The sequence below is a fragment of the Styela clava genome, chromosome 1 (genome assembly GCF_964204865.1).
Source record: "Styela clava chromosome 1, kaStyClav1.hap1.2, whole genome shotgun sequence".
NCBI lineage: Eukaryota > Metazoa > Chordata > Ascidiacea > Stolidobranchia > Styelidae > Styela > Styela clava.
In genome coordinates, this window is record NC_135250.1 from 15,157,821 (window position 1) to 15,218,768 (window position 60,948).

The 60,948-nt window shown below is 34.8% G+C and overlaps 5 protein-coding genes across 6 annotated transcripts; 2 read left to right on the forward strand and 3 right to left on the reverse strand.

The window, feature by feature from the left end:
- Positions 1-2,009: 2,009 nt before the first annotated feature.
- On the forward strand, positions 2,010-14,903 carry LOC120343519 (protein Wnt-10b-like). The gene is made up of 7 exons (XM_039412722.2): positions 2,010-2,253; positions 7,479-7,662; positions 9,523-9,637; positions 9,878-10,029; positions 10,518-10,703; positions 10,958-11,115; positions 11,932-14,903. Exons 1-7 carry the CDS (start codon positions 2,093-2,095, stop codon positions 12,293-12,295), a joined length of 1,320 nt encoding a protein of 439 aa, XP_039268656.2. The 5' UTR covers positions 2,010-2,092; the 3' UTR covers positions 12,296-14,903.
- Positions 14,758-28,481, reverse strand: LOC120343527 (ras-related C3 botulinum toxin substrate 1-like). 2 transcript variants are annotated; one of them, XM_078110498.1, is made up of 5 exons: positions 28,471-28,481; positions 18,420-18,499; positions 17,766-17,956; positions 16,279-16,494; positions 14,758-15,753 (listed from the first exon to the last, which is right to left on the reverse strand). In XM_078110498.1, exons 2-5 carry the CDS (start codon positions 18,423-18,425, stop codon positions 15,585-15,587), a joined length of 582 nt encoding a protein of 193 aa, XP_077966624.1. In that variant the 5' UTR covers positions 18,426-18,499; positions 28,471-28,481; the 3' UTR covers positions 14,758-15,584. The 2 variants fall into 2 exon arrangements, with proteins under 2 accessions (XP_077966624.1, XP_039268665.1); XM_039412731.2 differs by lacking the exon at positions 28,471-28,481 and adding an exon at positions 20,346-20,422 and having other exon boundaries at positions 18,420-18,498.
- LOC120344678 (kinesin-like protein KIF9) lies at positions 25,665-40,214 on the forward strand. The gene is made up of 21 exons (XM_039413978.2): positions 25,665-25,890; positions 26,385-26,495; positions 27,329-27,490; positions 27,659-27,779; positions 28,192-28,272; positions 30,795-30,916; positions 31,279-31,371; positions 31,705-31,842; positions 32,344-32,418; positions 32,741-32,863; positions 33,413-33,502; positions 33,973-34,158; positions 34,646-34,854; positions 35,266-35,424; positions 35,756-35,867; positions 36,845-36,941; positions 37,609-37,699; positions 37,890-37,978; positions 38,578-38,720; positions 39,058-39,147; positions 39,641-40,214. Exons 1-21 carry the CDS (start codon positions 25,798-25,800, stop codon positions 39,767-39,769), a joined length of 2,514 nt encoding a protein of 837 aa, XP_039269912.2. The 5' UTR covers positions 25,665-25,797; the 3' UTR covers positions 39,770-40,214.
- Positions 40,215-43,701: 3,487 nt separating this feature from the next.
- LOC120347263 (ciliary microtubule inner protein 2B-like) lies at positions 43,702-49,231 on the reverse strand. The gene is made up of 6 exons (XM_039417174.2): positions 48,945-49,231; positions 47,695-47,921; positions 47,260-47,435; positions 46,043-46,172; positions 45,574-45,795; positions 43,702-44,230 (listed from the first exon to the last, which is right to left on the reverse strand). Exons 1-6 carry the CDS (start codon positions 48,992-48,994, stop codon positions 44,127-44,129), a joined length of 909 nt encoding a protein of 302 aa, XP_039273108.1. The 5' UTR covers positions 48,995-49,231; the 3' UTR covers positions 43,702-44,126.
- Positions 49,232-51,428: 2,197 nt separating this feature from the next.
- LOC120340623 (paired amphipathic helix protein Sin3a-like) lies at positions 51,429-60,699 on the reverse strand. Its single transcript, XM_078110502.1, has 8 exons — positions 59,677-60,699; positions 55,046-59,619; positions 54,725-54,916; positions 53,588-53,743; positions 53,150-53,290; positions 52,665-52,834; positions 52,175-52,339; positions 51,429-51,923 (listed from the first exon to the last, which is right to left on the reverse strand). The coding sequence occupies exons 2-8, from the start codon at positions 58,163-58,165 to the stop codon at positions 51,698-51,700; spliced, it is 4,170 nt and encodes a 1,389-aa protein (XP_077966628.1). The 5' UTR covers positions 58,166-59,619; positions 59,677-60,699; the 3' UTR covers positions 51,429-51,697.
- Between the last annotated feature and the right edge of the window lie 249 nt (positions 60,700-60,948).

Consider the following 60,948-nt stretch of genomic DNA (forward strand, 5'->3'; position numbering starts at 1 on the left):
CGAATAGTATAAACCATTTGCAAATACTGCTATATGCGAATAATATAACCAAAATTATTAATAGTGTCGTCGTTATGGAAGATTTGTCAAGTTAGAAGACTTATATGTGAATATTCATACACCATGTCACAACTTGGCTGCGCGACATAATATTTGTAGCGTTTCATAATAAACCCCGCATTTAAATATATGACAATAATGTAATGGTTACAGCTGCAAGTTTTATATAATGTGGAACAGGCTTGAAGTCGTTGACGCTTTAGCTAGTATAAAATGAATTGAATGTAAATCAAAGAAAAACAGAATTCAAATGACAAAAATACTGTAGTGTAGAGCATGTCGGGATTTTTGACGTTCAAGGTTCGTATTTTATAAGTCACGAGTCTGTGCATTGTGAAGTCGCGTAAAATTGGTCAAATATTAGACTGGGCAAAAAGAGGTGGAAATTATATTAATTACAATCGCAACCATATTGAGCATGGGATGTTCTGGGGATGGATGTCCTATGTATTGATCTGGCAGTGACATGGTCGTGCTATGTTGGTGATGTTGTTCAATTCAGGATGCGAACGACTATGTCCTGGGTATTATAATCGCATCTATATCCTCTAACGAAAAAGTTTACAAAAAATGATGGCGTATAATAATATTAACATGCAGTACAAAGTTATAGAAAACAACATGTTACTCAGGCACTTCTCTATATCCTATGGTATATTATTCTAATTATGATTTGTTAATGTTAAAACTCAAAATGACCTCCGTCTTAAAGTTTCAAATTACATCTTCTAATTTAGAGAATGATTGAAAGTTACATTCTTACAGAGTTCATCACCTTCATCAAAGCAGTAAAAGTTTTGTTTAGAATTATTGGTAGAGTTTTGTATGTTTATTTAAGGTATTAAGTATAATCTGTGGATTATAGTTTATCCCTTGTTAGGATAAGTTGTTCAGTTAGAAATTTGTCATCGTGAATGTTTCTCTCCAAATATGAAGTAGAGGTAATCGCGCTTGATGGCATATGTATTATCTTCACCCCGTAACCGTATGGCAATGTGTGGATTTTTGAAAGAATACGTGGGCTAAATTGTGTGGACTTTTCGTCCCTCAGAAACACTTCCGTAATTTGTCTAAAGTACTGCACTTCTTATGGTTCAATTAAGACGTATCGATGTATTATATGCTTTTTCGACACCCTCCATGCAATTCCATCACACTTATTACACCATACCAGTATACTGTTGGTTTTTGAAAGCCCTAGGTGCGGACAAATATCGTTTATAATACATACGAGAAAATATTTTAACTTACTTTCTCATATCTTTGAGTGGTTTACCACATAGCCTAACAATTTTATATTAATTTTGTGGTGTTCGGAGACAATGCATCTTCACGAGTTTATTTAGGAAGTATTTTATCTAGATATAATGTAGAGCGCAAGACCTCGACCATTTCAACAATATATATTAGATTATTGTTTCGACAGACAGTATAGATTTTAATATTTCCAGGATAGCAAGGGAAAATAAGTGAGAGACTACGATGAAATCGTCGGCGTTCTATCGGCGAACGAATGTGTCCTGATCAACGCGGTCGAACTATTTGATCGTGGACTTAAATGTTCACAACCTTAAATATTCTTTTAACGACTGTGATCTTGATAAAAATAAATGCCTACGATAAAACCGTTTCATTGTCAAAACGAAGAAAGGAATTGTTATCACTAATTTGTAAAGCAGCTACTGGGCTGACATATGGATCGCGGTTTTTAATGTATAAGATAGCTACACAAGATGTTTACCGCCAATCAAGACTAGAAAAAATAGCTCCACAGCTACTGTTGGTAGACAAGGGGTCACTCCGCCGTTGGTACTATTCAGCTAATGCCGAGATGTTTGTCTATCCGATAGGAATGAATTATGTTTATCTGCGAAAAAATTGTACCAGTAAAACATGGCATGGAGCAACTTGAGTATTCATGTAATTAATACATGGTTTACATTTTTAGAATATTCATGCAGGCCATACATTTAAAAAGATTGCCGCATGTAGAAGAATTTTCGTTGCATCTTCCTAATATGAATTTAAATTTATGATTGGAATACGGTTGGGATTAGCGGATTTGAAAAAAAGCATTCTTCAAAACATTTTGGAATATTTCGAGGATTTGAAACATTTTCTGGCAAACTTTATCATGACGGATGGTTTGAAGTGGCGCACATCATGGATTTACGTCATATTCTATTTGATCAGGTGCGTAGTGAATTTTACTGAACACTTGTGGTAGACTTTGATCATGTATGCGGATGGACACAATTTAAAAAAACATAATATATTATGTTAAGCTACAACTAGTTAATTACGATGAAGATGTTGTCCTGTATAATATGACACGTGTAAAGATATCCAAATAATTTAGTTAAAGCAAAACTCGGAATTAAATATATTTGAATTGAATGTCGATGAATTTAGATAATTAATTTAACACGTGGATTACGCCTGATGGCCTTAAATTTTTGACCTGATATAAAAATTAACCACCAAATAGAAGAAATATTGTACCATATCCTTTATATATATTTTCACGTTTTGATGTTTGTTCGATTTAAAAAATTTTAAAGGGTGGATGAAAAAACAATGTCTAACATGTGTTTTAAATGTAAAATTGTTCAAACCAGTATTTGGTCATAGCACGAGTCTTGATTAAGACTGATGATGGCAAATAATCCCAAAACATAATGGATATAGCGTGCCGTCATTTGCAGGATTAAAATTGAAAACAAACATCAATCAAATGCACTAAGGTTGCGGAAAGTGTGAGGTAAAGCGAGTAATCATTCTGGCTGTTATAAGTAATATTATTACCTAATTTGGCTGCTGCTCTAGACTGGTTCCAGTGCTCCTTTATCGTGTTGATCAACGTATTTTCTTTTGTTCAACTCAGCAGTACATTTCTAACACTTTTTTTATACAGTCGCAGAGTAGAGTATTGTTCACCATCTCACCTATATATGCACGTGGCGCAACGCCACATAGTGTCGTAGTACGTGCCTTAAAAGTCACAACAAAATGTCAAATATTAGTGATAGAATTGGTAAGATAATTATAAAAAAATGATAAATAAGGCATAAAACCGATTTAAATCACGAAAACAAGATAATGCTATTAAGAAATATGAACCCAAAAACTTATATCACAAACGATAACGGGAGAAAAACTGTTCAGTTTTTGGGCGAATCATACGATAATAGTTGTTAAATGGATTTATCCCTGAAGAAAAAAATTTGGTGTTGGTATTTGGTTTGTTATATTACAGTCAGGGGGAGAACCCAAGAAAACCAAGCGCTGTGTTCGTATATATCTATTTTCTATTGAATGAAACAAAAATATGACAAAGATAAAATATTAAGAAACGTTCATTTTAAATTATCAAATGAATAAGGAAATAACAATTCATATCATATTTATCAAATATCGACAATGGATGAAAATATACACAATTACATGCAAACTGTTTAGTCGGAATGTTTGGAATGATCCATATCAAAATAAGAGCTGTGGTGACCTATGAACACGTTTTGAAATCATTTTTATCAACTTTTATTTAAATTGTCAATAAGAAACGCAATTAAAACATGTGCACTGTTTTTTTTTATATTTCAGTCATGGAAATTGTATGATGTCATATAACGCTGTGTATCAGCAATAATAATAAAGTCAGTCGACCTATTCTAGTCGTAACAAATACTGTATATCTATACTGGGATTCCTACATCATTATTTTATAACAAATACCAGGTGTTTCAAATAGCATGAAGAAATTGCACGTTTCAAGTAAGATAATGTATACGGTATAAACAGAGTTCAATTTGTAACGTTTTTTAAATCTTCTGATGTTGAACGCTCGCCGTCTAGCAGCAATACCACCAAGATTGCATGGATTTGCTAGGTAACTTCGTTTGGCGAAAAACGATGTCAAACAAGATAAATTGGTCTTTCGAAATGTAATCAATGAACTTATGTCATAAATATAGTCTTTAAACTTTGCGTGGGTACATTTTAAATATTTTATGGTCAAATGAAATGTAGCAATTTTAATGGAAACTCCAATTAAGAAGAACTCGAAACTCCAGTTGTCCGATATGAACTTTATTTATTCTCGAATTGCGGAAGGATTTTTTCCTAAAATGTATTCTAGTCAATTCAAAAAATGACAAATGAATCTCAACTTGTTTTTATGCGCGTGAGCGATCATAAAATTTTACATTTTATACACACACACTTTCAAGTAATGATCACGAAGAAACACCTGGAAAATCTACTATTAGTGATTATTTATAATTTATTTTTCTAAAGAAATAAATATTTTAAAAGAATGGAAGAACATGACTACGACTCACCAAATAATTTTGATTGATTTAAAATATAATAAAATGTAACGTAACGCGGGAAAAGGATTTACTGACCGGAAATATTTATGGCGCTTTTATGGTAATTCAATATTTAGACGTAATAGCTGATTACGAACCACAAATAAATCTTTCTTTCAATTGGTAGACATCACAGCATCTTGCTGTATTTTAGCACGCATATTTTGTAAGGCAGTGGTTAAGTAAAACGAACCGTAAATTAATCCGTAAGTATTCGAAACATCCATCTATTCTATAATTCCTACTCAATGTAGAAACCATCATATATACAAGCTTCCAGTGATTGTCTGTTTATACGACGAGTTTGTTTGATGACTTTTCAAAAACAAATATATTCCAATGTCAAACTATGACCAGCGTTCAATTTTGTTATAGTGCGGTTGGTAAAGATGGCGTCGTTTTTTTTAACGTTGGGTTGAGTAGCCATGGACGTAATGTTCAAATACAAACCTGCCATACGCGAAACTATAGTTTGACATAATTACCTTCTAGGTATTTAATTTTCATGTGATATGAGCTTAATTATACATAACTGAATCTAGACATCGTGTGATATTACACAGGATACTTTGAATGATTCCTTTTTGAATTTCTACCTGCAATACCATTATTATTTCTCGCCTCGAATGCTAAACATTTATACTATAAATGGTGATATTGACGTTTTTAAAGGCATGTTTGTACGCACAACAGAAGAAACGAATATCAAGTTAAATATCAAATGATCTACGGATTTCAATAGTTCAAGGAATATTATCATTTACACAATAATGCTTACAAAGCTAAGAAGAAAGACATCCCACCAACAGTGTTCGCGGTACACTAGAGAGTACCCGTGTGTATATTCACATTGAATTTATTAACCGAACTCCGAGTTATTGTACACACAATTCCAACCTGTTAGCCTGATGTGCCGGTAGCGTAGTCTTTCATGTGCGCGAATTGATACTTGCTTAGTACGCATGCATGACGTTTCTCACATATGCAAACGACCCGGAGGCCCCTACTTTTTCATGTATAGCCACTTAATATGATCAAATTATGTTGACCGAAAACAAAAGGTTAGCTTATAGTGACATGGTTCTATTGAATTTATGAAATCGCTTAAACGTAATATAAAGAAGTTAAGTCTCCTCAGTAGTCACGCATGAGCATACAATACAAAACATTACTAATGTGTGCCAACCCATCAAAAATGTTACCGCAATGCGTTTATAACCAACTGTGTACTGATGCCACATTCTGAAAGGTTTATGGTGTCATTAATAACATTTCGACTGTACCACAAATTACGGGACTCGGTAATTATTTATGAGACAAAAAGGGATAGAAAGAGACATCGAGGCAAGAAAGGTAAATTGAACTAAAAAACCGTGTCCCTTGATATTTGTGTCGAAAGAGGCTTTATTTAGTCTAAGCTAACTGTAACAAAGACTATCCGCATAACGATTTCTTTTTATCGCCCAACTATGGTTAACTCAATAAGATAGGTTCGGTTTAGAAAAATTCAAGATCAAATTTTTAAATTACTCCATTGATCAAAGCTCGCGATTATTGAACTTCATTTGCCCCTTCAAGTGGACCGAACATATGCGATTTTAATCAATGCGCTCTTCCGTCAGTAACCATGATTCGAAATCTTGCAAAGAAGTTGAAACTTTTTTTCAGCTCAAGCATTTTGGTATTCAAATCAAAACACGAATATTACGGTAATTGCGACAAATATTCTTTTCTTATCATTGTTGTGAATTGCTTCTGGGGCACGAAATGGCTTCATGGATCGTTTTGCTAAATTCTAGTTGTTGATCCTGCATTTGGAAAAATTGCCTTTTTCCGCAATTAGTAGACCGATTGATTTAAAATTTCAATACTCAAAGATAAACGAAGTCGCTAAAAGGTTATTACTTTTATTTCTCTTTCAAATTTCCGGTACCGGTTTGCGTCTAACTGAGCTATCGATACTACAGTTAGTCGTTGGACCTTCTTTTTCATATATTTGAGAATCGCCCCCTTGTTTGAGAAGGTCATACTAATGGTTACAGATGAAACTTTGTAGAAGTGTAGTGGCAAAACTTTCGAATACTCAATATAGACAATACTTATACTATATCCTCGCAGTCATTTAATACAATCCACTGACACAAAAGCAGAGAGGAAAGGCAGATACTACTCTACTATATACTCAACCATATAAACATATTTGATAATAAAATTATTTATTGTAATACAAATAACATATTATATATAGTAATAATTGCATTGCTAATCAACATCCCACAACTTCCAGTCGGAGGGTTCCGCAATCTTCCATTCAAATCCGAGATGCTTTTGTTTGCATACTGTTTGAATATAATCATATACCCGGGTTGCACCTAAAAATAAACTTGCTACACTTTGAAGATTCAGCCATTATTAAATTTGGTTTTATGTTTATTGTTTATACCATTCAGACAAAAGAGGACTTATTACAATTTATTCACAGGGGTTCCATGAGCCTATCGATTGTTTCATTGCAATTACGCGATAACTGTATGGTTGTAACGGTTGAAAACCACTAATATAGGCATTGAAGCTTATTGCCAACGTTGTGTTATGTGCTGTAATAGCATTAAATTGAGCCAATTTTTATGAATTGGGCTGCAATTTCTGCGTTTCATACGTTAGAATCGTACAGTATTTTCCAGAATGACCTCCTCTGTTTTAGAAGTTGTTAGTCCAGTATGATATATATTTCGCTATAATGACTCAAATGTGTATGTTCTGACTTGCTCACTTTCTGAACTTACGTCAAACTTACGTTTATTTTTAATTCATATGTCATCATCTTTCTAGAGTTATTTTAAACGAGGTAGGACAACAATAGTGATAAACCTAAAACGTTTTATAGATCAATGTTTTTGCGAGGGCACAAGCAACACACAAATATATATAAAATGAATACTCGAGATAGAATAGAACACAATGCGGATTTATGAAAGTTTCACCCTGTTAAACAACGCAGAAATTTGAGTATATTGAAACAGGCAATACCTTTTCATTATTTTTCAGCCTCCGCCGATTTGGATTGCCAGCGTACAACAGAGATCGAACGAATGAAATAATGCGATTAAATATTCCTAAAACTCAGTTTCGTATCAACACTAATACTATATGTGGCAACACCGAAGGATTAACAAGGAGCCAATATCAATTATGCAGAAAAGATCCAAATGCGATTGCATCGGCTATCCAGGTAATATATATACAAAGCAGAATCGGACCTCGAAATTATCTCGGGTTTTAGGGAACTTGTACTCTGAGACTTCCAAGAATATAGAGATTGTTCGAAACTCATCAAATTAATGCGATTGTTAATATAATATTCCGTATTGTTCACTATTTCTACGAGTTGACTAAGTCGATCGCTTTACAATTTCTACTAGATATAAGCGGTTGATTTACTGTGGCAAAGGAACACATTGTTATTTTTATAGTTTCCTGTCTCAAAGATTTGATAGGCACATAAACATTCTATCTTAATTACCCGTTTTTTATTTTTCATAAGTCATGACCTTGAAAATGATGTATTAAATAGGACTCAAACTTCCAGAATTTACTGATCCCAAAGCATATTCCAGGCTACCAGAATCTGCCTGATATTTGGGTACAGAAAAGTGTCCTTTTCTCAATTATTCTAAAATAGGTTAAAGTTTTTTGTACACAAACACCTATACTTACTCATTATCGCTTTATGCGTAAATTATAAATGGTATTGGTTCCGTATCTGGAAACATTGGTGTAATAAAATTACAATTTTATTTTGTCATAATTTGAGGGGTTATATGAGATCATGTATGGTCGATCATAAATTGAAGGTACGACCAATCTCCTTGATCAACAAAAAATAAGGCTAACCATCTGTTTTAGCCGCATTGTTTGTTTCAAGTCCCCGGGCATTGAAGAATCCGCACAAAGTAGTCAAATTTCACGAATTATCATATTGTCAAGCTTAATTTGAGAATAACAAGATTTCAAAAAACAGTGGCTCATATTTTTGTCGCAACACGGTCCACCTGTCAAAGAAATTTATTCACATGATTTATTGTTCTATAAATCATTTCGTATTTGCTTTAAAAATTCCAACTTTTCACTTCAAAGTGGCTCATCACATAGGAAATTAATTATCACCTTATATGAAAATGGCGTTTGTATTTTATTCTTGAGTATACGGTACTCCCAAAATCTTAAATAATAGATTTAGTTTTTACCAAGTGCTGACTATACATTTTATTCACGGTTAGTTCTAGGATTAAAGTTAGTTCCGCCATTCAGAATGTAAAAGCGAAACTTGTCTAGACCAAGACCAAGGATGCGGAAGAAAATACTTTCCTTAATAAATTTTACTTTAGTGAATCTGTACATAATCATTTTGAAAGCAAGAAATACATCGCCTTATAAACAAATCCCACCCTTCAGGTTGATTGTGGTTTGACCAAAATAGTTTTATTTAGTGTGTTAGCATAAATATATTGGACACATCACTGTAAATTGTAAATTATAAGTATGTATGACACGTTGTATGATAAAGTAAAACATAATTTACGTGTTTCAAATAAATCCACAAGGAAGTCTTCGGAATATTATAGTTTTTCCCAAAGTTGGCACGTAGTCAAATATACACCGCAAAGCGTATATAGTATATTTCATTGTTTACATATTTTCTGTAACCCAGATCGGGAATAGGTTTAATTACTAATAAGGATTATGCTTCATAATTCTGAATACGTTAGCAGTATTTACGCTAAGTTTATGTTTCGAAATATACCAGTAACTTCAACGACTAATTAACGAATACTATTCTAATTTTGAAAACTTGAACGAAATCGAAAGAAAGGTCATCTCATTTGGTGAATTATGCTTACATTCACGGTTGCAAATTTACAATTTGATCCGTGATTTAATGAGTGTTCATTTTAATCCACTTCATTCATATTGTAATATATAAGAAACGCTTTCTGCAATGCTTATATTAGATCAAATCATAACGTTTCTCATTTTTGAATAGGGAACTCGGTGTACGATTATTTACGATTAAATTTTCAATTCATTCCAGGGGATGCAGATTGCAATTCACGAATGTAAGCGCCAATTTAAAAATGAAAGATGGAATTGTACAGCTCTAGAAACAAAAAACAAAATCCCGCACACCAGTGCATTTTTTAAAACAGGTATGCTTCATTCGTCTATACTGATTTAAAAAAAAATTATTCACTGGTAAACGCATATTACAACGATAATGAACGATAATGAAAATAAAATTTAAAATAATTATTTCTTGGTCTGAATTAATTTAATATTCCACTTAAATCGGGATTCGATTATTGTCGCTTGTTCTTAAATTATCCGAGTAAATTTGAAAATACAACAGAGATTACTAACATAAAAAAAACTATATTGTTTTTCTGCAGGATTTCGAGAAGCAGCATTTTCCCATGCAATTTCGTCAGCAGGTATAACATATGCTGTGGCTCATGCCTGTAGCCTCGGAAAGATAGAGGCGTGTGAGTGTGATTTAAGTCCAAATATGTATAGTAAAGGACTTTCAGCAAGCTTTCATAAGGTACAAAAATTTCTAATCATTTATTATTTTTTGGTATATATATGTTTGTATTTTCATTATATATATCTATTTTAACCTAATGACATTTATGAATATCATGAGTCTACATTCTATGTGTTCTAATTGATCTTCTATCCGACAATTATCAGGAGGAACAGCAACTTGCTTTCATTTCCATCTGATGCGTAGTTCATTCTCGTTATTCGCACTACTGCTGTGATTAAACTCATAAAATGAGCTTTGTCAAATATTGCTTTGTGTAGTGTCAGGCTATTTAACCAAAAAGAAATGTGAAATACATTGGGCATATTTAATGTTCTACGATTAAAGTTCAAAGCAAGAAATGTACAATTTTCACAACTATCGTTTCTGCATCTCAGTCGTCATTTATGAAATACTTTTTGCTTGGGGTTTTGGGCTTGATACTCTGGGTTACTGTCACTCTCACAGACTATCACCTGCATTTGATTTATTATTATTGTTATCAGAACGTGTTAAAAAACGGTGGAAATATTTCGGGAATTGATCCCCGCATGAAAAAATACATATGGGGTGGATGTGATCATAATATCAACTTCGGAATCATGTTTTCAAGAAAGTTTTTGGACGAAGGAGAAGTGGCAAACGATTTTCACACAAAACTAATGCTTCATAACAACAGAGTCGGAAGATTGGTAAGTGGCGTTCAGACATGAAAATTATTGTCCAATGCCTAACTTTGAAGTCATTCACTTTGACCAAAATGCGGCCAATTTTCATAATATTCCTAAATATTACATTTTATTTAAAATACTTAAAATACCATCTTCAGTTGAAAGTTAAAATTCGTCAGTGTGGTGCATGGGCAGCATATTGAATCTGGCTTCGATTCTGACTGATCAATTCTCATTACCATCTTATAAATATATTGACGTCACATATTTTATAGGTAGTCGCCAACAATATGAAAAATCGATGTAAATGTCATGGAACATCAGGAACTTGCAGCCTTCAAACGTGTTGGAAGCAGACGCCAAACATAGAATTTATTGGGAATGCATTGAAAGAACTTTATTTTAAAGCATCCAGAATTGAGTTTAGCAATAAGTAAGTCAATGAATATCTATTACTTATATATTCTTTTATTCATAGTGTATTGAATTCCTGTGTCGTACCATCGAAAATGGATTTGAACGACGCGGTTAATTAATGATAGTAACAAAGAGACAAAAATATTTATCACAAGTTAAGGGTCGGGAACCTTTTTGGTCAAGAGAGCCATAAAAAGTACATATTTTCAATTGCATTTCCGTGCGAGCCATATATCATTTCTTCACTTAATCAGGCCTAAAATTTTTACTCAAAAGTCAACACAAATATGATGTCAATATACATTTAATGTGAATTCTGATGCTGCATGTTGTCGCTGCGGGCGTTGAACGGCTGCTCACATGCAGCACAAGTTGAAATCTACGATACTCATCCCCCTTCTGTTGTTTAGGCATCTTCGTAGTATTTTCAAGGCTAGCTTTGCTAGTCCGATCTAAATATGACAAATAATGTCCCCAGTTTGTACAAACGGACGAAGAGCTTTTCTCTATTGCTCCGTGACTCTATCGCTTTGTGATGTCACAAAATATGTTCCAGAATCCCCCTAGTTTTGTCACAATACCTATCTGGTAATCTCTAACATAACATAGACATGCGCTGGGCGCGTCTTCACAAACGTATTGGCAAATTTAGTATTGGCAAATTTTCTGCCAGATTTGGCTATAAAAGAGTTTGCATTTGTTTATACCCATTTACTACCCCTACCCCTTGGACAGAGTAAAATTATTTTTCTTTTCATGATCCTTTACCTGATTTTATTGGCCATGCTCGAACTTTAAACTGAAAATAACTTTAAAAATGTCAATATTTCAGGGCAGACAGCAGCTATTTCGATTTCGAAATAAGAAACCAATTTCAACACATGGATAACAACATACATTACCATGATCCGGATCATAACTTCGGGGTCGGAATAGACAATCTAATATATTTTAAGGACTCGCCTGACTATTGCGAAGACGATAAAAATATAGGTTATCGAGGTACGAGAGGAAGGTACTGTAACAGAACGGCGGGTCCGGATTCTCCCAGTTCTTGCTCAAATTTATGCTGCAACCGAGGTCATCGGACATATAAACATACACGAGTCGAGCGTTGTTCTTGTCGTTTTCACTGGTGTTGTTATGTAAATTGCGAAAATTGCACAATTACCGAGAGAGTGTCCGTTTGCAGATGAACTTGAAGGAGTGCACCGAAAGTTGCGTAGATTTTCAAAATAGCCGAGGTTAATGATAACTAAGTGTTGCCGGCATAATATATGCAAATGGAGGAAGGAGCAAATAGGAGAACGAAGAAAATAAGGGGAAAACAAGAAAATTGGGAAACTGCTCTCGCTTGATGTCATAATACCATGAAAACAAAAACTGTTAATAATAGTGCAATTTTGTTTTCACATTTAATTATATAGATTTCATGTTTTGGAGAATAACCAGGGTCAGCAGGTGAATAGGACTTTGAAAAGCAATCAAATAAACCGACTTACGGAAGACAAAAAATATATATATGTTCAGCTTATAACAAAACTAATAGCCCACAGTTAAATAAAATTATAGGACACACTCCCATCAGGTTTCACATGGATATATAGAAAGTTCTGTCTTGATTCAAAAAATAAAAATGTGTTTTTGTACAAAGCTCATGAAGAGATTATGATGAGTGATGCGACCAGAGCATCCAAATAAGTAACAGCATTTTTTTTTATTCCGGGACATCAATTTATCCGAAAGTATTTTATTCCATATTCCAACTTAAACAGTTATTTGTCGTGCACGGGTCCTTGAATGCCTAATAATTGATATACAACGTAAATATGGAGATAGTATTTCATCGACACTTCAAGATTGTAATTTGTGGTCTAACCCAATGATAAATCATATTTTTTACGTGATAATATCAGTAATTATTAGTAAAATCACACAGTCTCTTCACTGCGTTTCTTTGTTAAAGATCAATGTATAACATAATATGATATATAAGATTCTCACTTAAAGAAAAGGTATTCAATTAAAAAAATACAAAAAAAAAAAAATTTTGGGTTGAATTACTGATAAAAACTTTATTTTAAATATAAATTTTGCTTCAGTGCTTGATCGACTTAAAATGTCTAAAACTAAAAGTCAGCTTACTCAAAACTTGCAATGGAGGCAGAGTCGACACCTGAATTAATTTTATGTGATCGAAAGTAAAGTATTATGTTCTATCGTCCATTTATATTTTGATGTTTTTACTTTATTTTGCTTTCATATTCTATTAAATTTCGATTCATGCTTCGAGTAAGTTCACAGATACGTAAAATTTTTTAACGTTTTTTTTTAAAAATACATAATTTTTATACAGATCTATGAAACAGCAAAGAGAGATTTGTAATATTTGCGTTAATGTAAGACGGTTCCGAATGCCCTGAACTATATATTTAACAATGATCCAATATAACTTTATGTTCTACAACAGTTACATGGGACGGCAAGATTTTACATCTTCGGCAATGCTCGCAGAACTTCGAGCACCGTGTGTGCTGAAAAGATCTAGGATAATGCGTAACGAAGTTTGTCGAGCGTAATAAAATAAAAAAGTGTTAGTTTTTAATATGATAAAACAGCTAAAGTTTGGGTAAAATATCGAGTCCCATACGACTATAGGAAAATAAAAGTAAGCCTTCTTGCGCCCTCTATCATCTTCACGAAATCGATTGATGCACCAGTTAGAAAAAAGATTGTTTTCCAAGTGCAAAAATAATCGCTTCGATAGCAACAACAATATCAAACAACATTTTAGCAAAACAATTAATAGGTCCAATAACTTGGATAATTGCAGTCTCTTATAGGCTAGATTGTAATATCTTTCTCAATCGTGTTCTTTGCTATGTAAATTCAAAATTGCCGTAAATGAATGGTTTAAAAGATTCTAAAAACACCTTTGGGATAATTCTTAAAATTTGACATTTGAGATATATTATTGGAGCTTCCGCATAGGTGAACAATGATAAAAAATCCGTTGTGAAGACGCTATGACTACCAATTTTAGCACAGAAGATAATATGCATATATACCAAATCTATGCTGTCACAAGCGCTGTATAATTTGGATGTGTCAGGCGGATCTGCGAAAGTATGGTTATAAAATACTTTACTACTCCAATGGATGTGTCGTGCAATATACTTGCAATATATAAATTAAACGCAGGTGTTTCATCACACAATATCTCCTAATTTTCAACTTTTGCCAACATAAACGATATGATTTAGAAACATGTGGTTCAGTTTCTTCTAACATATCTTGGAAAAGTTAATCGTTCTCTCTGTTCGTTTGGTTATAGGTTCTCATATGAGAAAGCCACTTTTACGTAACCATCATATCAGGTAAACACGAAACTGTTGCGTTATAGTTAGGATTAACACAACTGCACAATTGTATATTAAGATTTGCAACTTCCCTGAATGAAAGATTTTCATCTCTGCGCAGCTATGTGTTTGGATACGTTATTGCTAATGTGTTATCGATTTGAAAGTGAAAAATTGTGTATCTATAAACAATCCCCATAATGCAAAATTTTGAACCTTCATCCATGAAATATATATATATGTCATAATGTACTATCTTACAATTTTCAATTTTCTTTATAGTTGAAAGATAATCAATATATGTTCTATAAGTAGTTTTATTTCCGTATAGTAGAGTAATATGAAACGCAACTAACGCAAAAAAAAAAAGATTTAATGTTATTTTAATTAGATATTTAAATTCGGAAAATCAAATCAAAATGTGACATCGGCGGTTTGCAAATAACATTTACATTTTGTCGCGGATGTTCAGTTATGCCGATCGGGATAAGAAAAATGGTCGACAAAGAAAAACGTTTCAACTAAGAAAAATATAAATTAAAAATAAATGCCAGTACATTTTGGAATATGTCGTTTACAGTGTTATAAAATATCTGGGGAACATCAATTTTTTTTGCAATGAATTTCCGAAAACAGCAATAGCTGATTGGTTATGAGTAAAATACCTTTCTGTTATAGATTTATGTCATAAACAGCACGTTGGCCATCGTTTTTGCATTCTCATTGCTGCCGTAAGTATATAAAATAAGTGACATAGAATTCCAATTAAATAACAATTTTAAATTCAAAATGTAAATAAATATATAATTTTAGAGTAAATAAATGCAAACATTCTACTAAACAAGTATTCAATTCTCGTAGCTTTGTACCCACAATAGGACATTTTTTAGTTTTCTGATAATGTTATAGAATATAGATAATTAGAATTTTGATATCGAAATCGAAATAAGGTTTTACGAAACTTTTCGAATTCCGTATCAAAACTAATGTGCAATAATGTTTATTCTCGCGAGCATTTCAAACAAAAAATGCGGAGAAAAAAAAGAGTCAAAATAGTCAAGAGTCAAAATGAATCGAACTTAACAGGCAATCGCGTGAAATACGAATAAATCAGGTTCACAAATAATTATAAAACATGACAATTTTTCTTCCCCTTTTTACTTGACGTCGCAGGACACAAAACGGCTCTGATAGCTTCGTCAAAAACTGCTTTCAGGCCTTTTTGCGTAAGAGCAGAACACTCTAAATATTTTACTGCACGAATTTCCTTCGCCATAGTAAGAGCTTGTTGATATCTGTAAATTCAAAAATACATTCAAATTACACCGGTAATACTTTAAGATATTATTAACATCATAAGGATGTTGTTATTGTAAACATTCATCCAATCATACTAAAAAAGATAGGAGAATGTCAAAGGATTGATTTCAAATATCAATTAATTTGAAGCGTTTATACATATTAATACGTGCAGACCTACTCAATTTAAACTGCTTTCATACTTTTAACATATATGCTAAATATTTACAATAAAGAAAACTGATCCCACTGATACTCAAACCTCGAATCATTTAAAATCCGCAATAATCAACTGTAAACTTACTCAATAGCAATTTGAATTCTAAACGTAAAAATTAGAGCTGTAATGAAAAAACTGCTCACATCTGAATGACTGAATCAGTTTTCAATTGAGATAAACTCTCATTGTTGCCACTACAAAAATGATGCAGTGCCATCAAGCACGTTTGTGTGACTTAAGAATAACTATAAATACTTTTACGTATATGACTCTGCATTATGCATTAGAATGACAAGCTTACGTAATCGGAGCTGTTCGTTTCTCTTTAAGTTTGAGTATCGTTTCCTCATCATCTCTGAGATCAAGTTTTGTTCCTACTAGTATGAGAGGAGTATTTGGACAGTGGTGAGACACTTCTGGATACCATTTGGCACGAATATTCTCAAATGATGACGGCGACACGAGAGAGAAACATAAAACAAAAACATCAGTTTGGGGATAGGACAGTGGTCGAAGTCTGAGAAAATATCAATGAAGATGTTAATCATTAAAAACTGTACTCCGAAGAGACAAAGGAATATATATATATAACCTAATTGAAAAAATATTTTTCTGATCCAAACAGGTCGTACGTATACAAATTTTATATGAGACTTATATATATACCTTATATATATGTGAGCCAGTGTGCCTCGGGCAGATATGGATATTATACGAATTCAAAAAAAAATTGTTAAATAAAATTTAACCAAAATTAACACTTGGATTAGGGATACTAATCAATGAAGCTTGACTTTTTGCAGTTTATTAAAAAATATGATAGTAAGGTATTTTTATATTATGTCAAATTTATATGTAGAGCTAGGGAGCGCTGGACAAAGCGTCGCTACGCATGTTTTTATCCGTTATGGCAAAAATAGTAGGCTACCATTAAGATCCAATCTAGACCATTTTTGTTTATCTAAAAGGCTACTCAACTATATTTTTAATACATAGTTTCCTTATCTACGCCTGTAGTCATACAAAAATACACTGACGACAACTTACTTTTAAACTAGACCAAAACAATTTGAAGCTGTTTATTAAATAAATGTTGTCATTAAAATGGCATGCTGCTATTTTACACAGAATTATTTTATACTCGTTCTGGCAGTAGGCAAATTATTCAATAACAATTTTGAGCTTCTGGCATAGATGAGGCGAATTAATAGTACATTTGGTTTATTATTTTAAAGAATTTAAAGAACTTGATTGAATAGAATATTCCTGAATAAATTAACCAATGCATCAAAGTGCCATGGTGTGAGATCAAAAATCAGAGACCTTGGATAATGGTATATATATCTAATGTTAGTTTGTTAATAGATCTCCGAGTAACGCGATTATCTACATTAGCCAGTGGCTTTGAACAGTTGAAAAATGTCATGATCCGATAAAAACATGAGAAAGCAGGTTCATCAGAATGACGCGACGCTATCAGCCTATAACCATGCCGATTTCAGACTGCGTAGTATAATCTTTCACATATTCCTTTATATACCGTCCTAATTTGACACAAATTGAGTCAGTGACGACGCTACAGAAAAGGAAGCTATTCGTCACGGTTTCGTGACGCCACATCGATTTGCCGGTGCTGTTGCGCTTACAGATATGCAATACAAAAAACACATAGCTATCCCCATATAATCATATATTAATATTTTGTTGCAAATGAATGCATAGGTGACAGTCGTCCTTATGAGGAGGCTTATAGTACGGCCATAGTGTATAGTACTATATATCACTTACCTGTCATAATCTTCTTGGCCTGCTGTATCCCACAATCCTAGATTTACTGGCCGCCCATCCACCATAACATTTGCTGAGTAATTGTCAAATACGGTTGGAATATATTCACCCGGGAAAGCATTTGTAGTATAACTGATAAGTAGACAGGTCTTTCCGACTGCTCCGTCGCCAACAACGACACATTTAATCGCCTGTATGCGGACAAGTTATAGCAAATTAATGTACTTAATTAATTTATTTATTATATAATTTATTATTATTTATTCCGATAATAAGAAATGACAGGGATGTAAAATTTTGGCAATAAATTAATAATAATATGAAGTTTTAGTAGAAACAAAGACTGAAACGGCTTGGACGTCTAGAATGCTATAATTGAACCTGCAATCTTATAAAATGTGAATAAAAAAGAAAGTGATGACGACACTACTAAATATTTAAATATAATACATTTTGCATACAAACCAAAGTGAAATAAATAGTAGAATATTCGACATTATATCGGTACATTTCGCATTAACTCTACAACACTTTGTTTTGTCCACCGTTGTTTCAAATTCATTACTATGCGTAATAACTAATACGTAATGTGGGTAAAACTTGCTTGGTGAAATTATTTCTGCTGTTTATGCAGTAAAATAATGTATTACTCACCTGCATTTCGTAATTATTTTTTTATTGTCCTATAAATTCTTTGGGATACTTTCAATTTCATATGATTTGCATAATATACCTAAAAATATAACAAAAGATTCGAATTTAAACAGAAGAATATTAAAAATCCGACAACGTTCCTGGATTATCATGGGGACATCTGGAATCCATGTAATCAAATTTCTATAAGACGTACATTGACTTTATCTAGTTTTGGTGGAAGTGTAGTGTTAAGATATATATCTAAATGAACCTTTTTGGTTCTTCAACTTTTTTAAAACAAAATCTGAAAGGGGAAATCAAATAGTGGACTATTCAAGACTACTTTCGTGATTTATGAATCTTTACAAACATTGAGATCTTCTAACTGTATTTGATTTTGGAAGTAACGAGAAAAAACCTTTTTTGTTCATATTTAGATCGGATTCACATTTCACTCTACCTTTAAAATAAGAAAAACAAACAGAATCGTGTCTTTAAAGTACTTGCATTTTACCCATACAAGATATTCGATATAATTGTACACCATAACATATTCTCGCCATTTATTTTTACTCGTCTATCGTAACAAATCTTTGTACGAATTCATAAATGACGCTATTTCAGACCAGCAAAACTATGAACTACCCAGTCTATTACATATTACTGATAGATGGCAGCAAATAAATTACTGTGTGCTTTATTTCAAACCAGCTATTACCAAAACATATAGCTTGACTCAGTGTTACATAAGCTTAGCCTATTCAGTTAATTGCGCACGACCACGTATGACTCAGATTGCGTTTCAATAGATATATTCGACTCTACAGTAAAGAAATCTTCTTTTAGGTTGTTCAAAATTATCACCACACCCTGCATACTTACAGTCAACGATTAGAAATCTAACAACACGAGTGCAAATACTTAAATTTATATACTCAAATATAAAATATTCCATAATATCAACAAAACGACGTAATATATCCTGTAGCATTAATATAACATGTGTCAAATCAACTGGTCAAGATTAATAAATATACAGTATAATTACTTGCGCCATACCTACATTTACAATGACAGTGAGTCGGATTAGGTACAATTTTAATCACAATCTGCTTGTAATGAATAATTCAACGCAAGAAGCAATTTGATTTCCCCGGTGACAACAGTCATACAACAAGGGAGCTTACACTTCATTGATTTCCAATCGTCACTATACTTCTTAGTACTTCAAAACAGTGATTCAAATATTATAGTTTCCTTCTCAGAAACCGATATTTCGTAATATTAGGTTCATTCCCATTTTTATTACAGCATGCTTCCATTGGAATCAAAACGACAAATGTATTGTTTTCATAAATATGTATTTGCAGAAGAAAGTCTAACTTATATGGTAACGGAATAGATCGTATCCCCACCGATGCAATAGCGTTGACTTCGAGTCAATTAAAAATCTGTTTTAACATAGACAGTTGATGGACATTGTTCATTTTTGTTGTACATTCATTGTAAATACTATTTCACTTTGCTTCAGTGTACTCTTTCACCAATCTGTGCCACTCAATTTAAATGAAGTCACGTGAAAAAAGTATGGTGATATATATTATATTTTAGAATCTCAAATTAGAATAACAGTGAAAAAGTCCACTTGATTGGATAAAAACTAAAGTAAAGTTACTAAATCGCTACGTTAAACTTGTCTACACCCCAGTTTTAGTGCCTGTAAAATTCCCATGGGGACCAACGAGAGCCCTCGTCTGGTCGCTTTCACTGTATCAAAATATCTGAAATGGAATTATGTCTACTGCCAAACGCTACAGACGTTCTTGTACAAACGGCTACAAAAATACAAAATGTTGTCTGCACGTGATCTATCGATTGTAACACATTCCTCAAGCACCTTAAAAGCATCTATCCAGGGCGCATAAATACCATAAAATTGTGTACCTCTTTTATGTCAACATAAAATAAATTTTCAAAGTCCATCTGTGAGTAGGCAAGCTAGTCTGCGGTTCATCTTAGCAGGGCGTTGATACGCTATGACGCATTAGCTTTCGTTGCATGAATGTTCCATGTTACGTCCGGTTTGCGTAATACGTCATATTTTCTCTTCCTGCTTTTGCCATACAGCAGCCGGCTTCAATTGAGATCACAATTCTCAATTTTCCGCAAAATTTTACAAAATCTGGTCCGTTCCTCTCGTCTATGTAGTATTATCAAATCATAGGGTGTAACTATAATTATTATCATCAATGCCTATATTTGAGGCAAGTGCCATAAAAGAGGCGAGAGGTAACTGGGAGGTACGCAAACTAAAATAAAACTTGAATGCGGCATTATACTTTTCACGACACTTGAGTGCATCGGATCACGTGCGTATCCCTGTTATCTATTTGTCCACCAATAAATTCCGAACTTTTTACGCAACAATATATTTTATGACCAGCTTATTGGACACGCAGTCGACCTATGGATCGTTTTCATATTTTTGGTAATCTTGTTGGACACGTAGTGGACATAACGATCGTTTCGTTGTTCTGTTGTTCTTGTTCATTGACACGTTTTGAAAAAAATCGCTTTTCTCTTTGATTACTGGACCAATTGATTTGAAATTTTCAGTGGTTAAAGATGGAATTTTTCTCCAGAAGGCTACTACGTTTATTTATTTCTATATTTCGTATGAAATCCGATATTTCCTCCAAAATTTCTCTGTATTATTTTATCCATGAGAACACTGGCTGTCCGTTTTGATTCTGTAAATTGCTTCTACGCGAAACTCGGGAATTTTTGTGGGTACCGGTAGAGTCAAAGGTAAGTACTGCTTCGCTCTGGTTAACGTGTCCATACATTTGAGCATAGCTCTCTTGTTCTTGTTCTTGTTGGTTTTTTTCTTCTTCGTATCGTTTTGAAAAAATTGCTTTTCTCCTTGGTCACTAGACCAATTGCTTTGAAACTTTAGTGGTTAAATAATAAATTTTTCTTTGAGAAGCTATTACTTTTATTTATTTCTAAATTTCGTACGAATTTTATGCAATCCGATATTGCATCAAAAATTTTGCGGTATTATTTTTATTCATGGAGACACAGATTTTAGTCCGCGTGGTGACTGGTTGTGCGTTTTGATTCTGCAAATTCTTGCTACGCGAAATTTGGAGTAAATTACCGCACCGCAGTATAAGTTTATTGGACACGTTTAGTGGCCATAACGATCGTTTCAAAATTTTGTTGTTATTGGACACGTAGTGGACATAACGATCGTTTCAATATTATGTTGTTGTTGTTGTTCTTTGACACGTTTTTGAAAAGTCGCTTTTCTCTTCGAATACTGGACCAATTGCTTTGAAATTTTCAGTGGTTAAAGATAAAATTTCTCTCCAGAAGGCTATTACTTTTTTTTTCGCTATGACGTCATCAAAATTATGTGACTCTACGTGTCCATATATTTGAGCATAGCTCTCTTGTTGTTATTGTTATTTGTCTCCGTCTCCATTTTTAAAAAATCGCTTTTCTCTTCGAATACTGGACCAATTGCTTTGATATTTTCAGTGGTTAAAGATAAAATTTTTCTCCAGAAGGTTATTACTTTTTTTTCGCTATGACATCATCAAAATTATTGCCACTGGGTGGCGCTACGTGTCCATATATTTGAGCATATCTCTATTGTTAATAATATTATTACCAGCTTATTCGTTGATATTATGCACAGTCATAGTCAATTTTATTTTTTCCACCAGCAAAAAAATAACATACAAAATCAAAAAATAAACAAAATTTAACACACATTTTTACTGGGGAAGGGAAGACGCGGGGAACCAAATTTGGCTATCGAGACACGACACGCTAAGCTAGAATCCGAGATGCAAAAACTCGAAAATACTTCGACAAGGTTATTTTGCCTTTGTGACGTCACAATAGCCTGGCCTATTATTCTCGGATAAACTACTCTACAAAAAGAAATCAAATTAAAATATATTCGAATTGCGTAAGTCATTTTTAGCAGTTTTGACAAAAACGTAAAAAACTTCCTAATGATATTGTTATGCCATTGAGAGTCAAGAATTTGCCATGGTTCAATTTTTTGATCGTAGCCGGATTTAAGTTAATTTGTATGACGCAGTTAGGTGACGTCATAATGGCGCACTGTGACTTATGCAGAATTGTGTCTATGACTTGGGGACATACGCAATTTTGCAACTTTACTATATGTACCAGTCCTGAAAACTAAACATTCCAAAAACGAATGTAATTCTCTGTATCTACAATGTCTAATCCCCAAAATGGCTAATACGTTTCAATTACATTATTTTTTTATGTTTAAAAATATATATTTAATCAATATAACACGTTCTGCACACCCACCAAATAAGACTAAGATTAAATATAAAGAATAAAACAGCAATGCACTCAATATAAAAGCCAACCAAGGTAAATTGGACTCGGACAGTGAATATCACAAATGCACGTCTTCCTATACTGCAGTATAGATTCAAATAAATACGCGCTAAGCTAGAATCCGAGATGCAAAAACTCGAAAATACTTCGACGAGGTTATTTTGCCTTTGTGACGTCACAATAGTCCGGCGGTACCAATGATAATTCATTATGACGAAACAATTGCACAAATGTGCATATCATGCTAAATCTCCATTTTTATAGGTTTCGGAATTCTTAAATCTGAGTTAACAATCAGGTGCGCAGCATTACATAAATACCTATTTTATAAAAAACTCAAATATATATGTGTCTAAATTTGCCTCTCACAAAGGCAACATCAAGGAAGTGTGGAAGACAATTAGTGAACTAATTGGTAAATAAAATCAATCGACTACATCATTAAGAAAATATATCATGCGCAAATAAATTTGAAGAACACTTTTCCCAAGTGGCACAAAGCTTACTTAACAATTTGTCACAACCAGCTAGCTGTGACAAAAATCTCCCTTCATATCTTGGAAAGCAAGAATTTTCATCCATGTTTTAAGACCAACTACATCAGTGGTGTGCAACCTTTTTCCAGGGGCGGGCTAGATATCGATAACTGGGTAAATGCGGCCCGCACTTTCATTTAACATAGGCTCTCTATTATGGTTCGTCACTGCTGTCACATGGCCAACACTTGAAAATAGAGGAGTGTTTTGACTAAAATAAAGGCACAAAACGTCATTTCAAATGAGGAGTTACTTGACGCGAGCTCATCTCATCGGCTAGGTCCTGCCTGCATGCACAAGACAATTCATTCTCTTTTTACCGATCACAGGACGTCATTCCCATATACATGTAGACACAAACGTCAGTCCTGACATAGGGATTAGAAAACGGACTATTCCCAGTTGGAATAGTTTGAAAATAAATCAAAATTGTTCCGCTAATAAATATAAATATCTGCCAATGGTTTGATAGTGTATGCTAAAATTGTTCTGTGGGCCGCACGGAATGTGTCAGCGGGCCGCAGTTTGGACCACCCTGGGCCGTAAAAAATAAATTGGACTCGAATATAAGCTTTGCCACGCAAAGGGAACCAGATTGAAATAAATTAAAAACTCATTTCGCTAGCTGGACACCATTCAAAATTGGCACTTTTCCGCGGGCCGCACCATTTTCCCTTGCGGGCCGCATTTGGCCCGCGGGCCGCACTTTGCACACCCCTGCACTACATCTTTAAAAATAAAAAAAATATCATACGCCAAATGAATTCCAGGTCAAGTTTTGGAATCGATAGTATTCCATTTGAAATATGTTATAACAAATCATTGATATCTTGACATTTATATTCAACCTCACTATTTCGTGCACCGGTTCTCAAACAGTGGGCCATGGCTCACTGCTAGGCCGCAGAAACATTTTCAGGTGGACCACAATCCTATTGAAAATTGCAAGAGTTATCGATAAATTTACTTTCATTTGTGTCACTATAATTAAATTTTGATTGCAATAAATGATGCTTCTGTTGTTTGCTACTGAGTGGTAATTTATATTATCATTAAAGTGAAATTGTTTATATTGCGGGAAGAATATTTTTTTTTCTTGTAGTTTTACCCTATCATGGAAAAGTTAATGGACCACGGAATTTCTGTGCAACAAAAATGCCCACGACAGAAAAAAGGTTGAAAACCACTGATCTAGTGGAATATTCATAAAAAGTTTCAAGACAGCCAAAATTTTTCCCCTTTTTAAAAAGAGTGACGTTTCAGATCCTGGCAACTTTTTCATTCGTTTTCAGAAATTCTTGAAAAAATAATGCATAGCAGAATGTCAAATTATTCCGAAAGCCATAGTATATTCTACTCGCATCAGTTCGGTTTCCACAAGCAACACTCCAATGCTATGGCTGCTAATGACTTGTACATAAACCAACCAAGGCGTTTGAAGGAAAGCAACATGCTATTGTTATATTTCTTGATATTTTAAAAGCTGACACCAATGATCATTCTATCCTTTTAAATAAGCTTCATTATGGAATTAGAGGGGTTCGTTTCAATTGGATAAGGAGCTACCTGCAAATTCTACAAGTAAGCTTTGCCCGTGAATTTTACTTTCTCGTGTTTATGTACATGTCGTTTATTAATTTTCAGTATAATTGCTGTGATGTGTTTTCCACTTGTGTCAGTGTGGGTAAATGGGCACAAACGCTTGCAGCGTTCGCTATAAACCTTTCTCGAGGTTTTGCCCATTTTCCCGATCTTTCCGTCGCCCTTGAATGTGTTTTTATTTTGTGTTCTGTGTTGTCAAGTTGTAGACAAAAGATCAAAATAAAATTGTATTGCTGTATTGTAAGAAAGAAAATAAGTTGTGCAATGTGACAATTCATTCTCTACCAATATTTGTGTCACGAGGCAAGTAGTTTCTTAAGGATCTTTACCAGGGCCTATTATTCTTTCTAGTCTACCTAAACGACATGATTACGTATCTGGACTCTTTTGAGTCAACCATGTTTGCTGATGCCACTGATTTGATTTTGTTTGGGAAAAACTTGGAACAACAAATGACAGTTGCAAACCGAGAATTGCTCAACATTCATAGCTGGATGTTGGTTAATAAATTATCTCTTGATGTCAACAAAACTACATTCCGTACTATTCCATCCAAGCAAACATATAAATGTGAGTTGCTCCCCGGCAATAAATATTTCTAAACGAATAAATCCTATCCAAGTATAGAGGGTCAACATTCTCTTATCATTCTCTGTGATCCAAGCACATGTAGTGTTTATGTTCACCTTGGTCCGAAAACCTAGCGGATCAATGACCCTCTTCGACCCGGCATAGCAACACATAGCAACGTGTGCGGCTTTGGTTTGGCTCTACTACTTGCTGCGCTTCTGTACTGTAGGAGTGCTCATTATTGTCGTAAAACTACAAGCTTTTTGGTATGATTTGAATACATTTAACTGAACAATAACATGTCCAAAAATAATCGAGTTAGAATTTTCGTAAGAACCAGACCAACTCCCAATTTTGCTCATGGAATGATTGATTTTCTTCAAGATGGAAAGGTTTGTGGAATTACAGAATTATAATAATATCAAATGCTTATTCGAAGTTTTGTAAAACGATGTATCTCATCTCCTTTCATGTTTCGTCAGGCAGGCAGACCAGCAGATTACATGCATCTTCTACTCACTGATAAACAGCATTTAAAAACGAAAATGCCATTATTTTCAAACTCTGAACGAATAAACGTATGTTATGCAGCTTTGCAATGTTATGCACTAAATCCTTTTTCAGATAATTAACAATTTCATTGTTATTGTGGAAGTTATTTTATGCAGCTTATTGCGGTTCAAGTGTGGAGAAAAATTCTAAAATTTATCACAAATGATAAAACAAAAAATTCTCCTCTTAGATCATGTGGATCATGACTGAATTCAATCTGAATTAAAATTATTACTGAAATTTTGGTCACTTTAGAGGGCTGTTATATTTTTATGCAAGAATTTAGTATATGCGTTTTGCTCCAATTGACTAATATTTATTTGTTTTTATTTAGACCATCAAGGTTCACACACAGAGAGATGAAAAAGAAAAAATTGTGGATAATCAGTTGTTAGATTGGTCATTTAAAGTTGATGGAATTTTACACAATGCCAACCAAGATCAGGTATTTCTATTAATCTCCATGATTATAGCATTATAATACCCTGTACTGTATAATACTGTATACTGTTTCCCATCAAATTGTTTAAAATTTCACGGACGCTAATAAATAATGAAAGAACAATGTTTCCATCTCTCCTGCGCTGTTTCGCGCTCTTTCCCTCTCTTCTGCGCTGTTTGGCGCTCTTCGCACTCTATTCAGTAAGTAGTAAAACCTTTTATCTCTAATAATTATTTTTCTGAGAAAACATTATACAGCTTTTTTTCATGTCATGCACTTGCCATCTGCGTCTTCATATTGATAATAGCTCTTATCAGTAATTTGGTAATCGGTCTAAAATTCTTAGATAAATTTTTATCTGGCTGAACTCCTTTTTATGTAAGGCCACAGACAAAAAGTCAATGATATTCAAGGAGCTCCTAAGGTTTAAAAACAATTGTAATACTTTTATTTTTAAAGTAGCTGATGGCGTATATTATCGGGTGTCGCTGCTCGATAACCATTCCTGGTTTCCCCGCGACTTCCCTTCCTCAGTAAAAATGTGTTTTCAGTTTTGTATTTTGTTAATTTTGTATGTTATTTTTTACTGAATGGGAAAAAATAAACTTGACTATGACTATAGCTGGTTATGGCCTATCTAAGTTTTTCACCTTGAGTCAGGTGATAGACATCCATGCATAAAAATAAGATGAAAGGAAAATTCAGAAATGAAAAAATGTTAAAAAATAATAAATTTGTACTGTACATGGGAAGCTACTGTTGAGGATAATAGATGCTATCAGATTAACAAATAAAATAATGTACCAAACTCAATGTTTACATACACAATCCAACAGGTCTATGATGAAGTTGCTTCCAAGATGGTTACAAGATCTTTGAATGGATATAATGGTACTTTGATGGCGTATGGACAAACTGGTGCAGGAAAAACTTTTACTATTACTGGTGCCACTGAAAACTTCAAACAAAGAGGAATCATACCACGAGCTATATCTCAGGTTAGAGTGAACTGATGATCTTATTTGGTTTGGAAAAATGCTTCTTAACTCAGTAAATACTTGATTGATGATTGGTTATGAAATAAACCAAATATCAAATGGGAAATTTCAAAATGTTAAATATTTCAAGATGAATCAACTCTTGTTTATCATTTATTTCCTGTCAAGGTTTTCAAAGAAATAGAAGAGCAAGTTGACAATGTTGTCACTGTAAGAATATCTTATCTTGAAATATATAATGAAAACATGTTTGATCTTCTATCAACATTACCTGCCTCTGGATCATCTGGTTAGTTTCGCATTGAATTTTATAATTAGGCTTATTTACGAACAAATTTATGAAACAAAGTTGCATATATCACCTTTTTATATAAAATTCATTGTTGTAGCAGTATTATATTGCTCTATTTTAGGTAAATTATGTTATATCTATGTAAAAGCATAAATGACTTTAAACTAACAGTGGCATATGTATTGAATATGCATACTGGGATAGGATAGACTGAGTTATAGACTATGATGTGGAAAAATTGAATTTGAAAGCAGTTGTACAAATTTAAGAATACTAAGCTACTAAAATATAGAATTTTATCATGCAAAACATTAGCCCCCCTCTTGGTGTAGTTTAGTATATGAACCAGTAAACCAAATTTCTGTTTTTGCAAAAGCTTCAGTTATCAGGTAACAATTTTTTTTTTCAGCATATTATGACATCCAAAGTATGACAATAGTTGAAGGAGACAATGGATCGGTCAGTGTTAAAGGTCTTTCGTTACATGCAGGTAGTGTGGTAAATAGTGTGTTATAGGTTAGAACAGTGGTTTTTTTGTCGCGGCACACTATCAAGCTTTTTAAATATTCGCGGCACACCTATCACGAAACATGAACATTTCCTACTCTTGTAGCCATTTAGCTATAAAATAGCTTTAGCTATAGATAAAAAAAACATAGAAGATCAGATAAGGGAAATACTATTCTTGTTAATACAACATACCTTGTATTCAAAATGGATGGTTAACAGTTACCGATATTATAACTGTTTTCTTACAATAATGTACACGAGACCCACCTTCGGAGCACCTCACATTGTTGTAAAAGATGCACGGGTAATACGCTTTGGGTTTTCTCGCCCTTGCCCGTTCCACGTTACGCCTTATTATTATCACAGGTATTCTCACTTTTGCACAACCTAATTCATTGCAAACAAACCGTATTTTATTACAACAATTAATTATTATCGCTAAAAACACTGAATAGGTTTAAAGTTGTTATAAACAATTTTCACCGATGGACGAATCTTTTCACGTTATGAATTTCGTGCAATGCCCGAACATAATTTGATGGCAAAGATCGTAGCATTTACTATGTCTAAACACTTATTCGACTTTTCAGACCGCAGAAACTATTCGAAAAAATAACCATTTCTGTGTTCGAGATATGAAATAATCGTCAATTTCACCACGCTTTCGTGAAATAGGGCAATTTACTAAATTTATTGAAGGTTTTATTATTAAGTTTCATTGCATAAGTCCTAAGTGTTTGTGCTACCACACGTTTTGCCAGATTACCGACATGATTACAGATTGCAAGCGTGGACAAAATAAAAAATTTTTGTCGAATTGAATAATTCGAATATTTTCAACGAATTGTCGAATATCGGGTATTTTTTATACACATACAACGGGCATCCAGAATGCTAGGCATTCTAATGTTGATGAGCTATTTCAGCCCGTCCTCTCTTTTTCTACAAGGACTACTTCTTGCGCAACATTTGGTTTTATATTCCTGGGAGCACTATGCATTCATATTGGCGACATATGTTAAAGACGATTATTAAAGAGTGAATTCGGGATTTTATTCTGATTTTTATCTTTTACGCCGGGTTTGATCTTCCTCCCCACTGATTGTAAATTAATCCTCCCAATTTTAAGCTAACAATATTGTCATTTTTGACGCCGGAATGCGGATATTTATAAAGACGACCTTCTTATGATTTTACTTTCCTATTGTGTCTGTTTTTTTTTCGTATTAAATAGTGAATAAAAATCCTGCAAAGTCATTGCGTGAATCCAGAATGTTATTTTGAGTTTAAATAATAGTCAAATAATAATTCCTTGGTCAAATTTGGAGAAAATTTCGCACATTGATTTGTTACCTTGTTTGACATTTTCAATTTTACGAAACGATGTTGGCGCTCATTATAATGCAAAACTTAGAATTAAAACAATACCCAAATACCTGAAATACGAGTCCTCGAATTTGTCGTTTCTGTTTGTTAGCAAGAGCCATGGGGTAATTCTTGTGGAATTCAAGAGATTGGAAATTGGAATCACTTGAAATTAATTCAAAAATGAAATCACTTCGCGGCACACCAGAATCTTTTTGCGGCACACTAGTGTGCAGCGGCACCCTGGTTGGAGACCACTGGGTTAGAATTTACTGTATATCTTGTATTCAGTCCATGAATCTGAAACAAATAACTGGTTAACTAACCCCATACCTGACTAGTAATTAAACGAGCAGCCATGGTCCGCCATATGATTGAGCTGTCTAAATGCAAAGAATCTTCCACTTTCCTCTCCCCCAGGATAAATATTCTATCCTATCTTAGTTAGAATATTACCATCATTTCTAGTTGGGACGAGCGATAACAATGCAAAGTTGACTGATCTAAACCGGAAATAAAAAATTTACTGAATATTAAATAGGAAGCAAACTCGGAACCTAATTCTTTTAACCAGGAAAAATTTTAAACTTGTATCATTTACTGAAATTGGTGCAGAAAACTGGGTGCAGTTGTCAACCCCATTGGCACTCCGAGTATGACTGATTTGATGACTGATTACTTGTATTGAATTTGTTTTTGAAGTTTGTTGACACCCGGATTGCTATTAACCCTGTGTGTAATAAAAAATCATTATCAACCATGGAATTGGATTTACATATCTTTCCTGGGTGAGAAGAAAGCTGATAAGATGGCTCAATCATATGGCGAACCACCCTGCGTGAACCACCCTACGTGTTTATACACCCTACGTATTTCACGTTTCCAACGTATTGACTATTGATATGAACAATATAAAATCTCAATACTGGTATTTCTAAATAATGCGAAGAATGTGTGTAGTCTGTGTTCATATGTTTCAACAGCCACTACAGTGTATGAAATTCAGCCCAATGAATGTCGTTGTTACACTCATGTTCCTGATGGGCCAATACAACCTATTTTAAAACAAGCCTCTCAAGTTGTTAATAATAATAATAGTGATATTCCTTATTATTCCCCATTATTCTCTGTTTTCAGCAAATAATGAAGGTGAAGCACTCAATTTGTTATTTGAGGGAGAAACAAATAGAGTTATAGCTGCTCACTCGCTAAACAAAAACTCTTCAAGATCTCACTGTATATTTACTATTCATATTGAGGTAAACTTGCGATAATATTTTTTTTTATATTTACTATTAAATTATGATTGAGGGAATGCATGACAAATACATTAACCTATATTTTCATAAAATTTGTGTTGTCACATTCGGCAAATATATAACTACAATGTGTGGAAAAAATGGTGTTAGTCTGAGCAAATATCTACGGTACTCACATGTATAAATTGTATTGTATGTAATTGCTTGTCCATTTATTGGGCAGACTAACCAGTAGTTGAACCAGAATTTCTAGTAGGGTCAAAGTGATCAGCCATCATACATAACTAAATGATTTATCCAAAATGTGATGCAGTTTTCTAGATAAAGCATGTGTTATAAATATCTATCTTTTGTTTTTATAGTCAAGGTCAAGAACACAATCCAGCGCAAAGTATGTGGCATCAAAATTGAATCTGGTTGATTTGGCTGGTTCTGAAAGAATTGGAAAGACTGGAGTAAGTATATATTTTGGGTTTTATTATATAAGAGCAGCTAAAAATATAATGAATAGGGGGAAATATTTGAGGATTGTAATACATGCCAAATAAATGCCTGCACAAGCATATTTTTATCATAAGAATACATTTTTTCTGAATATTTTTGTGAGAAAGGCAAATAATATGGTTGGATTGAATTTTCATGAACATAGGTAGAACATTGAAATGTGAAAACATACACGTGTATGTATAATATGAATAAGCTTTATAATGACTTGTGATCATAGATGATAGAGGTATTTCATTGTTGAGTGCACTAATTGAATGTATTTTTGATACTCTTTATACTAGTCTCAAGGACAAATCTTACGGGAAGCAATGTATATCAACAAGTCCCTAAGCTTCCTCGAACAAACTGTTATCGCATTGGCAGATAAAAATCGAGATCATGTTCCATTCAGACAAACTAAACTGACACATGCACTCAAGGTAAGATTGTTTATAATGGAATGAAGTAGGCTATCTGAATTTCCATTGGTTCATTTTAGCATGTATATATATATAACTCAAACACTCATGACTCAACCAATCTTTCATATTGTCATCCTTCAAATCATAACACATACTTATCATAAGTGGCTTTAATTGACCATTACTTCAAAAGTGTCGCCTGAATTATCATTGAAAATACTCGAGGAAGAGTATTTGAAGTCATTTTGTATCAATGGCCAATGGCTTTCACCTCTTTCCTTCAGATCGCTTTTAGATATATTATGTGCTTTCAAATTCTTAAGCTACAGTATATAATATGATAGTATATAATATCATATCTAAGATATTCCTCTCATCTCCCAACATCTTGTGAAGGGCATTCATATTAGGTCACTGGCCTATAGAAACTTCAAATTTCTAACTTTCCAATATAGTCATTTTTTTGGAATACTCTAACTTGATTTAACCAACAGTTTGACTATATATTTCTTGGTTTAGGATTCTCTTGGTGGGAAATGTATGACTTCGATGGTTGCAAATATTTATGGCGAAGCTGACCAATTGGAAGAAACGGTAATTGATCTATATATTCCATTGCGTTCCAGCTGTGCTTTATGAAATGGTTATGCAATGTTTATCTGGTTAGTTATTTCAATATCATCTCTGAAAAGCTTCCTTTGTAACCTGACTGCCACAGGTTGACATTTAGCACTTTTATTCTATCATTCAAGTCTCTGATTAGCAATTGCCCAAAAATTAATTTATTCAATATTTACAAATATTCATGGGCAATATATTGTATCTATCTCTCAATGCATCAAGTTAAAACTTTATATTTTTGGATAACCGAAACTTAGCAATTAGAACTCTCATGTCATCTATATTTATTCGATAGATCTCAACTTTGCGGTTTGCAATGCGAATGAAACGTGTGGCGGTTGAACCAGCTATCAATGATCATTATGATCCATGGATATTGATAAAGGAGTTAAAAGGAGAGATTTCGCACTTAAAACAAGTAGGATATATGCTTCATAATTTCGGGGGTAGTTAGGGATGGGCAATTCATAATGGTACCCAATTACCAGATTCATTTTTGGCCTTTTCGACACTTCACAATATTTTTATATTTGGAGTGCACAATTTATGGATCGGAAGATGACTTTATCTCTTACAGCGCGCACTTTCTATGATTTCTCTGGTTTAGTTCCTGCTTTCAGATTCCCAGAGTAAAAATGCAGTTTCGTGAATATTAACGGTTTCTAATTAGTATGATGTTATATGTAGATTATTGTAAAAAAGTATCCATAAGTAATTAATAAGTATTAAAAGTAATAATTCTTTTATTCGAAATTGTCCATCCCTTTGTACTATTAAATAGCAGACCTCTGTCAACCATTTTTGATCTTAATTATATCATAATACCGGTAATAATATTATTAAGATTCTCAATGCATAGCATTTCTCTCATTGAACAACTAGCGTTTTGTGTAAACCTATATATTTCAAACTTATGCAGCAACAACAAGCTCAAGTATGTTTAAAAATTCTTGTTAATATCTTTCAGGAACTGAGTATGCACAACACACTTGCAAATCATGCTCAGGTGCAGTACGATCCATTGACAGAAGGACAGATAAATTATATACGGAAACAGGTTAAATATTTATATAATTATTGTAACCTCATTATTTCTTACCCAAATGATTAATTTGTCGTGTTTGTTTTTATGCCTTCTGGGATAAGTTTGAAAATTCTATTTCATCTTTGATAAATAAAAAATGTAACCATTGATGTGAGGACATATAATTTGTAACAAACTCTGCTCATTACTCAGACTGTTGCAGACTGAATTGTGAGATTCATACCCAAAATTCAGTGATATTACTCTATTCATAATGCAAATTTCTAAATTATTGTTGTTGTCGAAAATGTAGGGGTCGTTTAAGAGTGTTAAGGATTGTATGGAAAAGAAAAGATAATGTTTTTGAAAATAGCTCAAGTTAAATATTTCAAAATGTTATAGGTAAAAAAGTCAGTAGTTTTTAAGGTGCGATGAAATGGGCAAATTTGTGATTCTGACACAAGTCAAGTTCTTATATTCAGTTTTACGTTTTTATTATTTAGGTCAAGACTTTTCTTGAGGGAAAAGCAGCAGAAATTGATGTTAGCAACTTGCGACAAATTAACACAGTTTTCGCACAATTTCGTTCGGTAGTTTTGTCAATGGAAGAAGCAACGCACACTAAAGTTCGTCAAAAATACGTGCTCATTGACAAAAATAATGCTGATGCGATGGCCGCCATTCAAAGAGTAAGTGTGATTACATCAAGAGCATTATTTGATAAAAGCATTTGCTAAGAATTGCTGCAATTACCCACTGAGAAAAGTCACTCATAATTTGTATCGTAAAATTTTTCCCTCTTTTTACAAATATTAAGGGTGATATTAGTTTCATAGTGAAAACTTGATTTTTATCCCAATGAAGTAAATTTTGTTGGTCAAATCAGTACTGCATTTTACTCCAAATAAAGCAGACACCGATATCAATACATTCTTTGAATATTTGAGAAATTGAAATTGTTGGATATTTATTCTTTTTTTAGCAAATGCTGCGTGAGTGGGAATAAATGTATGTGAGGAATTGTTTGATTTCTTGCTATTGCAGAGTAGCTCACTCAACCTCTGGTCGCTTATAGTTTCCTCCAACATTCATGCCTCTACATGTGAATTATATACTTGTAAATTCACCTATTCCATACCCTATATGTCATGGTTCACAAAGTCCAATCTTTCACAGAGTGGAATACCACTGGATGAAGATGGAAACTACATTAACATGGTGGATAGTTCGATAGGATCGCTGGGTGTTGCTGCGTCAACTGCAGGTGTAACAACGGCTCCAAGTAAAGCAAAGACTACATCAAATCAAAATCAGCAACAAAGCACAGCTGCAGCTGTTACTGCTGCTAAACGAAAGAGTGGCAAGAAGTCCCGCGCCGGTGGAAGGTATCAATTTTCATAGTGATTTGTATGTGAATATTGGAAATAAATTATTAGGTATTTAAGATGCTTTCACACATGAAACTCAAAACTTTACACTGATACCATATGCTGTAACAACTGAGTACAAATTTGAACCAGAAATTTTGGCCAGACATGAAGCGTGAGCCCAATTGTTCTAGGGTTAGAAGTTCATTCAAAAAAGTGATTTGGGCTACACATCAATCTTTTTTCTAACTTATAATGTTCTTATACGAAATGGTGGAGATAGGTAGATGTTCTTCACTTTTCTTGTCTTTTACTCTGTCTTACCTAGTTATTTGTCATTACCGTATTTTCCATTGGCAGCCTAGGATGTAAGCATAAGAATGCCTTTTTATAATATACATATTTATTCATACACATCTGTTTATTCAGTCCAACTGGAAGAGGTGTATCAAGTCCTGCTCCACAATCTGAAGTAAAAGGTGGAAAATTAGCACCAAGTGCAGTGGCTGACACTGAGTCAGTGAAAAAGGAGGGAAGTCTTGCCTCTGCTGATAGTCATACCGATGATAAGAAAATGAGCCGACCAAGGTAATATATGTCATGTTTCTTCATTGCTTTCTTGAGGATAAATATACGATTCATTTAATGATGAATGGGAAGAGCACACAAATTTAATAGAAATGAAAATGAAGTATAAATAAATAAATACAAGTTTGCTCAGAATGAATTGAAATAAGGTCGAGGCATGGAATATAGCTTGTATTGCATTAGAGTTAGAGTGCTACATTAGCCAATTTCATGAGTTCTCACCATTTTAGGTGAGACTTTCAAAATGGATGCTTTCGATGTTGCTTTGATAGTTACTGTATTTAATTTAATATCCAATACAGCATTAAATGTTTCATCTTGTACCTTGTAGCACACCTCCAACTCGAGCACAAGCATTTGAAGAATTTAAAAATGAGAAAGGACAAGAAATAAGCAGAATATTATCCGAAAACAAATCTATATTACAAAGCAAGAAACGAATGGTTTGTACAAGAATATCACTTTTGTTTTTCTTTCAATAGTTTTTACTTTTGTTACTCAAATTTCAAGAAAAGTGAGCATAAATGTGAACAGTCAAATGATCTATTTTAGAGATTCTCTATTTTTTTACATTGGCAATTCAGTAAAATGAAATAGAATATACTCACAAAACAGCGACAAAATATTTGAAGGAATGAAGCAGAAACTAACAACCTGTATTTGCATAACATAATGCAGTATATTGGTGCAGACTGCATTTAGAACAAAAGCTAGCTGAAACCAAAAATAGTTTAAACAACATACGCTGAGCGTTAGCAATGCGCTTCCCACCGCACAACTGGTTACCCCGCGTGTGTTCATAGGTTTGAATCCCATGCGGGGATAGTTATGCGCGAGAGGTTTGCTGGACTCCTTGCCGCCGTAGAGTGGTTAACATATCTGCTGGTCGGTTGTGGCCATGCTTCCGAAAACAAATAACTGGCTAACTAATCCCATACCCGACATGGACAGGTAACCAGATAAGAGGCTGTTGTTTGCCATATGATTGAGTCGTCTTATCAACTTTCCTCTCATCCGGGATAAATATGTAAATCCTACTCTGTCAATTAGAATCCCAGCACCTTTCACATTCAAGTTGGATGGAGACGATTTGAGTAAAAATTTAAAATTATTGTAAAATGTGTGTGGATAACGTTTTTATCAAAGAGTATCATAATTATGCATGGGGAAATCAGTTAGGGAAGTCAGTTAAGTGACACCACTGTTCAGTGGCTAATTATATGATGAATGTGGATAATTAGAGTTCAACATTGTTGGAATAAAATTTGAAGAAAAAACAGACTATGAAGTAATGAGTATATGATATCAATGTTTTTATCACATAGCCATGGGTTGTCTGGTTCCAGCCTTCTGTCTATTGCAACTTTTCCAGCTTGTGTATGAATGCAGAAATACAACAATAAATATTTATTTTTTGTAGGTAAAAGATATTGCCCATGCCGTGAATGCAACGAAACAAATGATCGATGGAACAAGAATTTCACTTGAAGAGAAACGCAGAGAAAGAATTGAGCAAGGTTTGACTTGTTTCTGTCAGATGGTATTTTTTGAACTGAAAATAAAAGAGCTTTGCATTTTTTCATCATATTCGTTAAAACCCTGGTTGGATAGATAATAGAAAGATAATATGTAAGTTTTGGGGTAGGGCTGGGCATTTTCGAATACCTTGTGATTTCAGAATCGAATCGAATAATATTTTTCGAATTGAATCTCGAATACTTGAAAATATATAATTGTAAGCGATTTTATTATAGTAATTGGTCCTCTCAACAAATGAATTACCAAAGACATAGAATAAATCACCCAGATAAATTACTGAGCGCTCACACAGAATAACAAACACGTTTTATCAATAACTCACTACAGAAAATAGTCATATGTTAGAATTTCGTTGAAAAAATATGACTCCAATGAAAATAAGATGGTGGCGATTCAAAATTTAGCTCTGAATCGATTCAAATAATTTACTATTCGATTCGAAATGCCCACCCCTATTTTGGGGTGACTACTTTTATAGGAATAGATTTGAAATATTCAGAAGAATTACAACTGCAGGAAAAATGTTAGAATCTCTGATTATCTGTAAAGTGAATGTAAACCATTTCACTGTCATGTGCAATTGCTGTTCATAGACTGTTTGTCCACTGTCAAAAACTGAATTGAAGTTGTTCATTTTACTAACAGGTGAATTTGTAAATGAAGACGGAGAAACAGTAATTGATGAGGAAGAATTTTTGCTAATTTCGGAACTTAAGAAACTTAAACAGCAATACAGGTTCTGGATTATACTCTTATTCCTACATTGTTTAGCAAAAACTAGAATGCAGAATAAGAATGGTGTTCTGGAAAGTTCTGGCATATGTTGTGATATTTATTTAGGGTTAGATATTTCTAGTGCCCTGGTCCCCTGGGAGATATTCCTATTGGTCATTTGTTTTTGAACTATTTGGTTTTAACTTTTTCAGGATCGATTATGAGGAAATGAGAAACGTTAAATCCGAAGTTGAATATTGTCAGAAACTGGTTGACCAATGCAGACAAAGACTTGTGCAAGGTAATATTTCTTACACAACATCTCATGCTATACATATTTTCATCTAGTACCATCACACATTCGCTGATAACAAAGTTCTAGAAAATCGTTTTCACAAATGTGATTTGAAACTGTTTTTCTGTATTTTTCTCTATTCAGTATAGTGTGTCATGTACATTGTTCTATGTGTGAAGTGGTTCTAGCATGACTCGTACATGTGATCATACGTCTTTTCATATACTTATTTACACATTCAACATTATGTTGACTATTTTTAATTTTGCTTGCGCAGCATGAGTTATTGGATGGTCCGTGTTTTAAAATGGTTGATGCTAGAATGTACATATTTTATGTTCTTTTCGGATGATTAATATTTATGATTCAATGTTTTATAGCACTCTGTCATTTTTTGCTGCCGTGCTAGCGTGAATATAAATTTACTCTTGGCCAACTTTTGAAAACTCATGTTATGGTCCTATGGATGACACTGACATCATATTTTACCACATGTCCAAATCAGTCTGCAAAGTTACTCCTTGGAACAAATTAGAAAAATGATATCAGAAGAAGAAAATTCTCAACTTTTCACAGCTATTACCCTAATAAGACTTTATTTCTAGAATTTGATGCCTGGTATAGCGAAAATTTCCTCGGTGAACCAGTTATTGCAAGTGCATCAGTTGGTTTTGGCATCCGTCCTGGTGTTCATCCTCCTGCTAGACTACAGCTGACAACAAGACAAGCCAATATTGAAGATGAGCAGGTGAAGTTTTGCTTTAAACAGATGCCGACTAACAGGGGTGATGTAGCTACTCTAAGTGATGTAGCTACTCTAATGTTATGATTGTAGTAAATTGCAATGAAAAAGTTGCTTTAGGAAGTGGATATGAGAGGGTGTTGCAGATTTGAATTCTGTCTGTTATTTATTGTTTGTGTGTTTTTACATTTATTAAAATAAATATGACTCACTTTAAGATGATTAGTAGTTAGTAGGCTCCTAACAAATTAGAAAGAGTACTTCCGTAAACTCAAACTCGTTTACGGCAGAAATATAATCTTAGGCTTGTTGATTGATTGCTACATTTCTGTTCCATGTTCAGGAAAAATTCGATAGACTTCAACAACAAGTACTATTAGAAAACCCAGATTCTGCAGCTTTTTACAATGCAAAACTGAATATGCATCGTAGAGTAAGTACATTTTATTCATTGTTCACAAATCCACAATGATTGATCATCCAGACTCGGCAATGCCAATCTGAAGTCAGAATATTGAAATCTTTATCGCTGGTCGGCCAAACTAGTGTTTTGAAACTGTGCTATGTCGATTAGCCTATTAGTTATTCACTGAAAAAGTCTTTACAGAGCATTTTGAAATAAACTTTAATCAATGAATTATATATTTATAATCATAATATTAACTAATAAAAAATTGAAAATTTCGTTATAGAAATGATACAGTTTAGATTTTGATAATATTTGCAACACTATCCCAGCAATTTAGCAGTGGATATTTTTTCTTACCAATTAATTTTCAAACAATTTACCATTAAGATTTTGAATATTATTTATGAGGTATCTATGTCTTCTGCAATTTATCTATTTAAAATATAATACTGAAGCAAGTTTGTAGAAATAGCCTTTCATTTGTGGTTGTGTGTTGTATCGTGTAATTTTTGTTTAGCACCTGAATGAGAAATCTTACTCTCAAGGACAACCGCACCCTGGCGAACATGCCATCGGAATCCCCAATGCATCAATGAGAAGTCGTCTACCAAATCAATTTTCCATGGTTAATGTTCCTACATACTAACAGTAACTGTTAAATTTTTCATGTAATCTAATGAAAATAAATACAAATTAACTTGTATGATACTTCCAAATGAAGCATAGTTTTGTATATTTATTTTAGATTTAATAATAAAAATCGGGTTTATGTGTTGATGTTAAGTACATAATTTTTGTTTTTCTATTATAGCTAGGATACATGATTAGTATGTAATTTTGTGAATTTCAGAAATTGCCCTAAAAGTTTTGCTTACGATTGATATATTTATTATAAGTATTATTGATTTCTATTCAAAACATTTGACCATACCTTGTTGCCGAAAATGTTTTTTCTCATATTCCGCCAACTTTTGCACTGCTTCAAAATGCACTTTGTTTACTAAGATAGAATATATCTTATTGTTATGAGTACAACTTTAGTGCCTATACTAGTGTTATAGTAAAACAAATAAAAAAAGAAATAAACTGTATATTGTGTTCTAGATCAAGTTGGAAGTTTGAAAGTGTTTTAGTTTTAGATCTGTTCCGGGGTGACGGCAAATCAAAGCAGTAGTTGTGTATTTATAATTGAGAATGAAAATAGACCCACCGGTATCATAAACCGTATACAACTTGTAACCATTAATCCGTGTTTCTAAAAGAATATTGCAAGTCGAAAACGTTTTTCTTTTTAATTATAAGTACGGTATATTTCGACTCTTACTCAGCACAATAGACAATAAAATAATTGATGGAAACAATAAATAAAACTGATTACAGAATCTTGATTCCAAATACTCGCCGCCACACCTCAGATTACCCCGAGTTGGTTTGAATCATGTGGGGGATTATTGGGCACAATATAATATATTGTGGCTCGGCGGTGTGGCGCATCGTGCTAACCTCACTTACGCTCGCCCCCGCATCTCTGATTCCCCTTCGTGGGTTCGCAGGTTCGAATCCCATACGGGGATGATCATGTGCAAGAGGATTGCTGCACTCCACGCCGCCGTAGGGTGGTTCACGTAACTGCTGGTCGGTTACGGCTTCCCCCACCCTCAAGTCCATGCTTCCGAAAACAAAAAACTGACTAACTAATCCCATACCCGACCTGGTAACCGGACGAGAGGCCGTGGTTCGCTATATGATTAAGCCGACTTATCGGATTTCCTCTCCCGGGGATAAATATGTAAATCATATCCTAAATCCCCAAAAGAGGATTGCTGGACTCCTCGCCGCCGTAGGGTGGTTCACGTAACCGCTTGTTATTTACGGCTTCTTCCACCATTGTGAAGGCGTACAATGCAAGTGGGCATTTTTGTCGTCGTATGTTTTCGTCGAAATTTGCAAAATTATCCACCAACGAGCAAAGCCATAACAGTCCCTAATTCAGTGTCTCTTAACCTGGAATCGATCAGCCCATGGGGTTCGATAGAGCTGTTCCAGGTGTACGACGAGAGCGCTCTGGAACGGTTTTATATCATGAAGTCTTCCTATTAGTTATGTGACAATAACCATATTTCACCGCAGATATCCAAACTTCGTTTAGATTCTAGAACTCATGAAATAGCCTTACTGCGTTTAGTTTCGCTTAGATATAAGTTTCAGTGTATGGCGTAGGCCTACCGTACCATTTAATAACTGTTGCACCTTAGATCTCAGTACCTTCATCGAATCGACCAGGTATGTATGTATGTTTATTCGTCTCGTAAAAGCAATATAAAAGAATTAGTAATTATAAATACTGAAGACGGGATGTATGCACAAGACCATACTGGCCTAAAACACGAATGTGCGGCATACACCCTTTTTGATATGTATAAATTATAATAAGGTGAATCAAATATGTATAATATGGTCCTTTATATATACAGTTGTACAAGGAGGGTGGGTGGGTGTGGTAACAGAGGTAAGGGTGGAGTATACAAAACTGTTTGTACAAAGGAGTTTGTATAACAAAACAACATCTATAAATAGAGACACAACACAACATGAAACACACTCTGCATGTAAATATAGTAATTACTATAGGTACAATACCATTGCATTGAGTGATGATACCACATACTATAAAACGGAGGAATGTACAAGGTGTAGCCTACTTATTTATGATAGCGTTTTAGATGATATCTGCTTACCGGTACCGGTATGGATTTGAAATATAAGGATGGTATGACAAACCTCAGCTGAATATTTGCGTGGACGAAACCTTATTCGTGGCCCATGAATAAAATGTAGCTCAGTTTCACTTGCATGTCAGAAATAAGTACACACAAATGAATATGAAATCAGGGTGTGTTTGAAATACATTGAAGATAGAATTGCGTCAAAGGTGACAGCACATTTGCATCCGTATACTGCACCCAGGACATTTGCACCTGCATAATTTTGCACCCGCCGACATTAACCCCCATAAATTTTAGCACCCAGGACATTTGTACCCATGAACATTTACACCCTTGAACATTTGCATCCATGAACGTTTGCACCCACGTACAATTGCACTCACGTACATTTGCACCTCTGTATATTTGCACGGACAGACATTTGTACCGATGTACAGTTCCACCTACGTACATTTGTACTCATGCCCATCTGCAACCGCGGGCATTTTTACTCATGACATTTCCACGCATATGCTTTCGACCCATGAACGCACCGCACCCACAGTCATGCTCGCAAATAATCGTATTTCAGACAAATTTAATCCTAATTAATCGCAATTGTCCTTGGTGCAAATGTACGTGGATGCAAAGATAATGGAAACGCGTCAAAGGATATTCCATGTCAGAGATTGGCTTGAATTATTATTCCCCCGCCCCGGAGGACTTCAATGTGACGCCGCGTATCCTAGCTCTATTTCTGTAAAACAATGGGCAAATGCTCCACCGACATCTGACTGAATTTTGAAATCCCCCGCCTCCGACGCCATTGTGGCACAAAGAGGGTTATGTCGGTCATGGTTTACCGACATAAAGATTATAACAGAGGTCACTGACTACAGCAGGAGTGGCCAACACGTCGATCCCTGCGTCTCGAGTAGTCGAATGTTTCTGATGTTGCTGAATTTAATAAAATACCTCTAAAAATTGACTCTAATCATTTCACGCAGCGCCTGTTCTGTGTTTTAAACAGAAAGAATACAGTACTGTAGCCTACATGAGCAAAATATAATATACAATTATACAGCATGATATAAGTTTCGCCGGTGCCAGGGTTTAGAATTGAATTTGCCGATTATCGTGTGTCTTTGACAAACGATTCTATAATAACTGCAGTATGCGAGTAGTCCAAGAGTAGACTAGTGTGATAAATTTTATCCGCAACGGTGGCAGTGACATTAGAATTTTCTCTAACTCCAAGCGAGCAAAGAATCGGGCTTGGGGGAAATCGTGAATTGGAGCAGTCATGTAATGGTAACATTTATGATTTGAGAATATTTATTTTCCGCTGCTTGGATAATACATGTAAACTTGGCAACCCTTTTTTCAGAAATTTTCAACACTCACAACTAAAAATTAGGTTGACCTTAGATCTGAATTGTATGATTCGAATAAGTCCTAAATGATGAAACACTCACTCCGCGTACAATTACATAATCAAATTAAATGGAACACAATAAATACAATTTTTTTGTGGCGATTTCATTGAGAATATGCGCACAAAGACGAGCTTTTTGACAGCGGTGCAAGTTTTTGTATGCGTGTGTGCAGTTATCTGCATATTCAGTATCGGTAGGCTACTCATTGGTTTTTGTGTATGACCTTATTACCGATCAGTAGATCACGAGCTACTTTGAAAATTTTGGTCGATCGCGGTCGGAAGCAGATTGGCCACCACCGGACTATAATATCATGGCCGTTACACCTTCCCTTTTTTCTCACTATGCTTAACTTGGCCATATTATAGTGGAACATAACATGATCCTGCGTGACCTATCTCCTACGACTTACAGCATAACTATCAAGACTTCATATGAAATTCTGTATTCTGAAAGAAAGGGTTTGAAAAATTAAAAATCACTTCCATTCTTCTCGATAGACCAATCAAAACAACACATCAAAAGATTAGATTTTTTGTATGTAATGTCAACTGAAGCAGTTATTATTCTTTTACTTAGTAGTATATTCAACGCTTTTTCGGTACTTCGATATTTGATTATAAAAATAAATCTGCTTTTTAATAAGGTACAAAAGTATATTTCCATAAAATGCAATCTCTGTAAAATTACTGAACGCCGGCCAACGCCATTCTTAGTGTTAAAATTCAAATTTGCTCTTTAACGCGCTAGGTGAATGTGGTTCATATATGAACAAATGTGTTACCATTGACTGTAAATAATATTAATACTGAATCTTGTTTATATTGTTAAAATAGTGAATATAAAATTTTCCCTCTTCTGGTCACGTTACAGTAATGGCGGTTGCTCTCGTTGTGCGTTTTGGTGACAATTTCATAGTGTCGTAGGTATGCCGACCGTAGGTGTGGCCGATTTTGTACTTGTAACCTAAAAATATAGTTTATATAAAAATTTAGATTAGCATAGAAACATATAACCATCACTATAAAAAGAAAGACCAGCATGTAAAATTTTGAATTGATGCATTTGACGTGAAACATCGCACTTCAATTTATCAAACTTTTTTTAGACTTAGTAGCAGATTAATAGCATCTATAATAAAGAATTAGGTCGTAAATTCGAAGAAGTCAGTCAAAATTTGTGCTCGGTAGTTGAATTATTCCTGAAATCAAACGGGCCCCGTAGTCAGTGAAGCGTGACACAATTTCAGTGCTGGACACAAGTCCATTATTCCTGAGTCGTGAGACAATCAGACCGTCGGAGTCTCTAGTGAAGTCCGAGTCCCAACAAGTTTTAAAATTGTGTTTTAAGTCAAGTCGATCCACTACACTCCTGAGCCTCATGTCGAATCTCTTCTCTTTCGAGTCGAGTTCAAGTCATAGGAGATTTCATAAGCAGAATGACTCACTGACTGGAGTCTCCCAAACAATAATCAGTTGAAAATTATCAATTTCGAATGATCAAAAAAAAAACGCCGAATGTTCAAATTAGGTTCAAGCGAGCCTTGTCTATCAACATGTAATCAAGTTGTTTGATACTGCGCGTTAAAACAATTCTCCTAATCCATTGTATACCAAAATTACCACTGAATATCGTAATAACGTTTGCGTAATCGAATCCACCCCCCCCCCCCAAATTCGGAATGTGAAATAAAAATTAATAGCTAATAGGCGCGACTTGCCACGTGCCGATTAAGCGCAAAAAAACCTATGGCTCCGTCTCCGGATGCCGTAAACTAAAGTACAAGCGACGTGATTGTGACCGAATAAGGCGATTTATTCAGTCCGCAATTTCTATTTGAAGCCCTTGTTTCTGGCGAATCCTGCCATATTCAGTTTCGATCTCTAAAAACATTCTATATCACACCTCGTAGCTTGGAACGCTTATTAGAACATCAATTCTTTTGGAAACTCGCGTTTTGCGGCAACCGGTCAGACCACCAAGCTGTTACAGTCTAACTTGGCAATTACAAATTTCAGAGTGCTCCCATAGTATGTGTACCAAGATGACGCACAACCTGAACATAGTATTGTACCAGGTTGGGGTTATCAGGCCGTGAGCCATCTTGGTACACATACTACGGAAGCGCCAATTTCAGACCCCCCCTTTGAAAAGGCGCGAGTTACTACGAAATACAAATACAACAATATTTAAGAGTAGCTTGATTTGAAACGCAAAGTTCTTAATGTAGCGCACTTGATCTGTTATTTCATTTGCCAATTACACACTTCACAATGATTAATGATCAATTATCACAATGATAATTGTACCTGGGATATATCCGGTATAGTGTGGGACCATTCCTCTATTCATTGGATAAATAACCGTTTTATCTTGTGGGTTGGATTCTCGTTTTTCAAGTTGGATTGGTGCGTTCTTTCTATTCTGGTTTGCAGCCATGCCATTTGTAAAAGTTGAGAGTCCTCTGCTTGTCATGGTGGGATAATCCATTGCAATCAATTCCCTGGTTCTAGGGACAAACCCGGTATAGCCTGAGACAAAATAAAGATCAATATTGAAAAGAGAAAAGAGGCTATTTTCTAATCAAACGACTTCCCGCTGTTTCATGCGAATTGTAAGTTATACAAACTATTCAAATATAAAGATAAGAAAAATGAGTGACCGATTCCTATCACTTCAAATCGGATGATTGCCTGAATAGTTGACATTTAGTTTTACGGTTTATCGAATGAATATAAAAAAAAATGTTGATACGAGTAATTCATATTGTCCAGATACCTGATTTGAACCACTTCATATCGTTTGAATCGGCCATAAAATAGGGCGATCCATACGGCCGAAATTCTTCCGATGGCTTATATTGTTTTGCATCGTTTTGCGACATTGTCGTCTGATGTGTTGATGACATCTAAAAGATATAATCAAGCCAAGATTAAGTTCCCCCAAAAAAAATCGCAGAAAATAATCCAAATGAAATGTGGAATGAATCGTTGAGAGTAAAATGATTTAGAAATGAATACCTCTAATGGTTTAAAGCGGGGATACTCAAAATATTTCTAGTAAGATTCGTTTAAAAAACTTGTAAGTTACTACAGATCGTTCCAAAAATATGTAGCCTACACAGAGTTTATTTATTGAGCGTTAAAAACATATCTCATCTTTGCATTTTTTTTTAAATCTTGTTTCTGGGTGGTGACAGCAAGTTAGCAGTTATCATAAGCTATCCAATTGCGACACCATTTCTTTGCGAAGTTTAAGTTTAAAACGCAGATTTACAGCGATACGTAGAAGCATAGTGAGAATTTGAACAGTCAATTGCTGCAGAACGCAAAAATCACTTGAAAAACAATCCTTTGGAAAAAAAATAATTCTTTTGAAGCCAACGTTTCGATAATTTCACTTGGCTTTGCACAGATAGAGGTTTTTCATGTGATTTCTGGAATTCGTGTTATTAGAAATTAGAAAAAAATTTCAATAAAAGCAAAAGGTATTTTTCGAAACAAATTCAACAAATCTCATTTTAAAGTAATTTATCAACTTTTCAATAAATGGAACATGTGTAGCTTTATCAATTTTATATTTACGCTGCTTCATACTTCATACTGCTTTCATACACTGCTTACACTGAAATGTACAAAATGTATTATTTAAATCGAACAATTTTTCGCTTTCGCCTATTGCAGGTTCAAATTCAAATCGCTGAGTGATATCGGGTAGGCTAATCACCAACCATTCCCAATTTTATTTTTAAAACGTCAAACTGCCATTGCCCTTACATTGTTCTGAGATTGAATGAATTTTTCTGAATGCTAAAATACTAAATGATCATTACAATCATGCTATGATGGAATTATTTACATTCCTGCATTTCACAATAGTCGGTAATTTATATTTGTTTGTAATTAGCAGGTAATTGTTTATTCACAGCCACTGTTAAAATAAGTATATATTCCCTCTCATCGTGACATAACCCTAGACATGAAAAACTATCTTACATGTTTGTCTCTTTCTGTGTTTAGCCGTACTTTTCCAGAATTCATTCCAAGAACTTTCCGCATTTCTTTTTGCTTATCTTTTATTTGTCTTTGTTCATATTCATGATGAGCCAGTGCACTTCTACATACTTCAGCATATGACTTTGCAAAATAATGTTGACTCTTCGGAATGTAGCCTGCAGAAATTTTCAATTATCAAACGTCAACTTGTTTTGTTTATTTTACTTTTAAAGCGAACAAGGGATTGTTTTTTTCAGGCGCCCACAATAATATCACAGAACTAAGGAATCTCTAGTCTAGAGCATTCTGAAATTATCTCTCAAATGAAAGACAGAAAATACTGTAAGTTGCTAAAAATAATATGGCTAACCAAATTCATTGTATTCATTTTTAAATATCGATGTCCCCATAACTATTTCCGTTCTTTAAGCATACCTGTGTATCCAGGGACCAATTGTTCAGTATGAATTTGATTTCCCCAACTATCCTGCCTGGATTGTAGCAACAATCTTCTAGTGTCCCGACCCTCTGGTACATATTCTGTGTCTGTTAGAACATATGTTCCAGATTTTCTAACGTCAGGATCTTTCAGAATATCAGCAGAATGATGACCATATGTTTTTCCAATTCGATATTTGTACTGTGGCAAATATCCACAGTATCTGAAATAAGAAAAAATGCGTTCAGTCGATGACTTGAGCTAGTTTATTGTTATCCCAACCCTGAATCATTTAACAACGCAGTAAATTTGTTTTCTACGTCTAACAACAACTATATTCATGAAATTATTTGTCAAATAAAATTAACGTCAATGCGTGGACTTTTAGATAGATGCAAGTAACCTTGCTTTGGGCCAAAATAGTATCACACAAAAACTTAGACTGTCATTAATACAACATTTCATGTTTTGTCATTCAGACTATTTATTGTGACACAATATTCAGAAAGTCAATATTCTGTTTCGGGTTAGGCATTTAAGGCATTTTAGAATACCTGATGATTCCAAAATCGAAACGAAATGCCCAGCACTAGTTAGGAGTAGGACATGGTTTAACGTAGTTGTATACTTTTATCCTTCATGCCCAGGGCGTTTCGAATACTCTTTATAATAAAAAAACTATTTAAACAGATACAAGTTATCCGAACAAAAGACATAAATGGTATATAGTGAACGACCGAGGACACTTGATACCGCCTAGGTAAATATACACCATTGTGCATACTTCGAGTCAGTGCCGATCGATAGAAGAAGCACACGGCATTATAAGCTAATTTTATTATTTTTTATTATTAAGTGGATATAATGTAACTTTCAAATAAAATATAGTTATCACGTGCCATTTGAACTTTCTTGACATAAATTGGATGCAACACCACCCTTTGGCAAGAATTCTATAGGTAGGTGATCATCTGCAGTGCGCGAACGTTAGGATCTAGTCTTCAAGACCCTTTTGGCTAAACTCAAAGTTAATCAGCGTGAACTGTGCCTAATGAAGAAAGATTTTATGGTATTGGTTACTCAGCTAGTTCGAAAATATCACATAACATAAATCATAAATATATACGACAACGACGTAAATATATTTTATGCAGACTCGACAAAATGATTAAGTAATGTGGTAAAGTTTATAAATCAACCCAACATCTATAATTGGTTTGGTCCTATTTGTTTTCAGATATCTTACCTTGGCAGGTAAAACGGATCTTCAGTGAACAATTCACTTCTTCGTGGCATTATTTACCTGTTTATGATCGTAAATGCTATGAAAAATATTATTGAAACACATATATACACTATAGAAATATATAATGACGGAAATATACAATATAGTATATACTAATTCCTTAACCAATCTACGACAGATCCAAAAATGCTTTCGCGAGACACCAACGGCCTCCAGGCAACAGCAACCATCGACCGATCGCCACTTGTCAGGTAACTCAGACACACTTCATCGCGACATACAATAATAAAACTGTATCCACTTGGTTACCCATCGAGTGGAGCGCAGCCCGGGCAAATATTATAAAACCTTAAGCCAGAATTATAGCGCCGTGTTGAAAAGCAAACAATGTGACAAAGTAACTTGTTGACATAGGCCAGGATAATATATAATGCGATTGTTCATAGGTAAAATTAAATCTCAATTTCGTTTACTTATATATCAAACAGAATGGTCTGAAGCACTTACGAATTCTGGTTGAATGAAATCACTGTCTATAACGTATAATAAAGCTGATTTATAAATGTCATAATAATGACTTCCATACAGTGTAAAGTGCAAATATTAAGATATTTGCTTTATCAGAGCTTCGTTGCTAAGTGCGCAAAGATGACACTTTCCAATCAAATTTCTGTTAGCTGATATATTCTCTAAATAACTAAGGCCTTTATCACCACTTGATAATCTTTCATAAATCAAAACTAAAGATACTAGTAGTCAGTAATTTGTTCAAATGTAATATCAAAACAAGTATTCCATATAATACCAGACTGTCCTTGGAATTCAGTATTTCCTCAAATGGAACGAAACAGCTCCATTTCAGCGATAAGAGATTAGCTCGCGATTCTTGTCCCGTCGTACCCTTTAAATGAAAGTGGGGCGGGGCAAACAAATATATACATAATGAGAAATGTTTTAAATTTCTGAAATAAGAGTCGAATATCAGCATCGAATAAATCGCACGACCTTTGGTTATGTTTAGTAAACTTATGAAAGACATAAAAAACAACACACAAGGTATATCATATTTAGGTTGCTATGTAACATAGGGTTGGTTGGTTTTTTGGACTCGATCTGTCATTCGTGGGTTGATTTAGTCAATTTTTGTGGTAACCAATCGTGCTCTGATCGCTTTCCACTTGGCTAGTAAGAACTGGAAACTCATTTGAAGACAATCACAGGTGCCAAACAAAAATATCTTGATAGAAATAAATTAAACCTAAGTAATGATCAACACTGTGGACGAATTTAGATTTGATTTGAAATATTTCAAAACTCCGGAACATGCTAAATCGAAAAAACACAAGAACTCATTTTCAGAATATTGAGGGGAAATCAGGTATTGTTCGCTATCGGAAAAACCTCTACTTTTAAATGTGCAACGGCGACTACAAACTTCTTAACTATACACATGACGCACATAGCGCATACATAGCGCTTCTTTCTTTTTCTTATGTAAAAACGTGGTTTTCCTAACATTGTAGAACTTTCGAATAAGCCAGATACGCTTGTGGTTCCATTTCGACCCATTATTGGAAGGTCCGATGACACGAAAACTTGATAGACCGGCAATTTGGAGGGAAAAAATAGACAGCTATTTTGTGACATTTCCCGGAGCACATTTCAAAACGGTACCAAATATTCCGTTTTTGGCTTGTTCTGTAAAATTTCGGACAAATTTTGATACAATATCAACGACCAAATCAGACCAATTGTGGTACACGAACTAACATAGAATAAAAATTGAATGTGTTATCTCGTCATTCAATAAATATATCGCAGAACAGGCAAAAATCTGAATGAATGTGACAACATTCCATCATTGCGTTGGTAGTATTTGAAATATTTAATTCTACATAACAACTTCGTTGATAGAATGATCACTACTATATGGAACAATAATAAAGCAGCAATGCTCAAATAATACGCAGCATGTAGGTCAAATGTCACGTACGTTCTCATAAGCCAAATAAAAATTTTCCCTTTTAAAAAACAAGTTAAATTTTGGGTTGAATATCGCGAAATAAAAGTAATAACCCTCCGGCGGCTTCTCCCACCTTTGTGTACTGTAAATTTGGCCGATAACTGCAAAGAAATCGATATCTCCACAACAACAACAATTCGACAGGGCGAGCGATTGGTCCGGGAACTATTGGCCTTCTACAGCTTTACCATTAGCAGTTTGCCGACGAAAAGTTGAATTTAAACGTTACACAGTTCAGATCCACAATACGAATTATGTACTGTATAGTGAGTGAATCATTTGGTCACTTTGAGTGTTAAATCATGTACCTAGCTTTAAATGCTGGATATCTATTTTGTTTACAAACACCTTGGACATTTGACGTATTTTTTCGTAGGAAGCTGATTTTAACGCGAAATTGTCGTATTGACATGGTAACCTTACCGTATACCTTATAATATCCTGTGATAAATATCACTCAATTTAGTTCCATTCATTGACTTTATCCAAGAATAATATTCAAATAAACTGGGCAGGCATTCACACACAAATCCAGTGGAAAACAAACAAAAGTATCTTTGACAATTTAATATTGTTTCATGAACAGGAGAGTTAATTCTCTGTAGAAAGTTGTGAATAATAATCAAACAAATATGATTGAAAAAAGTTTCCCAGTCACCATAAATCACACTCAATTTATCTCTTGAGATCCCAAATGTGAATGCTCAATCCATTTTTGCTGTAAGATCAATCAATTAGTTGGTTGTGTCTTCCCCTCTGTGTGGTATTCCACCTTGTAAAGATTCCTTGACAAGAGTCCAACTTTTTCAACTTTGCATACTGTGGTACAGTTAACCAGATTTTCAAGCAGGTTACCTTGAGTTGATGATGACCTTCCCATTAGCCAATTTGTACATTGGCGCGACATGTCTCGCGATACATTTTCACAACCCCATTCTGTAACTTTAGATTGAAATCTGCAGCAAATAATAAAATTTTTCAAACGTATGTATGTACAGATTGAAAACTTACTTCCCTCCCTCTTTAGCAAATCTAGGCCCTTTCCATGCCAGACAAACAGTAAGATTTAATCTGATCGAAATCACAAATAAAAACAATGTTTAAATTTAATTTGTTAATGCCACTTTTTACTATTTTGAGTAGGAGTGATTTAAAATAACTAAGTTCTAGTAAACCGATCATAAACGAAAAATAGAAGTGAACATACTTATCATGCAAACGTTTGTTTCTTGTGTCATGTCTCTCCTTTGCAGACTTTAGAGCATTCTCTCGGTAAAGGATATACTCTGTTCCCGGGACAAAGATCATTTTGTAAGAATTTCTCACAAATTTAACTTCCATATCTTCTGAGAAATACAGCCTACTTCTGGGCCTAAAAATAAGTAGTACGACTTCAGAATGCATAGTATCTGAATTTTGAAATCCCAAAAAACTTATACCTTGATGCAGTTTGCATACGAGAATCTACTCATTTCCAGGAAGCAAAATATTTGATGATAGAAAATAAATTGGTATCTTTGGGGGGATAAAATATTGCTGTATGCCAAATTACATTTCGCATAAATAATTTAGGTTATTGCTAAAAATTGAGAGAAAATATTTTGAAAGATATTTTGAAACACAGAATTGAAGTTCTCGAATTCTATAATTCAAAATATAACTCCTCGGAAATTTAGGTTATATTGACGACTTATCACCTCTTGTCTGAGTTCGACCTAATTTGTTTGTCAGATGAATTTGTTTTGTCCTCTTCAAAATTTTCTTCATTATACTGTCTTTTCTGCTGTCTGTATATGCGAGCATTTCTCTGCATAAAGACTGGGGGTATCTTCAAGATTTTTTTCTTTAAGACATCTGGCATATCATCCTGGATTTGAAGAAGGAGAAACAGGAAAATAAAGAGTCAGTTAGACAAAGATTAGTGCGAAGTTCCATTTAATATAAAACAAAATAGCGAAGTTATTAAGGCCAATTTTGCTGATTGCAGTAGTAATACAAATACTGCCTCTGCATATTACTGCTGGTTTATGGGATATTTACATGAATATAGTTTAGTATTACACAATTGATAACTTAGATAGATAAGTTAGATTTATCATGTCACCATTGTCTCGTACTAGAGCTGCAATCACAGACACAGGATCTATCAAAAGTCATTCTTTTGTAGTGATTTTGATTTTACCTCCAAATCATTTACATAGTGCTCTACATAGTCAGACCATTTTGCCGAATCAGCAAGTTCAGCACTTTCGTCCTGATCTTCATCTGTGTCCAGCAATTGTATCTCTACTTGAAATTGACTTTTTTTCTGAAGTATTGTCATCTGAAAACCAATGATTTAACATAGATAAAACAGTGGGAAGTCTGAACACAACTCCATTTCAGTCCAGTTATGTGCACTTTTGACTCCCAGACACTTGTCGTTTCATTTGACCGATTGCTTGCAAATAATTTTGCAAAATCAGCGGCAAACAGAACGATGTAGCAACATGTGTGAGCGTGAAAGAGAAAAATGGAATCCATAGAATTTTTCCTATTCAGACTCCAGGGTTACGATAAAACAGTAAATTAAGTTTAATAAAACTATAAATTTGGCTCACAACAGTTTATTCTGACACACCTTGTAGCAATTTTCTTCAATAAGTAGTTGTTCAGATCTTCGTTGATATGCAGCTTCTGGCTGTGCTCGACGAGATTTAGATATAATTTCTCCACCTGTTGCATTGTTTTTTTCTTCCTCATTGTAATATTCTAGTAACTGCGAACATTGCTCATCCTGCAATAAGACAGAAATATTAATATTCCATACTTTGAAGGTTCATTCAAAGAAATAGATAAGAAATGATTCCATGCAGGGTGTGTTCCAAAATAAATTAGGGATATGATTCTAACATTTATCCCAGACGGAAGAAAGATAACTTATTACCTTATCATAAGGAAAGTCATGTGACGCCACGTCCTCGCATCCGAACGCTACTATGTTCGAAATAAAGCAGCAGCTATAGCAACTGAAACCAATTGCAACATTGCCCCTTTGTCCTCATTATTAAACACAAAAATAGGGTAATTTCAGGGTTGAGAAACTTCAGTTATATTGATGATCACTGTTTTAATCATGTGATTTGTATGAAGACATGGATGGTGCAGAACTGGTAAAGTCTGGTATACTTGATATGTAAGCCATGCTAGATGCTACCCAGCTAACCCAAAAAATGTTTAGGAAATTCATTGCTATGTTTGTTATGCACAGAAATCAACCAACAAAAATGGGTAATTACATTTTATAAGTGTAGACTACATTTTTTAAAACTATTCGACAAAAAATAAACGATTATAAGAATTGATGTATCACAGCACCTTAGCTTTGTCATTATTAGATGGATGTTTCACACAAAATCGAACTCCATTAAGGATGTTTATTCAAATTTTGTTATGCCGAGTTTTCAAACTTCGAACCAGGTTATGTACAAGCAAACAATAAAATGTAAGAAGCTTCTATTTTTGGAATGATCAGACTTTTTCAAGTTCATCCTTGCCTACACAATTTATTACATCCTGGATGAAACATGGGGTCACATGTGGGTATAGGGTTTGAACCTGGGGCTTTATTACATATTTACATCCAAAACATTTTTGCTGCAGAACACTCCATTGTTAAAAGTCTGGTCAGTGCTCTTAGTGATGTGATGAAGTGACATGATTGCATGGATGAAATCACAATATAATATTTACGGAAACTCACTTATGCTTATTTTACCTGTACAATATGATGAAGTTGGCGAACAATATTCTGCACAAGCCTATCCATTGTAAATGTAGTGTATGCGTGGATAGTAAACATGTCTCTCAGCTGGTCTTCAAACTGCAGAGGCTCAATATTTCCATCCAAAAGATTTCGGACCATTTCCAAAAACGCTGGATAGTAATCTTCAACCTCTATATCACTGACCTAGGAAATATAGAAATCAAGAAAATCGAACAATCAAATAGAAAATTGTATACTCTTCTAAACTATTCATATCAGTGGACGCAAGATACTAAAATTAGATTTTTTGAAATTACAAATTAAAAATTCAACCTGCTTAAGCCTCAGCATATCTGCAATAGATTCTTTTCCATCACTTTCCTTTTTCCCTTTTGCATCCTCCTCTGCCAGAACTTCTGCGTGACGATATATTTTGAGTAATCTTGAACAAAGTATTTCATGCAGTCGAAAAAATAGATAGAAGGGGTTGTTGCACATGAACATATGATACAACCCGTCCAGATCATCATTGGCCGAATATGCTCCCGTATTCCTTATTTCAGGCTTTGCTGTGCTTTTCCCATTTTTTCCATTCCTGCTGCTTGTACTTTTTGTATCACTGTCATAATCTTCATCATCATCATCACTTGGTTGATTTCCTCGTGGAGAAAAAAACAGATCAGGCAAAGTTTGATACATAAAAACTTTCATTTTTTGTTTGTCGTCTTTGTGTATGCTACTCTGTCGCTTTACATGATGAATGATCAGTGATGCACAATCATCCATCATTGATTTGTCTTCATAGGTCAGCGTCATAAGTGGGCCTTGGAGTGTAGCAGGGTTTGCACCGTTTTCCAAAGCTTCTTGCCTTTCATCAAAAAGGTTTTCAATCTCGTTCAATAAGCTTTTTGATCTGAGATATCTTGTGTCGTTTTGTTTGAAATTTATTCCTTGATGATCCAATGACTTGAGATAGTATTTTTCATTTTGTTCTCTCCAAACTTTATTAAATTGATGCTGTGCCTCTCTCCACTCTTCATCTTTTAGTTTCAAACGTTTTAGAACAACTGGAACTGCCACAGCTGCATTTTTCTTCAAGCCATCTATTATGTCTGGGGCTTTATCACCATAAATTCTATGAATAGCCTTTCTGTGTATCACTTCCGAAGTTCCCCCGAGACAATTATCAAGTTTAAATTTTGATTTCTCTTCTTCATTCATGCGTGACAGATCCTTATTTACTGCTTCTAATACAAGAATTGTTGCAAGGTTCGTTTCCAAGACAACATCCAATTCAAATCTTTCATCTTCACATCTGTAAACATGCTCCTCAAACTGAGTCTTTTTAGATGTTACAGACTGCGAATCTTCACTCCAGGAGGGGAAAGAGACCCATGTATCATTAAGAACTTCTTTGCACAAAACATCACGACCTGTACATCTTGGCTGCTCATAAGAAGTAGGCAGTGCTCGATAACTAGAACCCAGTCTTTTCAGAGTTGTGTAGTCAATTTCCATTGCCATTCCTTCATGTTTTTCTTTTGCCTGAGCTATGGGCTGTTGTGGCAGCGCAAGTCCTGTCAGTGATGACCAATTTTCTCCTGTTTGCCCTTCTTTGTATCCCAAGAACCTTTTAAACCAACCAAAGAGCTCTGGAAACTTCACAAGGAATGGTTGTGCTAGTTGCACCAACTCGGCTCTTCCTATGACTTCATTATTAAACAACAAAAGACATCGAAGAAAATTATCATAAACTTCCTGGGTACCAAGTGCTCGTCTTACTTTATCAAAAAATCCAAATTCACCTAACGTGCCATGCTTGGAAGCTTCTGCCAAAGATACATCCTTAAGAGAACAACTGCGGACTTTTTTGCCTTGCATTGATATGCTCGAAGAGCGTTTCAGGCCATGATGTCCCATTCTTGGTTTTGCTGATCCACTAGATCCTGTGGAATTAGCAGATGAAGATGAAAGTTGAGTATGTTTTTTGGGAGCTGGCAAATGCTCGCTCAATAATCCATCTGATTTTGAGCCAACTACACCGCCAGTTAGTGCAGATAGATTTCCACCACTTATTCCCCCTCCAGCATCAGGGAGGAATTGCCCAAATTCTCTCAGGAGATCCTCGTCATTTTTGAATAACTTGGCGACCTGAGCATATACTTCAGATTCAGATAACATTGGTGTGTATGCGCCATTTGTCTCTTTAACTGTTCTCTGTTCTTTTTGATATTTGTGCAAAATCTCCAAAAATGCTTTGTAAATATCTGTTTGCCCTTGAAAACGGTGCTTTATTTTATTAACATAATTAATTGCATGGTTAAACTCCACTGGTTGACTTCCAACCTGTGGTTGCTGGCCCACAGGTGGAGGTGGAATGCTGGATCCTAGTGCTGTGATTGAGTTCACAAGTGGTCCAGCACACGCTTTGGAGGATGCCAATGTGGAGGCATTGACACTCGCTGCACTGGAGGAAGTCAGGTTTGCCTGTGAGCTATGAGCATTAGGTGTGAACATAGAGCTAGGTGGTGTCAATGCATGCCCAGACTGGCTTTTTATAAGAGGTTGTTGATTCTGTGATGTGGGACCTGTGACAGGAGGGGTCACATACTTTGTTTGTGGTGCATGTACTTGTACAGCATTCGGCGGGCCTGCGCCACCATGTTGTGTATTTATTGTTTGCGGAAGCATGTTAGGGCCAGTCACGCTAACTTGATCATTACCAGAAACTTCTATTTTATAGCCAGGAGGCAAGAAAGTGTTGAATCCAACAATGAGATCAGCATGTCCTGCGAATAAACTAGAGACTCTTTGAATAACACCTGGTGTATCAATGCTTTGTGACTTGAACTCTTTCATGATATCCAGAAAATCATTGTACACTTGAGGTTGGTTTCCAAATTGAAATTTAACTTGGTCCAAGTAAGACAGTGCATCCTCGACTTTTAAGCGCTGAAACTGAGACTGTTGTTGCTGTTGTTGAGCTTGGATCTGAGCCTGCGATGATGCAGGAAGTTGTGGAAGAGAAAGATGACCAAGAAGTCCAGACGCAATGACCGGGTGGTGCAAAATCGGAGCTTGGTGTGGCATATGATGCTGTTGAGATAGGCTCTCTGAGGGTTGCTGCATTACTGCTTGTGGTTGCAAGGGTAAACATAATGGCTGGGAAATTGTAGCCTGCTGTGACAATGTAGGTGGACGATTATAAGATGGAACACCGAATCTTGTGGTTGATATTGCAACACTTGTAGAATTGGGAATGATAGGTCTTTCTGCGGTTGTATCCCGATACGTGCTCGCATTTGGTCCGTGAACCAGAGATACGAGAGTTTGTTGGCCATGAAGAATGCCAGGTGTTTGTCGCCGAGCGTACAATGCATGTTGTGAATGCTGTGAACCTGGTGGTGAAGGTTTAACCCCAGGTTCATCCTTTTTGTCAAACTGATTTGACATGTCTAGATTTTTTTCATTAACTTGTGATACATTAATTAGATCAGTCTCTAAATTTGAACAAATAAAAAATATTCACAAACAGTTAGATACTCAGATGTAAAATGGTCTCAAAAAGCATCAGTTTTTTTCACTATATATCTCTATTCTCCACCAACTAAATACAGATCTCTGATTCCAAGAATAGCCCCCACGTTGAAAGACATCAATTATACCAATGAGTGCAAACCCCTCCTTTATGAGACAGTCTGGGTCTCCATAATGGCACAAATCGGCGAACGAGCACTGTGCAATAAACTGAAACGAAGCACAATCTAGAAACGTCAGAAATAATCTGATTCAACAAAAGAAAAAATAATTACGGTAGCATTCGAGAATTTCTAGCATAAAAAGCAATTCTGGTCATGTGATGGTTGACGCACGTTGTGATTGATTCAAATTATTATTGAGCCAATCGTGGCACGATCTGCCATCATGTCAGACACCCTCATTTCAGGGACAATCAGAATGTTTGTTTTATTGGAATCCGAGAACTGTGTCCGACTGAAATACAGCACAAATACAAAATCAATAAAAATAAGTTTGGATATATGAGGAATACAATGGTCCATTAATTAATTTTAGAAAAGATAATTTTTCATAAGGCAACAACAAGAATGAGAAAAAGAATTCTAACAATAACAGCAACATAATAACAAAAACGATACACATGGGAATTTTTATTTTTATTTGCTTTTCAGGTACTCATCATAGAGCGTTCATTTCTTCGGAAAACATAGTATGGATAAGTAGTAAAATTTTGGTATTGTTTGCATTTTTCATCGACCCATAGAATGACAAGGAGATTAACCCAAGGAGGTGCAAAATTGCTGTTTGCCAAGAAGCATATAAATCAGTAAGGCAAACTCAGCGCATCTTTAACAGAAAATTTGGAATTAATTAAGAAACGAATCTATATTAAAGATGCCCATTCTCATGCACAATGCCATCCAAGTGCAGTTTTAAGTATTCTGTGGCGTCTGCAGCTGCCGCAAAACCATGGCGGTATTTCCATACCATGGCCGCTATGGCCAAACCTATGGCGACCGACTTTTTTGCTGCCACAAACCAATGACGAGCTACCGTTACCGCGGCAGCAAATTGAAAACCAATGGCTGAATGGCAGGTAAAATTTTGCTGTCGTAACCACGGCAGGTGGGCCATAAGGACAGGGCTGTCACTTACGGTGACAAATATTGGGTAAGTTGGAACGTTTTTCTTATAGATACAGTTTTGATAGATTTGGGGTTAGGGTTTAAATAGATATAATTCCGCATGATTAATTAATGTCTGGTACCGGTACATGAATTTGTGAATATACAGTTAATACTGATTACTGAATAGCGCTATAAAACCATGGCAAGTGATGCCGCGGTTCGTTCGTGGCAGGAGCTGCCATGAAGTGGTAAGAACTGCGCCTCATGCCATCATACATCTTCGTGGCAGGAGCTGCCATGAAGTGGTAAGAACTGCGCCTCATGCCATCATACATCAAAGAATGAAAAAATGCAACCAATACGGTATCAGAATAATGGATCAACGGTAAGTCATTGTTACTTCAGTACTTCTAAAGTGGCAAAATAGTTAGGGTAGTTAGCTAATATTTTCAGTTGGACATACAAAATGTTAGAAAAAGTGAAAAATACCCAGAACAAGCAATTTTGAGACTGGTCTAACTAGGGATACCGAGATAGAATGGGATTTACATATTTATTCCGAGGAAGAGGAAAGCCGATATGACAGCCTAATCACATGGTGACCCCTGATCATGTCGGTTATGGCTTTAGTTAGCCAATGATATGTTTTCGAAAGTACCTGTACCGCATGGACTTGGAGGATGCCAAATTCTAAAATATTCAATTACGGTAAGAACAGGCTAACTTTACATTTTGTTTCTCGATATTACTTTTTTTTAATCTCTCAAGATGCAAAATTCTGGAATTTATAACTGCTTCCTTCCTTTATAATAATAACTACAGGTACCGCTCACTGCGACATTATTATACCTAATTCTGCAATTGCTTCGAACATTATAGGAGCTGTTCGGACGGCCGTAGCCTATCGATGGTCAGATCGCTCAGGTTAGGTAGGATAGGATTTACATATTTATCCCGGGGGAGAGGCCGATAAGACGGCTTATCCATATGGCGAACCACGGCCTCTCGTCCGGTCACCATTCCAAGTCGAGTATGGGATTAGTTATATTGCTGTATTGTTTGTTTTCGGAAGCATGGACTTGGTGGTGGAGGAAGCCGTAACCGACCAGCGGTTACGTGAACCACCCAACGACGACGAGGAGTCCAGCAATCCTCTCGCACATACCCATCCCTGCATGGGATTCGAACCTGCGAACCCACGCAGAGTACAGGAGTAATTAGAGGTGCTGTGGCGTGCGTATCCCTAACGCTTTGCCCGTTGAGCCACACCGCCGCGCTGGTACCGGTATTCTCATTGCTCTACAGTATTTCCATTATCGTCATATTCCTGTATATATTACGGTACGATCCCCAATTGTCACCTACCGGCACCCAAAGTGATTACCGGATTTTCTTATTACACTTATACCGGTAGTCATATTGCCGGTACCGTATCTTCCCACAGAATATCCAGAAAATCGCCTTAGAACAAGAGTTACCGTATAATTTGACTATGCGCATAAAAGTTATAAACCATCTCATCTGAACCGTTAACTGCAGAAAGTAAAAAAAAATGAAGAAATGATACTGAATGATCTGATGCTAACTGCA

What these genes read in the sequence shown, in the direction of transcription:
- LOC120340623 (XM_078110502.1), bottom strand. Translation starts at nt 58,165, where the DNA reads ATGTCAAATCAGTTTGACAAAAAGGATGAACCTGGGGTTAAACCTTCA. An exon ending in AGGTCGAACTCAGACAAGAG is followed by an intron (nt 52,340 to 52,664) that starts GTGATAAGTCGT and finishes ACTTATTTTTAG; the next exon opens with GCCCAGAAGTAGGCTGTATT. An exon ending in AACAAACGTTTGCATGATAA is followed by an intron (nt 51,924 to 52,174) that starts GTATGTTCACTT and finishes TATTTGCTGCAG; the next exon opens with ATTTCAATCTAAAGTTACAG.
- LOC120344678 (XM_039413978.2), top strand. Translation starts at nt 25,798, where the DNA reads ATGTCCAAAAATAATCGAGTTAGAATTTTCGTAAGAACCAGACCAACT. An exon ending in AAGAAAATGAGCCGACCAAG is followed by an intron (nt 35,425 to 35,755) that starts GTAATATATGTC and finishes TGTACCTTGTAG; the next exon opens with CACACCTCCAACTCGAGCAC. An exon ending in CCAATATTGAAGATGAGCAG is followed by an intron (nt 38,721 to 39,057) that starts GTGAAGTTTTGC and finishes TTCCATGTTCAG; the next exon opens with GAAAAATTCGATAGACTTCA.
- LOC120347263 (XM_039417174.2), bottom strand. Translation starts at nt 48,994, where the DNA reads ATGCCACGAAGAAGTGAATTGTTCACTGAAGATCCGTTTTACCTGCCA. An exon ending in GATCCGTTTTACCTGCCAAG is followed by an intron (nt 47,922 to 48,944) that starts GTAAGATATCTG and finishes TTCTTATTTCAG; the next exon opens with ATACTGTGGATATTTGCCAC. An exon ending in CTATACCGGATATATCCCAG is followed by an intron (nt 44,231 to 45,573) that starts GTACAATTATCA and finishes CTATATTTTTAG; the next exon opens with GTTACAAGTACAAAATCGGC.
- LOC120343519 (XM_039412722.2), top strand. Translation starts at nt 2,093, where the DNA reads ATGATTGGAATACGGTTGGGATTAGCGGATTTGAAAAAAAGCATTCTT. An exon ending in GTCATATTCTATTTGATCAG is followed by an intron (nt 2,254 to 7,478) that starts GTGCGTAGTGAA and finishes ATTATTTTTCAG; the next exon opens with CCTCCGCCGATTTGGATTGC. An exon ending in TTTCAGCAAGCTTTCATAAG is followed by an intron (nt 10,030 to 10,517) that starts GTACAAAAATTT and finishes TATTGTTATCAG; the next exon opens with AACGTGTTAAAAAACGGTGG.
- LOC120343527 (XM_078110498.1), bottom strand. An exon ending in GGCCAAGAAGATTATGACAG is followed by an intron (nt 16,495 to 17,765) that starts GTAAGTGATATA and finishes ATATTTTCTCAG; the next exon opens with ACTTCGACCACTGTCCTATC. An exon ending in AAACGAACAGCTCCGATTAC is followed by an intron (nt 15,754 to 16,278) that starts GTAAGCTTGTCA and finishes TTGAATTTACAG; the next exon opens with ATATCAACAAGCTCTTACTA.